Genomic DNA, 68475 nt, shown 5'->3' with positions numbered 1-68475 from the left:
CCTGTTTGGGGTTTTCTTGGTAGAGATCCTGGAGTGGTTTGCCATTTCCTCTCCAGCTCATTTTAAAGATGAGGAAACTGAGGCAAACAGGGTTAAAGGACTGGCTGAGAGTCACACAGCTAGGAAGTGTCTGAGGCTGGATTTGAACTCATGAAGACGAGTCTTCTTGATTCCAAGCCCAGTGTTCTATCCACTGCCCCTCCTGTTTGCCAAGAAAACCCCAAACAGGGTCATGAAAAGTCAAATAGGACTGAACAACAGAAAGTTACCAAAGACTTTGGAGTAGGGGCATGACATGGTCAAATTTGTGCCTTAGGAAAATTATTTTGATAGCTGTGTGAAGAACGGGCCTGGATTGGATTGACTGCCTGTTGTCTGACAAGCAGCTTAGATAAATTCAGAGAAGCTCATGACCAAATTGACTGTAGGGAGATGCATTTTTTAAAATGGAAGAGAAAGTAGCAGCTGTTTAGGAATCACCATCCTGGAATGCTTCCCCTCACTTGGTTAATGTGCCCAAAACTGCCTTCACTGTCCATACTGTCCAGTCAAGCCCACAGAGAAAACAAGCCCTATCCTATGCCCCATAACTGTACACCCAACCCTGCCAGCTGTATCCTAATATATGATGCTAGTTATGAAATGGACCATCTGATAGGATAATTTATCACACATCCCCATTAATGGGGAAAAAGAGAAGTAAATTTTTTTGATTGCTAGTGAATTCCTCACTTTCTGCCCTCTTAAATGAAACATTTTGGGGGATTTTGGCTTATACAATATATCCATGTCTGCAGATATACTGACAGAACAGCAAGGAATAACTTCCTACTGCTTACAGCATAATTTTTGTCTTCAAGTCAAGGAATCTAGAGTTTAATCTTCATTTTTCTCCTGACTGACTGTGGGATCTTAGGTGACCCATCTAACTGCTTTGTGCCTCAGTGTCCCCCTCTGTTAAAAAGTAAATAATAGTTGCAGGACTAGCATGGTATCAAGGAGAGAAAGCTGGCCTTCAAGGCAGGGAAGACCTAGGTTTAAGTTCTGGTTCTGACACACACTAGTTATATGGTATTAGATGTGGAGATTTCCCTATCAGTTCCCCAGGCCACCCTGAGATTATAAATTGCAGGACAATTTACCTGCACTGGTAAAGAAAATTTTCCCTCTGGGAGGTGCCCTCCTGATGAAATCATAGATCTAGGCCCAAAACAAACAAAATAATAATACAATTTTAAAAACAGTAACTAGGGCAATCTTCCTCATGGGTAGTTTTATATAATGTGCAAATACTTTGAAAAAAAATTTAAACTAAAATGTCAGATGTTTATTATAACCAGCAATAATTCCTTGGCCATTTTCTCCCTCATGATATTTAGTTGTCAAGGGGCACAGATTTCTTCTTTTAATCTGACATAAAGTGGGTGAGAATTTAAGTGAACTTTTTTTGTCATTACCTAAAGTAAAGTACAAAGACAGAAGGTACATCATGGCCTCAACCTATGAAAGTAACTCAAGGAGCAAGGAACCATTAGGAGTTTCAATCACTAATATTTATTGAGTAATGTCCATTTGCTACATACATCATAAACCAAGCAAGGTGACAGCCCAGCACAGTTGGCAGAAGGGGCAGGGGGACAAAAGATGGTAGGTACCCTGTGTTGGGGAGAAAGTTAAAGACACTGGATTGTTATTTTCTGTCTCCTAAATCTGGATTGTTGAGTTTTGCTTAGGAGTAGGCCTTGGTCATAGGACACAGTATAGAAGGCAGAGGGAAAAGGAGAGTGAGAGAAACAGAGACAGAGAGAAAGAAAGGGGACAAAAGACAGAGAGTAGAAAGGATGAAGAAAGATGAAAGGAGAGAGAGAGACAAAGAGAGGAAAGGAAAAGAAATGAAAGGAGAGAGAGAAAAGGGAGAGAAAGGAAAGGAGGGAGAGAAAGAAGAAAGTGAGAAAAAGGAGAGAGAAAGAGGAATGAGAAGAGAAAGAGGAAAGAAAGGGGCAGAGATAGAGGAGAGGAGGGAAAGAGAAAGGAGGGGGAGAGAAAAAGAGAAGAGGAGAGGAGAAAGAGAGAGAATTAGGAGGAGGAAACATAGAACATGCATGCCCAGGTAGAAAGACAAATGAGAGGGTTATTCAGAGATGGTCAAATGACTGAAGCCAGAATCAAGACGGTGTGAAGGAGAGGATGCTGTATTGGTAGAATGAGACAAAGTGGAAGGATGAGGTGATCTGGAATAATTTAGAGAACAAAGCCCTGTGTTACTACTATTTCTGGTTTTTGTTTTTGGGGGGGGCGGTTTAGAGGGGGGAAGGCAGGGCAATTGGGGTTAAGTGACTTGCCCAAGGTCACACAGCTAGTAAGTGTTAAGTGTCTGAGGCTGGATTTGAACTCAAGTCCTCCTCACTCCAGGGCCTGACTTCACTGTGCCACCTAGCTGCCCTGGTCCTACTATTTCTGTGCCAATGGAAAGAAATTCCACACTGGAAGTCCTCCACACTGATGATATCAACCCCCTGAACAAAATAACAAAACCCCAGGGGTAACTTTAGAAAACTCACTAAGAGGGACACAGGCAGAAAATAGGTTCAGAAAGAGACTGAACATATCAATAGATGAAATATCAGTGTCAGGATGTTCTTTTGGGAGGAGGGACATGGGGAACATTTGCCCTAGCCTTCTGAGGCTAACCATGCAGTCATATCACAATATATCCCTTGATGTCACTGGCTGAATGAACAATAAACAATTAGTACATGTATGAATGTGGCAGATTCTTCTGTCCTGTAGTGTCAGAGGGGGTTTCTCTAGTAGGGGTGGTCTTTAACGTGCTCCATGATCACTTGTAGGCCCCTCCAGGTCTCCTGGGCAGTGGAGAGGATCTGCTTAGCCGGCAGGACGAAACCATAATGTCCAGTGTCTCGCAGCTCAAAAGTGAAAGCATATTTAATTCCATTTTCATAGGCCCAGTCTATGCTGCTGCCGCTGGCTTGGTCTGTAATTTAAAAAAGGAATCATTGATAGGCATGGGTCTCATTCAAGGTCAAAATGGACCATAGGTCAGAAGCCCTACTTGTCTGTTGGCCTGGGTCTATTAAGGACCTTACACTCTGACAATCATCCTGATTGTGCTGAAAAAATGCTGTCTCCTATGGAAATATTCCAGAGAAAATTAACCGGGCATGTGAGCAATTACTTTTTTGGGGCCCCAGTTTCCTTACATGAAGAATAAGGTTAGTCTAGTCCAGAAGCTCTTAACTTGGGGGCTGTGAACTTGTTTTGTTAAAATGTCTCAGTGACTGTATTTAATTATAATGTCTTTATACAACAACAGCAACAACAAAATATATCACATATGGATTCAGTTGTTACCGTTCAGTCATTTTTCATCTATGTCTGACTCTCATTTGGGGTTTTCTTGATAAAGATATTGTAGTAGTTTGTCATTTCCTTCTCCAGCTCATTTTACAGATGAGGAAACTGAGGCAAACGGGGTTAAGGGACTTGTTCAGGGTCACACAGTTACAAAGTATCTGAGACCAGATTTGAACTCAGGAAGATGAGCCTTCCTGGTGCCAGGCCCACTGTAACACCTAACTGCCCCATTATGTATATTATATTAATTTAAATTAAATTATGCTATGTTATGTATTATATTACATATATTGTATCATACCTTATTATGTCATACATCATATATTATGTATTTCGCTGGTTTCTTTTGTAATTCTACATGTTTTATTTTATTCATTTAAAAGCATTATTCTGAGAAGAGATCCACAAGCAGGTGAAGAATATTTGGATCAGGTGATCTCTAAGGGCCTTGAGCACTAATACTTTATCATTCCAGGAGGCACAGGAGCTCAGAGACTCTGAAGGAGTAATAGGTTTTAATTCCCTTTTTTTGGTCACTAATTTACTATTTGACCACTAGCAGGTCATAGGGTCGTAGATTTAGAACTGGAAAGAACTTCTGAAGTGACCTAACCCAACTCTCCTACTTCCCCCTCCATTTCACAAATAAGGAACTGGAAGTCAGAGAGGTGAAAGGACTTGTACACAGTCACTAGGAAGAAAGCAGTAGGTCAGAATTTGAACCCAGATCTTCTGACTTCAGATCCAGCACTCTTTCCACGGGGCCATTCTGCCTCCAAATCATCTAAAGCCAACTTAATAAGGCTAGAGAGAAGCTGACTGTCCTTGTGGGACATAAGAGGACATGGTCTACTCTCCCCCCTTCTTTCTGCTCACTCCTTACCGGAGTAGGAATTAGCAGTAGAGGCATCTGGGATGATGAAACTAGGAATGCTTTTGAATGTGAAACACTCAGGAAGATTCAGTGCAGTCACTAAGAACCAGTCAAAGCAATTAACTTTTCTGGGGCTCAGTTTCCCCATCAATATAATGGGGAGAATAATGAATGGAGTACCTCTGTCACAGGTTTGTTGTGAGCATGGGTCCATTTTATGGAGATGCAATCAGAGGTCAGAAAAGTGAAATGGAAGATGGCGGAGTAGAAACAGGACTTCTGTGGGGCTCCGGCTTCCACCTCCCCCAATCCATGTAAAAGGGGACTCTGAACAAACTTTGGAGCTACAGAACCCACAAAATGACACAGAGAAGCTAACCTCCCGCTGAGGACAGCCTGGCAGGCCGGCAGGAATTGGCCAGCACAGCACTCTGGGAGCAGACCCCAGCCCCACTGGAGCCGGAGGTTTTAGCCCCAGGGCGGGCCTGACCAACCACAGGCTGGAGGGACTTCAGAACACCAGCAGCTGTGGCGGTTTCCAGAATTATCAACACAAAGATGTGAAGGACAAAGTGAGAGGTCAGTGCAGCATGGACTTTGGGACCTAGTAGTTGGGAGTGCATTGGCTTGAGGGCTTTGGCAGCTTCAGCTCCTGGCCTGCAGAGTGTAGGGGAACCAAGCGACCAGTCTGAGGGGTAATTGCTCTTGCTTTAACCTGCTTGGATCTGGATTTCGGTCTAGGGTGGAGGTCCTGGGGTGTGAGACCAGCTTGCCAGAGCATGTGGAGGCTTCAGAGAGGGCACCCAACTAATACCTCCAGCAGCTAAGAAAACACCAGTGTTTGGAACGAAGCTCCTCTGTCTGGTGGCAGAGTCCTACTGTGGCAAAAAGCCCAGGGGTCAAGTGATTGAGTGGCAACATGAGCAGGCAAAGGAAGCAAGATAAACAGAGTACCCCAACTTTACGCTCCTATTTTGGTGACAAAAAGGATCAAAGCTTGGAACAGGAGGAAGAAGTGAAGTCAGAACTCCTGCACCAAAAGCTTCAAAGAAAAATACGAGCTGGTCACAGGCCATAGAGAACCTTAAGAAGCAAATAAGATGGGGCAGCTAGGTGGTGCAGTGACTAAAGCGCCGGTCCTGGAGTCAGGAGGACCCAAGTTCAGTTCTGGCCACAAACCCAATTGCCCTCCAAAAAGCAAAAAAAAAAAGCAAATAAGAGAAGTGGAGGAAAAATTGGGAAGAGAAATGAGAATGATGCAAGAAAATTATGAAATGAGAGTCAACAGCCTGAGGAAAATCACACCTTAAAAAATAGGCTAATTCAAATGGCAAAAGAGGCTCAAAAAGCCAATGAGGAGAAGGATGCCTTAAAAAGCCATATTTGCCAGATGGAAAAAGAATCTCAAAAGCTCACTAAGGAGAATCATTCCTTCAGAATTAGATTGGAGCAAATGGAAGCTATTGACTTTATGAGAAATCAAGATGCTATTAAACAGATCCTAACAAATGAAAGAATAGAAGGCAATGTGCAATATCTCATGGGAAAAACCACTGACCTGGAAAATAGATCCAGGAGAGATCATTTTAAAATTACTGGACTACCTGAAAGCCATGATCAAAGAAAGAACCTAGAAATCATCCTCCAAGAAATTCTCAAGGAAAACTGCCCTGATGTTTTAGAACCAGAGGGCAAAATAGAGATTGAAAGAATCCACCCATCACCTCCTGAAAAAGATCCCAAAAAGAAAACTCCTAGGAATATTATAGCCAGGTTCTGAAATTCCCAGATCAAGGAGAGAATATTACAAGCAGCCAGGAAGAAACGATTTGAATATTGTGGAAACACAATCAGCATAACACAGGATCTGGCAGCCTCTACACTGAGGGATTGAAGGGCTTGGAATATGATATTCTGGAGGGCAAAGGAGCTGGGATTAAAACCAAGAATCACCTACCCAAAAAAACTGAGTGTCATGTTTCAGGGGAAAATATGGTCATTCAGTGCAATAGAAGACTTTCAAGTATTCTTAATGAAAAAATCAGAGTTGAATAGAAAATCTGACATTCAGATAAAAGAAGCAAGAGAAGCATGAGAAGGTAAACAGGGAAAAGAAATAAGGAACTTATCAAAGTTGCATTATTTACATTCCTACATGGAAAAACAATAAGTGTAACTTATGAAACTTTTCTCAGTATGAAAATAGTTGAAGGGAATAGAAATATGTATATATGTCTATATAGGAGGGTATATGGGCATATGAATACATATGTGAATGTGTATATATGTTTACAGGTAGATATAGATAGAGGGCACAGGACCACTTTAATAGGAAGGGATGATACTTAAGAGGAGAAATTAAGAGGTGAGAGAGGAATATAATGAGAAGAGATGGGGAGAGACAGAATGGGGTAAACTATCTCATATAGAAGAGGTAAGGGAAAATGGTTACAATGGAGGGGAAGAACAGGAAGGCAAAAAGGCAAAACCTTATTCTCATTGAATTTGGCTCAGGGAGGGAATGACATACACACTAAATAGGGTATCTCACCCTACAAGAGAGTAGGGGGGAAGGGGATGAGAAGGCGGATGATGGAAGGGAGGGGAGGCTGGGGGGGAAGGAAGTTGGAAGCACCCACTTTTCAAAAGGGACAGGATCAAAGTAGAGAATAGAACAAGTGGGAGGTGGGATAGGAGGGAGGGAAATATAGTCAGTCCTTTACAATATATCTACTATGGTAATGTTTTGCATAGCTACACATATACAACCTATACTCAATTGCTTATCTTCCCACTAAGAGGGGGTGACAAGGGAGGAAGGGAATGAATCTGGAATTCAAAGTTTTAAAATCAAATGTTTAAAAATATATAAATACTATTATTAATACTATTTTACATGTAATTGGGAAATAAGATATACAGGCATTGGGGCATAGAGATCCACCATGCCCTACTGGAAAAGTCAAAGGGGGTATGGGAGAAGATATGGGAGAGAGCAGATTGGAGGAGGGAATATCCTGTGGGGCCACTATTTTGGGGCGGTGGGTAGGGGAAAAACAGGGGAAAAATTTGTAACTCAAAATCTGGAGGAAATGAATGATGTAAACCAGAAGTTAATAAAGCATTTGAAAAAAAAAAGTGAAATGACTTCTCCAGGGTCACCCAAGTAGCAAGATCAAAGAAGTTAATATGGTGTCCTAAGAAACTTAGTGCATTTAAGCTTTAAAGTTAATAAGCCTTAATAAGCTTAAAACTGTTTTAAGACTTCTGGGACATCCTGTACATAAAGCAGTGTTTTTTTTTAACTTAAGAGTACTATGTAAATAACAGTTGTTGTTTTTCTGTTTCTTTGTCAGGAATGCAGCAAAAGCAATGATAACTTTTCTACAGACAGATATGTTCCCTCTTGACATAGACTGGCAAAGAACAATGATTTGCCACTTGACTATGACATGATGAAGAAGGAATGCTTTAATTAACTTCCAACTTTACACCAAGCATTTTACATGCATTACTTCATCTGTCCCTAGGAGACAAGGAATACAAGTATTTGTAACCCCATTTTACAGATAAGGAAACAGAGGCTCAGAGTGTTGGGATGACTTGACTATAGTCACACAGCTGTCGAATATCGTTTCTCACTATTGGTACTAATTGGGTTGTTTTTCCCTTATAAACTTGCTGAGGGATTGTGTCTTCTGAATTTCTGGGTGGCCATAACAATACTCTATTCTGTTTGAATGCTGAACAAACACTGTTCCTGAGGCCACTTATATAGCAGTTTCACCCATCTAGAATTAGATTCTAATAAGATTCTAAAAGCAAAAAAGGTTTCTGAGCTACCCAAATTCATATCACTAAAGCTCATAAGTGATACAAAAATAGGAGAGGTGGTAGAGTCCTCCCTTCTCTGGGCTTTTGTGCCAGGAATCTCTTTGGCAGTCTCTCAAGTATGGACCCTTTATCAGGATAATGTTTTTAGAAATCATGAAATAAAATACGGAGGATTACAAAGGAAACCGATCATATTGAACAGCTATAAAAATATTTTTTTTAATTGTAATCTAGTTCACAGACACATGAAACCTATCCACAGATCTTTCAAAGGTCAGTGGACCGTAGTGTTAGACTCTTATAGCAGCAAGCACCCCAGCGTCCCCAGGGTCGCCGCCACCACAGGTTCTTAGATCTGCTTTGTTAAAAGAAAGCAACTCAAAATGGGTTAACAAGCTTACTTTAATCAGTCAAACATATATCGTTTACCTAGTTCAGGGGAAAAAGGTCAGCACCCCGAACTTCAGAACACACAGACAGAATTATCAAGACAGAGAAACAGATCAAGTAGACAGTTTTCCAAACTGTCCAACCATTACATCCATACCAAATCAACATCTGGGTTTTTCAAAGCCGAGAGGGGCTCTCAACAACAGCCCCAGAATCCACATCAAATCACAGAACACTTCTCAAAGTGAGCCCCAAAACAAAGCTACACATCAGGGCTTATATAGCCTTCTCCTGGCTCAGAGAATGTAACAAACTTATTGACTCACTGGACAACCAAGAAGTATCTACTGAAAAACAAGCCTCCTACCCCAGGCTCCAGGTGCACTTTAGCCTAGGGGCAGGGAAGATCTTTAAATTTACATTCCCATTACAACTCTACATTAAGAAGCTTGGGTTTTCTGGTTTTCTACAGCTCATTGATTAGGGACAGTAAGTCCAAAGAGGAGAGACAAACACAGTGATAGCCTCATAAATGACATTTAGAAGACAAGAACAGAAGTGCTCATGGTAGTCCGTGGGGTCCACTACCATTGGGGCATGGGGCCATCTCCACTTGTCCTGATCTATCTCTTACCACTGGACCCAGATGGCTCTAGGGGTGAAACTGAGGCTGGTGACTTTGCACAGCCCTCTCTCACTTGCAAGTCATAACAACACTTTCATGATGTCACGGTCCTCTTCAAGAACAAAGGACAAACAACAACAACATATGGGCAAACCGTTAGTTGTTAGGCAGTTAAGTGGTATAATGGATATGGCCCTGGACCAGAGGTCAGGAAGACCTGAGTTCAAATCCAGTCTCGGATACCTACTGGTTTTGTGACCCTGGACAAGTCACTTAAATCAGCCTGTCCAAGGAGGGACAAACAGATCAGAAATGGAGCAGGTCAAAGCTCCTGTGTCAGTTATTAATAGGATTAGGCCTAAGAATAGCCTCCTGAACTTCTAGCCTGGGTGATATAGGAAGACTTAGTCAAGAAAAGGAAAAAAATAAGAAAAAAGAAAAGAAGTCAAGGGAAGGGGAGAGCAAAAGTATTTGACTATCAAAAAATGTGTGTAATTCTAAAACCCAATGTATCTATATCTCTAAGCTGGAGCATGACCTTCTGTCCACCTGGAGTCCCAAGGTGGCCCTTCCTCAGCCTCCATGTTGCTTTTCTGGAGGAGGATCCTACGACACTTAGAAGTATCTTTGGTTACTGACTCAGCAGAGGGTGGAGGGCCTCTCATAATATTTTCTTTGGAGAACTCCCACTCAGTAATTATAAGGCAATTGATGGTACTGTGTTAACAATGAAATGGCACTACAATATTTGAGTGCTAGCATCACTCTTGCTGAGTGCAGGGGAATCTTGGGAGAACAGGAATCAGACCTGCAGTTTCTGGTTTGTTTGTTTGTTTATTTCTAATTTCCCAATTACATCTTCGTTCTTGGGAAACAGCTAAGCCCCCTTGCTACGATTTCCAAAAGGAACCTGGAAAGACAAATGCATTTTAGAAAGAACAGGAACTCCCAGGTTCAATTCTCAAGCTTCCTTCTGGAAATTAATTTGTAATAAAAATTCACATTTATTTGGTATCTTCCTTACAGAAATCCTGTGAAGTACTACTTAGGCACTCAATACTCTGGGTATTATTATCCCCACTTCACAGATATTGAAATTGAGTCTTAGACCAATGAAGTGATTCACCTAAGTTCACAGCTAGTAAGTGCCAGGGCCAATATTTGAATCTAGACCTTCCATCTCTTAGTTCAGGGATCCTTCCATAATACCACATTGCCTCTAGAAATCAAATCAGTATTTTAGGAAAATCAATCTGGCCTCAGTATGCAGAATGGATTAGAGAATATAAAAAAAGCTGGCATTAATATAGAACCTAAGTTTATAAAATGCTTTGTATATCTTATAGCAGTTGGTCACTAAGAACCGATATCACAAGGGAAATCAAAAGGGAGAAAATATCTCTCTCCTGTTACCAAGCCTCTGAGCATAAACTTCCAAAGTGACATCAAGTGGGCATCGAAAGCACTGACCTTTAAGACCAAAGAGAGGCTAGTCCAAAAGGTGGATTCAGGAAAATAGGATCCTTGTTGTTGTTTTTTTGTTTTTGGTTTTTTTTAATGCTTTATTAACTTCTGATTTACATCATCTGTTTCAGCCAGATTTTGAGTTACAAATTTTCTCCCCATTTCTCCCCCAGCCACTGCCCCAAAATAGCAGTCCCACAGGATATCCCCTCCTCCAATCTTCTCTCTCATTTTCTCCCATATTTTCTCCCATACCCCTTTCCACTTTTCCAGTGGATCTCTATGCCTCAGTGCCTGCACATCCCATTTCCCAATTACATGTAAGACGATATTAATAATAGTATATATACATATATATATTTGAATATTTGATTTCAAAACTTTCAATTCCAGATTCATTCCCCTCCTTCCCCGTCACCCACCCCTACTGGGAAGATCAGCAGTTCAGTATAGGTTGCACATGTGAGGCTAATGCAAAACAATAACATAGTAGATACATTGTAAAAGACTGACTACACTTCCCTCCCTCCCATCCCACCTCCCACCCGATCTACTCTCCACTTTGATCTCATCTATTTTCAAAAGTGAGCGCTTCCAACCTCCCTCCCCCGCAGCCGACCCTCCCTTCTATCATTCCCTCTCTCATCCCCTTCCCCCCTTATTCTCCTGGAGGGTGAGATACCCTATTTAGTGTGTATTTCACTCCCTCCTCAAGCCAAATTCAATGGGAATAAGGTTGACTCATTCCCTTTTGCCTTCCTATTCTTCCCCTCCATTGTAACCATTTTCCCTTGCCTCTTCTGTATGAGATAGTTTACCCCAATCTGTCTCTAAATAGGATCCTTGTTGCTATCAGTCCCTACATCTCACCCAAATCTCTATCCCTGACCAAGACTATCTCTCTCCAGTGAATTCAGCCCAACATATGTCCCAGCTCTCTCATTTTCTTGCTTTGGCTACTAAGAAGGGTTTCTGGCTGGGAGATGGAGGACCCTTCCAGCCCCTCATTAGGCCCTTTGCCCATCAGCTTTCAGCTTCCTCTGAAAATAAAACTAACACTCCTTCCCTTCTGAGAAAGTTTTGAAGTCATTTCAAGCCTTTTGGTGCATGGTAAAAACACAACACCTACCACACAGCTGGCAACCCATAAATAGTAATTGTTTGTGGTTATGGCAGCGATAGAACCAAAGACCCACAGAACCCACAACCCATGTTATTGACACCATCAAGCTGGGGCCTGTATATAGCAACAATAAATAACCCTGTAATGTGAGTTCTGTAATCCCTAGGAAAGGCCCCCATCATCAAAGCTGGATGGTGTCATGGAAAGAGCCTGGGGCTGGGTTTCAGGAGATTTGGACTCTGACTCTTTTTAGTAGTGTTTACCTTGGGCAAGTCAAACAAACTTCTGATCAGTTTCCTCATCTATACAATGGGGATGATTGCACTACCAATCTCATAGGGTTGTTATAAGGAAAATAATGTCACTGTAGGAATAACAATAACAACGGTATAATTATGTGACATTAATAATGTAATAATGTTATTAATAATAACAACAAAATTAATCATTTGTAATCTCATTTGATAGCATTTATCATCATCATTTTTAAAATCAGGCCAACCTAGGATGCCATCCTCCTTGGCTTTGATGGAAAAATAGAGTGTCTAATTTCCAGTCCCCTGTTACATTTATGTTTCAAAGCACTTTCCAGATCACTAAATAAATAAGGCAAGAACTTACACACAGTCGAGCAGATCGGTCCCACTTGGTACTTGGTGCCAAACAAGGAGTACAGGGCTTTTGCTGCATGTTTCCCGACCTTGTCCTAGAGGGAGAGAATAAGAGCAAAGTAAGAAATAATGATCCTCCCTGAAACAACGAACATGTTTGTGCAGCTTAAGCTCGTTTTATTTCCCTCTTCCTGTGTAGTTTCCGCTCCCATCAGAGCAACAGATACTCCTGACTCTATTAACTAATGCCTAGCTGATGAGCTAGGTGGGTCTGGTGGAGTAGGGTCAAACTGAGATAGGAACAAGCTACATATATTGACTCAGAAAACCACAAATGAACATTACCTGTGTTGTATTATTTTTTTAAACATTTTCCAATTACCTTTTAATATGAGTCAGATCACATTCCAGATACACCTTCCCAGTAGATAGTGTTGGACTTGGGGTCAGGAAGACTTGAATTTTTACCCTGACTCAGAAACTTACTAGCTTCTGTGTGACCCTGCCTGGACACATCACTCAACTTTGGTTTGGTGGTTTCTTCATCTGTAAAATGGGGATAATAACAGCACCTATTCCTGGGGTTGGTGCTTTATAAATGCTAGCAATTCGTATTAGTGAAAAGAATCAGAAAGGCACAGTGCAACCCTGGAGTCAGGAGGACCTGTGTTCAAATCTGGTCTCAGACATTTAACACCTACTGGCTGTGTGACCTTGGGCAAGCCACTTGAACCCAATTGCCCTGCCCCTACCAAAAAAAAAAAAAAAGCAAAAAATAAAAATAGAGAGATTGTAATCCTAGAAAGGGAGGCCTTGCTGCTTCTTACTGTCGACTCTTCAGCTCATGGCTCTGGGCATTTCCTCTGGCTCTCCTCAGTCTGGAATTCTCTCCCTCTTCATCTCTGCAGCCTGGCTTCTTTCATGGCTTTCCCTCTGTTAATTACCCCACTTTATATTGCCCATAGCTTGTTTGTGGCAGCTGTTTGTGTGTTTTCTCCCCCATTAGTTCGTGAGCCCCTTGAGAGCTGGGACTGCTTTTACCTTTCCAGGTATATCATTTCTATGCCTAACACATTAGTTGTTAGTGATCCAGTAGACCACACTGTCCATATGATTCTCTTGGCAAAGCTACTGGAATGTTTGCCATTTCCTTCTCCAGTTGATTAAGAGAAATAGAGGCTAAGTGACTTACCCAGGATCACAAAGCTCATAAGTGTGTGAGGCTGGATTTCAACTCAGGTCTTCTTGACTCTAGACCCAGGGTTCTAACCACTGAGCCACCTAGCTGTCCCTACTGGGAACATAGTAGGCACCTAATAAATGCTTGTCTAATTGAGAGTCAGAAGGAGGCTTAATGTCTTGCTTGGCCACTTACCTGGGTAACCTTGAATGAGTTTTTTATCCTCTCTAGGCCTCAGTCCCCTCATTTCTAAAATGAGGGGGCTGGACTAACTGGTATCTAAGGTCCCTTCTAATCGTTTATGGGAACTTGATCTAGGTGAGGAGCAGGGAAGGTCAAGGTAGCTTCTTCAGGCAGAAATACCCTGGCTAGGGCTGATCACCTTGAGGTGGAAGCTGAGGGAAGTATTCAAAGCAGAGTGACTGACACAGAGGCATGTGTACACTATCACTTCCCTAGGGCAGACCCAGAGACAAGAGAATGAAAGAGAAACGTGGAAGGCGGGTAGAGATGGAAAAACTTTTGTTTGTCACGTTACAAGAGGTTTGAGGAAAGAAAAATTTGTGAACTACATGAGAAACCCTCCCATGGCAGTGGAGGAGGGAGTGGGTGAGAGCTAGAGGCTGAGAAGGGTATCTATGGGCTGTCTAAAATGCTTAAATATATATTAAGTATAAATGAAATATAATTATATATAAAATAAATAATAAACTAACATAAATATAAATTATATTATAAAATTGATTATAAATTGTATATTTGTGATAATATTATTATAGAATTATAATATAAATGTGAATTAAATTATAAATCTAAATAATTATCCATTAGATTTTAGATTCATTGAGAATAGGGACTGTCTTTTGTCCCTTCTTGTATCCTTAGTTCTTAGCACAGTGCCTGACACATAGGGAGTGCTTAATAAAAATTTACTGGTTGATTTATTATTACTAAGCAAGTTTAGTTGGTTATGTTGATGCTAAAAATTAAGTTTTTAATAAACCATTTAATTTAAAATATACCAGGTCTTGCAATGAAAGAAAAATGGAAAGATTTTAAAGGTTTAAAAGAATTCCTATGAATATGTAAGCAACCTGTTTCTCCCTCTCCCAGTTTAATTTTGGGGGCTGAACTTGTGGTTTCATTGTTATTAGGAACTCTCATTGTGGAAAGTTTCCTTCACTCAAATAGACTTGCAAGTCATCTATAACTGATGGTCTCAGAGTTTTCTGGGTCTCTAAGATGTAAGACTTGAATACAAGTCTTCTTGATCCCAAGGCTGACCTTTTATCCACCATAGATTGTTGCCTCCTGCCAATTTCATAGGTATCTACTTTCATTTTCTAGATACATCTAAAAAAGGAGTTTTAAGAATCGAAAAGACAATAAACATAGCAAATATTCAGACTACATCAATATGTGAAAATATATATATTTGAAATAAAAAAAAATAGAACATAGTACCATCTTTCCATACCAAAAATAATTATAAAAATCACATACGGACAAAGATGAGAAGCTGGAGAGATTTAACATTCACTAGGCACTTGCCTGCTATAATGCCATCTCAATGGTTTAAGGCTCTCTCTTTGGGTAAAGGCCATCCACTAAGACAGATCTCAACCTCTTTAAGCCTTAGTAGACAGTTTTTGTGAATTTCTCTGTCTGAAAAAATTTCTCACCTGGTCGTCAGTCTTTCAGCCATGAATATTTCTGACCTTAACTAGACTTGTCCTTGGACAACAAACTTATAGTCCATCACAGGACCCAATGGGTAAGAGCATAGAGCACTTTGTTTTGCACATTTCTCAGGTTCTTGTCATGTAATATAATATGAGAGACAGCATGGCATAGAAGAAAGAACCAGCTTCATAGCTGGAGAAGACCTAGGTTCAAGTCCAGACTCAGTCTTTTAACCTCTTAGTACCCCAGGTAACTACAGAGCTGGTACTGATTTTCATTGGTAGAGGGAGTATCCCCATTGGGAATTCCCCAGACAAGTGAAATCACAGATCCAGTCCAAAACACCTTCTAAAACTATAAAATTATTCATACAAATTAAGTCTGTAAGTGCCACGAGGGCAAGGATGGACAGGGTTTATTCATGGGTACCTTGGTCATTGATTATAAATGGTGGACATCTCTCTGACTTTGTTGTCCATGATGATTGAGTTAAGGGTGCTATTGTGCCCCACAGGGTGCCCTAGTACATCCCGAGGAGCCAAGTGTCTAGTGTTTGATTCAGGAAGCTCAGGCTTGGTCAGAGAAAAAGAGAGTCACAGAGAAGAGACATGAGGGCGACAAGACAGCCTTGTCACTGGCCACCAAGAGAACACGCGTAGCCTAGCCTGGTACCAGGGAATACATTTTACTGAGCTAGGAATGCCAACTTTGTAGCCTCAATTTGGGTTTGAGAGACTGTAGATAATTGTAACCCACAATCCCAACTCCATTTGCTGAGACCTGGCAAGTTGGTCTCAGAACCAGTGCCTAAGAAATTATGGTTGTTGTTATTCAGTCGTGTCCAACTTCTCATGACCCCATTGGGGGTTTTCTTGGCAAAGATACTGGACTGGTTTGCCATTTCCTTCTCCAGCTCATTTTACAAATGAGAAAGCTGAGGCAAACTTAAGTGACTTGCCCAGGGTCACACTATTAAGTGTCTGAGGCCGGATATAAACTCAGGAAGAGTAGTCTTCCTGACTCCAGGCCCTGAACTGTATCCATTGTACCACCTTACTACCCTCTAAGAGTGATAGCAGATCTTAATGCTATTTCTAAAACCTAAATTTTGCCCCTGGCCCTATGAAATTCCCTGAGAAATGGTTATTTCCCCACTGGTGCCTATAAAACAGTGTGTCTTACTTAACCTTTGTAATGTCATAGACTCCTTACGCAATCTGATGAAACCTATCAACTTCTTAAAAAAATGTTTCTAGATACATAAAGCATGTGAGATCACAACCAATTATATTAAAATAAGTTATCAAAATATATATTTTTTTAAAGTTCATGGACCCTAGGTTAAGAATCCAAAAAGGTTATACCCATTTTGTGTGTGAAGCAGGCATAAGAACAGTTTTGCTGCTCATTAACTTTTTTGGATGAGTCACTTTGCTGTTCTATCTTAATTCAATATTTTGCTATTAGATATGTGATTTATGCATGGTCTATGAATAGGACTGTGACCTGGAATAGCAGCTTCAAGATGTATTTATATAACTAAGTGACCCAAAATATACTGTTGACCCTAAGGTCATTATAGGTCCCAGCACTGAGAGGGAGCCAGTTATAAATAATTATTGAATGAATACTAGGAACCTTTCCAGTTTAGTAGGACCTCCCAGACTGGAATTCTCTGGTACCTCACAGAATAAGACTTTAATGGAAGTTCTATATAGTTAGGTTTATTTTAAAATGTAGAGGGAATCCAAGGTACTTTTTCAGAGGTCAGTAATGTTCAAACTGAGTCTTGACTTGTAGGCAGCAGAAATAACTCATTGTGAAGGGAAAGCTACAGAAATACCTCTCCTTTTTTCACTTTTTTAAACTTTATTATTATTTTTCCACTTAATGGTATTTAATTTTTTACATTTACATGTAAAGGAAGTTTTCAACATTCACTTGTATAAGATTCCCTCTCTCCCTTTCTCCTTCCTCGTTTCCCGAAAACGGCATTGCAGTCTCATATAGGCTATACATGTACAATCAAGTTAAACATATTTCCACATTAGTCATGTTGTGAAAGAAGAATCAGAACAAAAGGGAAAAACCACAAGAAAGAAAAAACAAAAAAAGAGAACATAATATACTTCAATCTGCATTCAAATTCCGTAGTTCTTTCTCTGTCTGTGGATAGCATTTTCCATCATGGATTCGGCTCCTTTTTATGCTAATTACCACTGCAGGGGAGTTTCTGAGTAGTTGTACAGTCCTAACAGGAAACTAGAGGTGTCTGGGCCGGGCCTTGAAATACCCGCACCCCAGTATTGCTCAGGTCATACCCCTATACTGACAAATTCAGCTGTGTAACCTACAAGGGGAGAGAAGCAGGTGGAAGAGAGGAAACTGCTTGCTGAGTTCCACCTTCCCCCTGCCAAACTCCTTCAGAGAAAGCAACTTTTGGTGGTAGCCGACCTTCAGGTCTACCACTCATCATTCCCCCATGATTTGGCGTGGTAAGTTTGGAACAAGGTAAATGGAAAGGCCAAACAGTAGAGAATGAGCACAGACCTCAGGGAGGTCACAGAAAGTCCTAATTATTCTGTAGGCCTGCTTGAGACTGCCGTAAGTGTGGTTCAAAGGGGAAATGAGAGGTAGGGAAGAAGAATTCTCTCCTTTTTACAGCTCTAAATCTGTTATCACAGCCCAAAGAGTAGAGGAGAAGTAGACAGAATAAACCTCAAATAAAATAGACCCAGGTCTTCAATACAGGGCATCCTCAAACTCTTAAGCTATTAAAGCCTGGGGACACACTATATAGTAATGTTCTGATAACACTCAGGCTAGATTATCAGAGGGTATTGAGAAGCAAGACTGAAAAGTGGCCCAACTAAGGGAAGTGGTCACTTACCAGTTCAGCAGAGTCCTGGGCCTTGCTGCATGTGTAGCCATAAGGATACATCAGGAGCTGTGAGTAGCTATGGATATCAATGAAGCTTTTGAAATTTCCATGGCTCTTGATGAAATCCACCACAGATTTCACTTCTACTTCTGAATGAGGCTTGGGTCCACGGTATACTTCAGAACAGGGATTGTCACTGGCTCCCTTTCCTGTGACGGGAACCAATCGAACCAAACACATTAATAAAAACACAGACTCTCCAAGATTCTGGAAGGACAATCCTATTTAATTCAATTAAATTCAAGAGGCATTTACTAATCGCCCATGATGTGCAAGGCATCGTACTAGATGCTGGGGACAAAATAACTAAAATGAAACAGATCCTTGCCTTCGGTTATAGGAATGGAGCATGTACACAGGTAAATATAAGGGAATTTTTAATAGTAATCCTCCTTTTCCTAAATTGCCATGAACCTTTCAGCATCACCCCACAACTTTCCTCTCTTTAACCAGAAATTCAGCTAGGTTATATCCATAGTAATCTGGCTAGAAATGACATGAAAAGGTATCAAGCAGTTTTTCTTGTACTTGTACATTAGAACTCGCCCCTCACCCTCTACTCTTATCCTCTTTCAATGCCCCACCATGATTCAGATGGGACTATGGATTCACAAAGGCAGATCCTATATCAAACCATGAAGGCTTCAAATACAGCCCTGAAATAGCCCACATTAGGAGAGGTTCATTACCAGCTGGTTAGCCACCAGGGTATCTGTCCAAAAAAACATATAGGAAGCACCTATTGTGTGATCCAATTAGATAATATTTATAAAACTCTTAGTATAATGCCTGGCACATAGTGGGATCTTAATAATTGTTTGTTCCTTTTTCTTCCCTTTTCTTTTTTATTTGTTGTAAGAAAGAATGACTCTCTGGGAGATGGAAGAGGAAGGATGTATTGGGAAGTCAACAAGCATTTCAACAAGACAGCAAGCATCTATTAAGCACTTACTGTTTGCCAGGTACTATACTAAGTGTTGGTGTAGGTGAAGTAAAAACAAAAGATATGATGAAATATTTTAAGGACTATATCCTACCATAAAACTCTGCATCCCAGTTCCTATTTGGGTCAACTCCCACACATTGACTTCCAGGAGTATGGGATCGAGTCTTCCTCCAGAAGCGGTCCTAGAAAACCCATCCAAGAAAGAATAGTCAGATGCAAAGGATTTATTACTATGTCCCATACACTACTCACAAGACCCTCAGTTAGAAAGAACCTGAGAGATCACATTAGCACAGAACTGCAAAATTGGAAGGGACACACTTCAAGGGGTCACCTAGTCTAATCTGTACCTAAACAGGAATCCACCCTACATTCTCACCCAAAAGTCATCACCTAGCCTAGAAGAACCAATGAAAGAATCTCATGACTTCCCAAGGCAGGCAGTGCTGCTTTTGGACAGCTTTAAATGAATTCTATCCTTCCCTTTTCTCTTTATATTGAGCTTAAATCTGCCTCTCTGCCTTGAGGTCAGACAGAACAAATCTAACTCCATTTCCACCTACTGGCTTTTCAAAATTCTTAAAGACAGCCATCATTCCCCATTGTCTTCTCTTCCCCAAGCTAAACATCTGCAATTCTCCAGTTCTGTCCTCTGATCCTCAGAGTGGTGTTTAGTCCCCTCACTGCTCTGCTGACCCTGCTCTGGATTCTTTACATGACTACATGTTCTGCCTGAAATGGGTACCTCAGACTGAAGGCAATAATCCAGTACAGGCTCTCTTTGGGTCCATCTGTGGTTCACAGACTGATGTGGAGTCTTGGCTCCAGAGAATACTTAATTGTTTGACCAATCTTCACTGATTCGCTAAGACTTCAAATCCTATGCTCCTTCTGCTGTGCTAATACCTCCCACATGCATTTATTTCCACAACCTAGGTTCCTAACTCTCAACCCATTCCATTTGTTATTACTCACTTTGGTTTGAGAATAGACATATCCATCAGGGTTGGCCACAGGCATCAGGAAGATATCAATTTTATCCAAGATGGAGGTGATGTTTTGTTCATCCCCATAGTCAGATACAATCTAAGCAGAGATAAAGCCCCATCAGTTGTGCCATCCCAGGCGGTATTGTTCCTACTGACCTTTCCCCCAAAGTGAACTACTTTAACTGTCACCACAATACTACCTTCAGGGAGACAGCTCTAGGCAAAATCTAATTATCAAGGAATCAGTTGCTTGAGTGACATTTCATAGAATTATGGAATGTTAAAGCAGGGATCCTCAAGCTTTTGTGTAATGGACACAAAGTTCAAGCATATGGACTGAATTCTAAAAAATACTTTTAAGTGCATAAAATGAAATCTATAACATTATAAAGGAAACCGATTCTATTGAAACACAGTTATCAAAATATTTTTTAAATACTTCACAGATTTCAAGGTTAAAAACCTCTGCTCTAACGTACCTAGTTCAGTCTCTTTTTGCTCACAAAGAAATTCAGAACCATAGGTGAAATGATTTGACCAAGATTATGCAATAGTATTAGCTAGTATTAATATATCACTTTAAGGATTTCTAAGCACTTTATAACATTATCTTATTTGATCTTCACAACCCTGGGAGATGCTATTCTTGTCCCCATTTTACACATGAGGAAACTGAGGCTCTTCACAGCCAAGCAATTTGCCCAGCTAGTAAGTGTTGAAAGTTGGATTTTAATTCAGGTCTTCCCAACCCTGGGCCCAGGGTGCTAGTCACTTCGAGCACACTGCCTAATAGAATTCAGGTCTCCTGAATTTGCTTCTGTGAATATAGGTGTTGTCAGCTTCTAGTTCAGATATAAGTTCCTCCCTTTGTTTGTAGGGGAGAGGGGGATATATTTTTTAGCCTACTATGGGATAAACAAGGAATTTCCTTTTCATCACACCAAACGTCATCACACAGAGCATACCTGATCCATAGGTTAAGAAGATTTAGGGCCTCCAAGAGGCAAACCCCCCCCCCCAAACTATTTCCTCCACATCAGCCTGTCATTAATATCTGAAATTCTAGTATCAGTCTGTCCTCAGTTAAAATGCAAATAACCCAAGAGGAATAACTGGAGAAACTGGAGGAGACTGGAGAGGCAAAGAGAGCAGTGAATGCCCAAAGAGGGGAGAGTTCAGCTATGAAGACGTAGTGCTCAAGGCAACCTTTGCTTGCTTTCCTGCTTTGCCCAGGGCTGATCCTGTTGCTGAACAGTCCCGGAGAGCAGAGTGAACGTCGTGGCCATCTGCTGGCTTGTGTACCATCAGTAATGCATTTTGTCATTTAAGAACATATTTTGATCCAGTAACATCCCAACATGTCAGTGGGACATGTTCAGCCCAGCAAGTCCACCCCACTCATTCCCAGGGACAGAAGCCAAATTGACACCCCTACAAAGTCCCTCCAGCCCACCAAAATGTCTAGTACACATGAGGAGACATGACCTTTCTGGCTATCCATATTCCTGTGGCCTGGGTGATCCATTCACGGGAGTGGATTCCAGCATTCAGCCAAATGGCAGGTCTGTTGCCTTTCCCAGTGCTGAACTGTGAAATGGAAACCAAATCATAAGACTAACACACATTTCCATGGAATGTTAACAAACACTTTCTTATAACAACGCTGTCAAGTTAATAGTTCAAGTTTTAGTATCCCCATTTTACAGATGAGAAAATCAAAGTAGAATGACTTGCCTATGCCCATACAGTTAGCAAGCACCCAAGTCAGGACTCAAACCCCAAGTCCATTGTTATTTTCACTATATCCCATGTGGCAAGGAGTACTCCTTTAGCCCTGTCTCTTTTTGCTAGAAAGTATTTTCACTATCTCCTTTTTATGCATTTAAAATAATTCAGAGACTAAATTATATCAATGCACTATTTATCCAACTGGTCTGGTGGAAAGTAGCCCAGAAATTAGCAATGGGGACTATCCTACAGCAAAAGGGTCTCCTACAACCCTGCAGAGCTTCACGGGCAATCTTTGAAGTAAATGGGAAGAAAATGAATTGCCTGTATTAGTTATATTGTAACCTGGGTGGTACAGTCATTTCCCACCTGATTGCAATGTGCCCAGATGCTGTCACAATATGGTTATTGGTGGTATGGTCCACAGTACTATGCCTTTCCTTTGAAAGACCCACAATGATGTTATAACCTAGACCTTGAACATTCTCCGAGCACTCACTCATTCTGGATTCATGTCAATAAATGAACTGAGTGCTCAAGTAGTTGTCAAGTTTGGTAACAGTGGTGAATTCTGGCTTCCACCACCAATGAGGTTAGTCATTTTTGGTTTACAACTAAAAATAAACAATCCAAGCTCAGATTTACTTTTCATGTTAGCTAGTTAGTATTATATTACTCCACAGTGACAGCTTATAACCTTTAGCTCTGGCCAGCTGTCTCTGAAATGTGTGTCACTGGTCAAAGGAAAACCAGCTACGAGGGAGAAAAGGAAAACGTGTGAAGCATTGTGCTAAGTGCTATATATATATAACAAATATTAGCTCATTTGACCCCATAACAACTCAGCGAGGGGGTATGTATAGTTTCGTGTAGCCTAGCCTCATTAATGAAAATGGAAGATAGGAACTAGATCTGTTATTTCACTGGCATAGGGACCTCCCAGGTCAGGGGGACGCCCTCTATCAATGCAGGAAAGTGCATGGCATTATTCATGTGAAAGTCTTCTGATTTCTGGAGTCCAAAGCCCTTCCTCTCACTTTAGATAGCCTGCCTTTCAGATGAAACTTGTAAATTAATGTGGTTACAGTAGCTCTACTACAATAAGGAAAAGGTCTTTCATACAAATCAAATTCTAAGGACATGAATTCTGCCTTCCTTAATTTCTTCAGTGACCACCATTAATTTCTTCCTTCATGAAGTCAATAGTAACATGTACTGAAAGGGATCTCCCTTCCATCACAGAAATGGTTGTGTTGAGTAAAAGGAATTTCCTAAATCCCCAAGAAATAAATTTGAACCCTGATTGCTATACACAAAACCATACCATTGGGGTTCTACAATTTCTAATTGCCAGGGTGCTGCGGATCTCTTGGCCCAGATGTCAAGTACCCAAGACTTCAGGGAGTTTGCAGCCCAGCATAGCACATTAAGAAAGAGTCCTCCATGAGACACACAGTGAAAAGCCACCCAGAAACACCAGATCCCCGCTGCCACACTACTTCACCATTAAGAAGCCTCACCTGGTTTTCTCTTTCCCTCCTTTGTGAACAGCCAATTCTACAAATCAGCAATGTAATGAACCCGTGTAAGAAACCAGTTCAAAGGTCCTGGATCTCCCTGTTCTTATCAAGCAGCTTATTGGTAACTACAGAATGGGAAAAACATGTCCAAGGACATGCCCCACAGTATAGTTGCCCTGACTTCCTTCATGTGGTCACACATACCTTCAGGACATACAGAGGTCGTTTTTCGAAAGAACGACCGATCTCCAACCGACTCACTAGTTTGGGGTACTCAGCAGCAATGTTGGCCATTTCACGATAAAGCTGAAATGTGAAAGCATTTGTAAGAGGATGTTTTTCCAGTGTGTCCCTGGACATTTTTTTCCTTCTAAACTTTGTTCCCTCAGGCTTTCAGACTCCTTGGCTCCTAGCACACCAGCCCCGACATGCACATTCTTGGGACCTTGATTTTAGAAAACAACATACCATGTTTGTTCTCATAATTAACCCCTCCTCACTTCAAAGATACAATACCACTGCAAAGGCACATGGAAAATAGAGTAGACGAGGGGAGTGATAGATTATCAGCATGGAAAGATAGACTGGAACTAGATTGGGGAGAGTTTTAAATGCCAAATAAAGGTATCCATTTAATCCTGTTATTAGAAATATACCTAAAGAATATTATCATAACAAAAACAATTCTTTTAAAAAATTACATTTGGGGGTGGCTAGGTGGTGAATAGAGTGAATAGAGCACCAGCCCTGGAGTCAGGAGGAGGACCTAAGTTTAAATCCAGCCTCAGATACTTGACACACTTACTAACCATGGGGCAAGTCACTTAACCCCAATTGTCCTCCCCAAAAAAAGCCAAAAAAAATTATGTCTATATACATATAGATGGATAGATAGAAAGCAACATTACCAAGAGCTAACCTAAATGTCTAACAATTAGTGAAAGACTAGTTAAACTTGAGGGCCATCTAGCTCAACTTCTTCATTTTACAGATAAAGAAACTGAGGCCCAAGATGTTAAATGACTTGCCCAAGGTATATCAGTGCAATGATATACTATAATGCTGTTAAAAATTATAACTCAAAGGACTATAAAAAAAATCAGGAAAGACAAATGAAAGAATACTAAGGGAAGAAACCAAAAACCAGAAGACTGTTGTAATATAACTAATGATCACAATATGAAAGTAAAACTGTATACACAAATTAAAGAGCGGAACAGACTAAGAATGGATCAAATTTAGAAAGTGTGAAATATTAGCTCCTAGGAATATATTGTATATCAAAAGTAATTTTGAAGTACAGATTTTGTAGATTTATGCTCAATTGGTTTTATTTTTAAATGCATGGTAAGTTATTTTAAAATAAAAAAAGGAAGGAGCTGAGAGCATTTTCTTTTACACATGAATGAGAATAGTAAGCCTGCTGCACTCAACCCAAGAAGCCACTGAATTTGCTCTTAAATATTTACCCCTTCCAAGCTGTGATAAGCCCCATAGTTGAAGTCACCATTATTCCGTTCTTTTCCTCTATTATATTTCATTTCTTTAAATTCTTCATCAAGGAGAGCCTAAAATAGACAATGGCAGAATGATAAGGATTGCCCATGGGACTTATTCCCACCATAGGATAGTATTAGAGGAGGGGTCGTGCTAATCAAAATTTCAGCCAATGTGAGCATTGACAGGAAAAGTGTCAACCAGGGCTTTTAAAAAAGGGTCACATTTCTTAGAATCTAAAAACTCTTCCTTCCCCACTCTTATTCCACCCCCACCCTTACTTTCCCCTTCCCACCTCCACCCACCCAGCTCACCTCTGCTATCCCTAGTCATACTTCCTTGAAACAACATTTGTATAGATGAATTATACTATAATGTCCTTGTTTAGTGGTCTGGCATTTGGCATCTAGAACCTCTGAAATAGGTCCTTTGAGAAAACATCCAGAAACTAATAAACTCTCACAGCCACCCAACCCTTGAAAGTTGCCTACAGATGGTTCATACCATTAAAGGTTAATTAATAAGGTGACAGCTAACTGTTCTATCAAATGGCCCCTGGCCAGAATACAAATTCATCTATGGCCCACCTAAGTAGATGGTTGAATTATAGTTAGGTACTACTAGAACCAAATTATGAAGTTGGTGGTTGACTTGACTAAGGTAACAAAGTGATGGCACCCAGGCCTTTGAAAAGAAGGTATTTCGACTCCATAGTATCTCTTCCATAATCAAGGCCAATTTATATGAGGTCCACATCCTGGAAGATGGATGAACCTAATGAGGGTGATGGGACCTTGACCTCTAAAAAGAAAAGACTATGTCTTTGAAAGCAACCCAGTCCCTGAATTTTTCCACACATTTCAGCAACCCAGATCACTGGTGTCTGCCAAAGGCATATGGTCCATCACAGTCCACCTACATATTTGACAGTCCTTACACAGTGGCTCTTGACCCACCCCATATCACTTAACTCCTTTCATTGTGCACCTGGCCCACCCCGGTCTATTTACCACTCCTTAATCCCATCCAGATCTTTCCACTGTTCCTTTTTTTGTAGGTGAGTATCAATCTCACCCCCATCAAATTGCTGATTCATTAGGAATCTAGCCCACTCAGTTGGTGTTACAATAAACCTAGGCACTTTGACTGAATGAATCCTTGAGTGCTTGAATTCTTTCCAGGTAGACCCTCCCCAACCTTACACTTCAGGGCTCCCAACAACCCCAAACTGCATCTAAACCTATAGCAACAGTGAAGCTCAAAGTGTGCTTTCAGTTTACCCACCTGCAGGTCTTTAATGGAGATTGAGTACTCTAAACCATGGGATTCCAGGAAGGATTTGACAAATTGCAAACTAGCTGATGGAACCACAACATCGACAGAACGCTTAGGGGTAGTAGGTGGTTTCCAAAAACTGAGCTGAAGAAAAGCAAAAGAAACCAAGAGAACAATGCAGGTAAGACAAACAACAACCACATTTGTCTAAAAACTACAACGCTCTTGAGCTGAGGCAGCCTCCAGGGGCCTATGGCCTGGAAGAACCCCAGAGAGAACCTGTGGGAATTGGATAGACATCTAACAGCAATGACTGTCCTACAGCATCTGACCCTAGTTCAGACCTTTGTTACCTTTCACCAGACCTATAGCAACAGCTTTCTAACGGGCTCACTGAGTTCTTTTCTCCTGCTTCCCAGTTCCCAAGGCAGTGGTACTAAATTGATTTTACAGTTGTGTTGTGTTGTAGGGTTTTTTCTTGGCAAAGATTCTAGAGTAGTTTGTCATTTCTTCCTCTAGATCATTTTACAGATGGGGAAACTGAGGGAAACAGGGTTAAATGACTTGCCCAGGGTCACACAGCTAGTGAGTGTCTGAGGCCAGGTCTGAACTCAGGAAGAGTATTCTTCCCCATTCCAAGCCCAGCACTCTATCCACTTCACCACCTTTTCTTGTCTTCCTTTCAATTCTAAGAGGGATGAGTGAGGGAGAAATCCCCAGTCTCTGATCTTTACCAGCTGAAGGATCTTGGTCAAGCTTTTCTGAGCTTCAGTTTCCTCATCCATCAAATGGGGATAATACATCCTAACTCACAAGGATATTGTGAGGAAAGTCAGACAAATTCCCAACCTCAAAGTGTGGTACAAACATCAGCCATTATCATTGCCACTGATTACAATCACCAAGGATAATCATAATGCTGGTGAAAGATTATCATTCCCTGGGGTCAGCGGATGTTCCAAAGGAAAAAAAAATGAGATACCTTGAAGTTCTCCATGCTGACCAGTTCTTTCAATTTGCTAATCTGGTTTCCATCCCGGAATTTAATTTGAAAAACCTGGTGCCTAAAACCAAAACAAACAGACAAACAAATCATGATGTACTTTTGACACGTAATCACCTAGAGCGGGTGTTTTCAAATAAAAGGGGCCTCAGTCAGATAGTCGGTCAATAAGCATTTATTAAACACTCAGAGGATTATTGACAACCTCATGGCTGGGTGATTTTCTCTCTTCTGACAGTCAATCAATAAGCATTTATTGAGTGCCTACCGCATGCCAGGTACTATGCTAAGCCCTGAGGATATGAAAAAAAAGCAAAGACACAATCCCTGCCCTCAAGGAGATCTCATTTTAGTAGGGGAGGCAATATATAAGCAACTAGGTAGATATAAGATAGGACAGTGGATAGGACGCTGGGCTCATCTTCCTGATTTCATATCCAGCCAAAAACACTTTCTAGGTATGTGACCAGGGGCAAGTCATTGAATCCTGCCTGCCTCAGTTTCCTCATCTGTAAAATGAAATGGAGAAGGAAACCGAAAACCACTTAAGTATCTCTGCCAATGGGATTGTGAAGAATCAGCCATGACTGAAACAACTAGACAACAAAAGACACAAGCTATACCGTATACAAAGTGGATGAAAAGCGGGAGTTTCCAGGAGGAAGGTAAGATCTGAACTGAGTCTTGCAGAAAACTCCGGAAGGTAAGAGCACCCCAGGCATGGGGGGAGAGCTAATGAAAAAGGACGGAGATAGAGATGTTTCCATCCAAGAGGAAACTATCAAGGGGATAAAACAAACTCACATTCATTCAACAAACGTTGGTGGAGTGACTGTTAAGCTGTGTTAGCTGCTAGAGGCACAAAGACAAGCAGAAAAGTTGTCCCTCCCTTGAGAAACTTCTATGTCCCTGGGGACCTTTGGGAAAAGAAGACACCTATTTGCACCAAATGATGGGGATGAGGATGATAGACACCTGACATTCATTGCATTTTGAGGTGTGCCCAGTACTTTTACTTATTAACTCATTTAAGACTCATAATGAACCTATGAGGAAAGTATAGGGTATTATTATCCCCATCAAATAAGATATTTGTAAAGCACTTAGCATAGTGACTGGCATATAGAAGGTGCCTTATAACTGCTTATTTCCTCTTGTTTCCTTCAATTTTACAAAGAAGGAAACAGAGGCACAGAGAGGTTACTATTAGTGTCAAGTGTGGGATTTGAGGCCAATTCTTCCTGACTCTAAGAAGGAAGAAACACAAGGTTGCTTCATGATTTGTCAGTCATAATTATGTGACTGTCACCTGCCAGAAGACTGAAACTATTTCTGTTTGACCTAGGTGGGTCACTGACGTAGGATGGTGGAATGGATAGACTATGGAAGACTGATATTCAAATCCCACTAGCTGTATGACCTTGGGTAAGTCAGTTCCTGACTCAAAGCCCAGCCCTCTGCCTTTCATGCCTCTGTGGCAGGAACTGCATGTATAAGAAATTCAAGTCAATAATTATTTATTAAATGCCAAATAAGTACAAGGTCCTCTGTTGGACACTGGGCATAGAGCAAAGAAAACCAGCATAGGCCCTGTCCTCAAAGAACTTGCAATCTAGTATATAAGGAATGAGGCCTGTGCTCAAATAACTGTAATACAAGTATAGAGAAGTCAGACCAATTGGCCTGAGTGAATCAAGACAGAGGGGAGCCTGTCTAGCTATGAGACTTCTTCATGGAGAAAGCAGTTCATGGAGGAGGAGGCATTTGAGCTGTGCCTTGAAGGAGTCAGCTGGGTGGTATGGAGGATAGAGCTCTGGGCCTGGAGTCAGGAAAACCTGAGTTCAAGTCTGGCTCAGAAACTATGTAGCTTCGTGACCCTGGGCAAGTCATTTAACCTCTGGTTCAATGTCCTCATCTTTTAAAAAACATGGTGATAATAGTACCTACTTCCCTGGGTTGTTATGAGGATCCAGTAAGATAATAACTGTAAAGCACTTATCACAGTGTCTGGAACATAGTAAGTGCTATATAAAAGTTAAATATACGTATATATGTGTATGTTTGTATACATACATACATATACACACATACATAAAAATCCAGCCTCAGACACTTACTCTGTGACCTTGAGCAAGTCACTTAACCTCTGCCTCAGTGTCCTCATCTGAAAAATGGGGATAATAGTACCTATTAGATAATAATGGGGATAATAGTACCTATCAGACACTTACTGACTGTGTGTCCCTGGGCAAGTCACTTAACCTTTGCCTCAGTATCCTTAACTGAAGAAAAATAACATAAATGTACATAAAATGGGAATAAAAATATAATGGCACCTACCTCTGAGTAATAGCCCACTTGTGAGGATCAAATGGACAACTCACTTAACCACAATTGCCTTCCACCCTCCAAAAAAATTGTTTTTTAAAGAAACAAAATAAAGGGTTAAAGTTGCTCCTTTTCCCTGATTCTATTATTTACATGTACATCTGCATAGGCAGAGAGGAACATCTGAAGGCAGCAGCGATGTCAAGCTGTTCTTGCATGGGGCGATGGCATTATTGACTAGCAGTAGGGCACATATTTTGTTTTTCTGGTGGCAGAGTTAGATTGATTATACTAAAAGTCAAGAGGACTTCCAACATTGTACTCCCTATGAGACTTCGTGTGCCTGGCTTTCCTGGGCCTCAGTTTCCCAGACTGTAAAATGAGATTAGATCGAATCTCTGGTATCTGGGCTTCTGTTTCCTCATCTGTAAATGAGGTTAGACCAGATCAATCTATCAACAAACATTTATTAATTTCCTTGTTTGTTCCAAGCACCAGATGACCACCCTTACAAGTTGCAAATGCACAGATTTAGTAGATTCTATGTACCACAGTCTCACATTCTGCCAAACAAATGTTCTGTGATTAGGGAGGGAGAGGTGGAATTGAATTAATCTCATGGGTTCACGTGGGGATTTAATTCACTGCCGTGGCCATGTTGGCACCCTGGCACCTATAAGGACCTGCACCACGGTAGTTCAAAAAACCCTGATATAGACACAGACACAGGCCAAAGGAGCAGCTGCTGATGTGTGCTAAGGTACTTTGTTCAGTGATTTTCACAAGATTATAGGAACACAGATTTGCAGCTGGGAGAAGTTCAAAGGCAGATCAATCTCATCAGAATCCAATCTCATCATTTTGCAGATAAAGAAACAGATGCAAAGATTAAGGGACTTGCCCAAGGCCATCCAGGTGGTAGGTATTGGTACCAAGATTTTCATCCAGGTCATCTGATCCCTAACCTAGCTCTTCCCTTTTTTAAGTTCATAGCCCAATCAAATTAGCCTTTGTGAAAATAGTATTAGCAATAAATGTTCTGCCTGTGGACACCAGTTCATCTGTATTTCAATCAATCATCAATAAACATTTATTAAGCACCTACTGTGTGCTAGGTGTGGTGTTAAGTTCTGGAAACAGGAAGAAAGTTGAGAGGTTTGGATTTTCTGTTTCTTGCATCTTTAGTCTCATTTTTCTATCTTTAATTTTTAAAAATCTAATCTGTGGGGCAGCTAGGTGGTGCAGTGGATACAGCACCAGCCCTGGAGTCAGGGAAGGAAGGAGGGAAGGAAGGAAGGAAGGAAGGAAGGAAGGAAGGAAGGAAGGAAGGAAGGAAGGAAGGAAGGAAGGAAGGAAGGAAAGAAGGAAGGAAGGAAAGAAAGAAAGAAAGAAAGAAAGAAAGAAAGAAAGAAAGAAAGAAAGAAAGAAAGAAAGAAAGAAAGAAAGAAAGAAGGGAGGGAGGGAAGGAGAAATCACACCTGTGATTTTAATGACAGAGGGAACTTTTTTTTTTGGAGGGGGAAGGTAGGGCAATTGGGGTTAAGTGACTTGCCCAGGGTCATATGGCTGGTTTTATGTGTGTATGTTAAATGTCTGATACCAGATTTGAACTCAGGTCCTCCTGACTTCAGGGCCAGTGCTCTATGCACTGTGCCACCTAGCGGCCCCTACATAGGGAACTTTCAGTGAGGAAATTCCCTCTACCAAAGCAGATCAGCAGCTGCCTACTAACTCATAGTCCTAGAATTTACCTAGAATTTACTGAGAGGTTAGGGGCAGCTAAGTGATGAGAGTGCCAGGCCCAGAATCAGGAAGACCTGAGTTCAAATCTAACCTAAGACACTTCCTAGTTATATGACCTTGGGCAAGTAACTTAACTCTGTTTGCTTCAGTTTCTTCATCTGTAAAAGGAGCTGAAGATGGGGCAGCTAGGTGGCGCAGTGAATAGAGCACCAGCCCTGGAGTCAGGAGGACCTGATTTCAAATCTGGCCTGAGACACTTAACATTTACTAGTCATGTGACCTTGGGCAAGTCACTTAACCCCAACTGCCCTACCTTCCCCCCTCCAAAAAGAAAAAAAAAGGAGCTGAAGAAGGAAATGGCAAACCACCGAAGTATCTTTGCCAAGAAAACCTCAGACAGGGTCGTGAAGAGTCAGACACAACTGAAAAAAAACTGAACAAGAGTTACTGAGAGGAAAAGCTGGCTCGCTCAGTGAGCGCAGCCAGCACGAGTCAGTGATGGACTGGAGCAAAGGACTCACTGACTCATTGTACACCACATGCTGCCTCTCTTACAAAACCACAGTGATTAAAATAACAGCAAGTGAGACTTTTTTGGCCCTTGACTACTAGCAGCAGCACTGTGAGGGAGGCATCGTGCCGCTGTTAGAGGAACGTGATAGGCCAGGATCTTTGATGCAGTGGCCGAATTGTCCCTGAGTTGTTGAGTCATTTCTATGACCCCACTTGGGGTTTTCTTGGCAGAGATAGATACTGGAACGGTTTGCCATTTCCTTCTCCAGCCCATTTTACAGAGGAAGAAACTGAGATTCTCCCAGGGCTGCACAGTTAGTAAATGCCTGAGGTTGGATTTGAACTCATGAAGATGAGTCTCCCTGATTCCAAGCCCAGTGCTCTTTCTCTACTGGGCCACCTAACGGCCTTACCGAGCTACCTAGAGAAAACGCTTCACAGCCATAGACTGTATCCCAACCTCACCAAGCCGTTGGCAGCAGGGAGCAGGATGTGAACAGAAGTCGATATTCCAATAGGTATCTGAGCAGGCTTGTGAAGCTGCCCCTCCACCCCCTTCCCGTGTTATCTCTTCATAAATTTAGACTTTAAACATAGGGCTCTTTTGAAGGTCTGAAGTACTTTCTCCATCTCATACCTCCTAAGTTCTGTGCCTTCTTCAAATGCCAATGCCTTTGCATTGGAGAGGGTATTAATTACACAAATATAGAAATATAGGCATATATGTCTATATGCATGTGTATGTGTATGTATATAGAGAGGACATGAGGCATAGTAATATCTATTAACCTACAAGTAGTAGCTAAATGCTTCTGACGTATCTGGCATGTTCTAATCTCTGAGTACTGGACTTGTAATAAGATCCTTAGGACACTATATGTGACCTTTCCTACCCTTCAAATTTCACACCAATGACCAAAAAAACAACAACAAAAAAAAACTACTAAATTTTTCCATGTCAAAGAAAAGTGAAGTAGTGACACAGATTACAGCCCCCATCCCTCAGCGCACACACACACACACACACACACACACACACACTCACACACACTCATCCCCAAACTCTACAACCCACTGGCTTTGGAGATGCTTTTATGAGTTGTGGCCAACATAATTCACTGCCTAGTAGTCCATCTTCTCTTAATGAGCCTTTCAAATCTCAGCTGATCTGGTACTTGGGTAACAGACACACAATCTGCCATTCACACATACAAGTTTAAAATCTCTTAGCATCCACCAGATTTCAAATTCTACACAGCCTTCAAGAACCACAGAGGTTGAATTTTGATAATAATTAAGATATAATATATTATAAGAATATAATTAATTAATGTAATTAATAATAAACTTGTACAGAAAGTAGAAAATGCCTGAAATTTATATTAATAGAAGAGGCAGAAACAAACAAAAAAGACAGAGAAGCACACACACACACACACACACAGAAATACCAAGAGATTTAACTTGGATTCCCATATTTCAAGTATAATAACAACAAAAAAATATGTCACAATAGGGAACTTACCCATTAAACTTTTCCCTGCAATATATAGACCCTACAAGGGCCCCGAAGAATAGAATCCACCTCATGTCCAGGAGGAGCAGTCATGTAGCGACTGAGTCAGGCAGTATTTATAAGGAGTCAGAGGTAGACTCAGGCTCCCAAAAATGCAAATAGGATTCCCACGCCCTTTCGCAGCCCTGACCATAACAGTCCCGTCCTGTTCCTTTCTGTGTCTATGCATCTTCCATTCCTTTGGGGTGATAAGAGACAAGGCACTTGACTGATTAACAAACCTAAAACTAGCTCTGCAGGCTCAGAAAGGTCCACCCAAAGTAGCCCTGGTCCTCCCTGGGCATTTGAACAAGGTGCTTGGTTCACCTCCACATGCCTGAGGAACTTTTCCTTCCCTGGGGCTCAGGGTGATCAGAAGGACAAGACTGAGAACCCGACTAATAACGACAAGAGTACCCAGCATTTCTATGGCATCTTAAGGTTTGTGAAGGGCTTTGCAAATACCATTTCATGTTATCCTTAACACCTATGAGGAAGATGCTCTTATCATTCAGTCATTTCAGTCATGAACAACTCTTGGTGACCCCACCAGGGTTTTTCTTGGCAGAGACACTGGAATGGCTGGCCATTTCCTTCCCTACTTGTATATATATCTGGTTGTTATTGTTTAGTGGTTTTTTCAGCTGTGTGTAACTCTTTGTGACCCCAAAAGGAGTTTTCTTTTCAAAGATACTGGAGTGGTTTGCCATTTTCTTCTCCAGCTCATTTACAGATGAGGAAACTGAGATAAACAGGGTTAAATGACTTGCCCAGGGTCACACAGCTAATACATGTCTGAGGCTGGATTTAAACTTAATCCAGACCTGGCCCTCTAGCCACTATACCACCTAACTGCCTGAAGATGTTTGTCATTTTCCCCTAGTTTACATATCAGAACTCCATAGAACAGGAGTCCTAAACCCGGGATCCATGAACTTGTTTTTGTCTTTTTACTATTTTGATCATTATATTTCAGGATAATTGCAGTCCTGTGTATTTTATTATATGCATTTAAAAACATCATTCTGAGAAGGAAGTGAAATTTGATCAAAGTCACACAAAAAGTTAGTGGCAAAGCTGAGACTCAAAGTTAAGGTCTCCTGACTCCCTGTCATAACCTGGTCTCCTACCCACCTCATCAGCTAGATAGATGGAGTGCTGGCCCCAGAGTCAGAAAGACCTGAATTGAAATCTGGCCTAGAACACAAAGCTGACCTTAGACACCTCAGTCCAGGTGGTGACTCTGGGTAAGTCATTTAACCTCAGTTTGCCTCAGTGTCTTCAGCTATAAAATAGATAGTAGTAACTCCTACCTCCTCCCACAGTTATTATGAGAATCAAAGGAGATATGTAAAACTCTTGGCACCACACCAGGTATATAGTAATCCTCAGTTAATGCATATTTCCTGCCTACCTGCTTGCCTTCTGCTCTGAGATCTCAGTTATAATATTTGATATCTTAAAATACAACCTAGGTTAACATTTCAGAATGGAGATGCCATATTTCTGATCTGTTTTGCCTGGACCACTCACCTTGAGGAGTCATTGGGGTTTCTTCCCATATATCTATATTGAAAATCCAAATCTATATTAAGAAGGCCTTTTGAGTGGGAGAGGTTACTTCTTTCAGTCTAATCCTTTCAGGGGATAGAGGGAGAAGATTGCTTTTAGTTGGATCAAAATCCTGATCATACCCAGGCTTGCAACTTCTAGACCACAAAACTCTTTTACTCAGTTTCTAGTTTTCTTCCTTTATTCCTTTCATCAATTAAAAGGGCATTTTTCCTTTTGTTCTGACCTGTCTCTACTCTGTTCAAGGGGCTTTCCTCAGTAGTCTGGAAAGGGCTTTGGAGAGAAAAATATTATTTCTTATTATTTCTAGAGAAATTAAAAAGGAGATTTTTAATATAATTCCACAATTCTAGTGGGGGAGACAATGTATATGCATATAATTATATGTAAAAAATAAATATATGCTAAATAAGTAAAAAATCATTCTAAGGAATTTGGTGGTAAAAAAAAAAAGTACTAGCAGGCTGGGGAATCTGGAAAGGCCAAGTCCCTTCTAAGTACTGCCCTCCCTTGAGAAATTGCCTTGTATCTACTTTATATCTATTTTGTAATTGCTTTTGTGTTACATTTACTTTTATGATTTTATTAAAGTATAGGTCTGATCACTTCACCCCTACCTACACAAGAAACTCCAGTGGCTCCCTATTACCCCTAGGATCAAGTATAAATCCATTGGTTTGTCATTGAAATCTCTTCTCATTCACTCCCTTTCTGGCCAACATAATGACTAACCACAACCTCGGCAGACTCATGATGAAATATGTCACCTGTATCCTGAGTGAGAGGTGATGGGTGTGTGTGTGTGTGTGTGTGTGTGTGTACACACACACATCGAGTATATGTATGTGTGTATACATATTGTGTGTATATGTGTGTATGTGTGTAGTGTGAGGGAATTTGCTTTGCTTAACTATACATGTTTATTACAAGGACTGTTTTTCTTTCTTTTTCAATAGGGGTAGGAGGAAGCAGGAGAGAAAGAAGGTAGATATTGGTTAATTGAAAAAAAATTATACAAACTATCTTGAGTAACCTCTCACCCCCCAATATTTTTTTTAGAACTCCCCTTTCTAGTCTTCTTATACATCACTCCCTTCAAAGTATTCTACTATCCACCTATCCTGGCTTACTTGAAGTTCCACACACACAAAACTCCTGTCCTGGCTGTCCTTCATGCCTAGGATGCATTTCACTCCTCATACTTCCTCCCTCCTCTTGAAATCCCTGGTTTCCTGAAAAATACTGTTCAAGCACCACTTTCTTTCTATATGAATCCTTTCCTGATCCCCCCCAGGTGCAAGGAATCTCTTTCCCAAAGCTACCTTGTATTTATTTTTACATTTAACTTGCATATATGATATATATATGCACTCATATATGCACATCTTCCCCCATTAGAGTGTAATCTCCTTGAGGACAGGGTCTATTTCACTTCTGTTTCTGCATACACAGTGTTCAGCAAAGCTTTTGGCACATAATAAATGTTCATTGACCAATTATTATGTTTTTTTCCCCAATCAAAAATCTAAGTACCTTAAAGGAAGGGGCTGTTTGTTGGTTTGTTTTGTTTAGTTTTATATCCTCAGTGCCTGGCACATAGAAGGCATTTAATAGATTCTTGTTGGATGAATGAATAATTAAATGAATTCTGATATCATAAGATTGAACAAGGAAGGGAATGTTCATATAGACTAGGCTTTGAGAAGGAAAATGATCACACCAAAATCTTGCTTTAAAATGAGATTTTAATCATGTGGATTTGTTTCCCTATCTTAGAGTTCCAGAAAGTTAGTATGGATGGTCTCGAACGTGCTCCATTATCTTCTTGAGGCCCTCCCATGTCTCTTCCGCAGTGGGAAGAATCTGTTTGGCTGGCAAGAGGAAACCATAGCGACCGGTGTCTCTCAATTCAAAGGCAAAAGAATATTTGATGCCATAGTCATAGGACCAGTCAATGCTTCCTCCACTGGCCTGGTCTGAAAGACAAGAGAAGAATACAGGTCTGTGATGCCCTTTCTAGGCTGCTTGCCAATCCAATCCAAAAAGCATTCATTAAGCATCTGGTATCCACACAGCTTGCCAGGTAGGTGATGTAGTGGAGATAGTACTGAGCCTGAAGTCAGAAGACATCTTCCCAAGTTCAAATTCAGTCTCAGACACGCACTAGCTGTGTGCCTTTGGGCAAGTCACTCTTAATTCTGTTGGCCTCAGTTTCCTCATCTGTAAAATCTGAGCTCAAAGAGGAAATGGAAAACCACTCCAGTGTCTTTGCCAAAAAAACCCCAAATGGGATCACAAAGAATCAGACACGACTGAAAAACTATTGAACTAAATGTGTAAGGCTTGAGCTGAGTGCTAGTGATACTGAGAGAAATCAAGGAGCTTGTCTTCTCCTGACAGCTATGTTGTATTAAATTCCAATGTTCATAAAAACCAATCAGATCCCTCCCTTCCTCTCCTCCTCATCCCCCCCCCTTTTTTTTTACAGATAACTGAGTGGTGTTAGCTATCCATATATGCTGGGTCACTGCTACACACTGAGATTGGAAAGGTATTAAAAGTAAGAAGGGTCCAAAACTGTATATACCTATAAGTGTTTTCCCATTACCTGTAGCCTCACTGGCCTGTTCTCAGGAGGCTCTAATTATTCTCACCTGGCTTTTCTCATAACCTTGAACAGCCCTGTTTCTAACTTTTACACTTCTCTGAGGTCAGGTCAAGACAATGAACAAGGTATTCTCTGTGGGTCCAAGAGATTACAGAGAGAAGAGAACATACAATGTCTAATTCAGTTTCAGAAAACTTGCAGTGGCCAGGGAGAGCGGACACAGTAAGCAAGTACTTTATATGTAAATACAAATAACATGCACATGCCACCTACATAAACAATTTCAGTCTTTCAGTTACACACATTCTTTCATTCATTCCACAAACATGTATAAATCAGCTATTATGAGCATTTAGAGAAAAAAAAGATAAAACACAGACCCTCCCCTCAAGGAATCTACAGTACAATATGGGAAAGGGGTTATTATGATGCTGCTGATAATGCAGGTGACCAGGACAACTGGAGTCAGGTAGGGTTAACGTGGGAAAGTTCCCCTGCAGTGCACAAACTGGGATCATTAAGCAATGAAACACCGGGGGGCCCATCAAAGGGAGCATAGAGAGGACCGGTGGAAGACAGCTGGGTCAGTACTGCAAGATGTTCCAGGGCCATGATTAGGTAAAGGAGTAAAGACATAGCCAGTTCTTCCAGAGTTAATGAGGGAGGTTGTGTTGGGAAGGGGCAGGGCTGCTGGTTAGTTTTGTAAATTTATTGCAAACCAGGTAATTAGTGTGTTCACTATCTCTTAAACTAAGTCACAAAAAATTACTTGTCTTTGGCTTCTCTGTTATCTTATCTCAGGACTTCATGTTATAATTATTTCTGCTAAGGAATCCACTGGGTTCTAAAAAATGAACAGGAAGTGTCACCTCATAACCCGTCAAATTGGCAAAGAGGATAAAAGACAGAAAAAATCAATGTTGGAGGTTCTGCAGGAAAACAGATGCACCATTAGAGTTGATGGGGCTGTAAATCAGATACAATCAGCCTAGAAAACAATTTGGAGTCATGCTAGAAAGTGACTGAACTGTCCATACTATTATTGAGCCAGTGATCCTACTACTAGTCATATATCCCTACTAAGACCGAAGTGAAGAAGAAAGGCTCCATATTGATTAAAATATGAAGAGCTAGACTTTTTGTAGTATCAAGAAAGTAGGTTTAGAAAAAAATGGGGTGGCTAGGTGGCGCAGTGAGTAGAGCACAGGCCCTGGAGTCAGAAGGACCTAAGTTCAAATCCGACCTCAGATACTTAACACTTACTAGCCTTGTGACCTTGGGCAAGTCACTTAACCTAAACTGCCCTCCAAAAAAGCAAAAGAAGAAAAAGAAAAAAAAGAAAGTAGGTTTGGGGATGGCTCAGCAAACTGGGGTGTGTGAATAATTACATAGTAGCAATCAAATAATATGAAGAATTCAGAAAAGCATGAGAATGTTTGTATGAACTGGTGCAGAGGAAAGAAAGTAGAACCAGGAGAATTATACACAGTAGGGGGGAGCTAGGTGGTGCAGTGAATAGAGCACCGGCCCTGGAGTCAGGAGGACCTAAGTTCAAATGTGGCCTCAGACACTTAACACTAGTGCTATGACCTTGGGCAAGTCACTTAATCCCAATTACTCCTCCAAAAAAAAAAAAGAATTATACACAATAACTACAATAATGGAAACAAAGGTATCACTGATTCAAAACTAAGAGGTCTTGAGAAGTCCAATTCCCTCATTTTCAGATGAGAAAACTGAGATAGTGACAGGACCTGTGATTTCAGTGGTATAGGGAGCTCCCTCTACCTACACAGGCAAGGCACTTCTCTATAACTTATCATTTTAAAGGGATGCCTAGAGAACTGAGAATTTGTGATCTACCTAGGGTCACATAGCCAGTAAGTGTCAAGGGGGGACTCAAACCCAGTTCTTCTTACCTTTGAGACTGGCTCTTTATCCCCTTAATACCACCACTGCCTCAATGCAGGCAATGTCTACACAGCAACAACTTAGAAGGAAGCTGAACCCAGATCAAACTCAATAACCATTTGTGGTCCCAAAGTATGTTGTGAAACACACTTCTCTCTTCTGATTGACAGGTGGGAGACTCTAGGTACATAAGGGGGAATAACAGTGTGCTTGTCAGTTTTCCTTAATTATTTCTCTTTGTTTTCAGTAAGGGTCTTATATGAAGAGGAAATGTAGTATTACTGAGGTGTGTAAAATACAAAAGACTAATAAAACTTCAAAAAAGAAGAATCAAGACCCCGTCAGAAAAGATTTAGAATACACTAAGGGGTCAGGAGTGCCTGTACTTCTCCCAAAAGCTGAATGACCACTCATCAAGGACATAGTAGACAAAGGATTTGCGCATTGGAGGGGAAGTAAGACCAGTTACTTTCTGAGGCTCCCTACTGCCTGTAGGATAAAATAAAAAGCTTCTTAGCTTAACATGGCCTGATTCCAACCCTCCAACCTACTCTTCTAGTCTTGTTGTTGAGTCATTTTAATTATGTCAGACTCTGCATGACTCCATTTGGGATTTTCTTGGCAAAGATACTGGAGTGGTTTGCCATTTCCTCCTCCGGCTCTTTTTATAGATGAGGAAACCGAGGCAAACGGGGTGAAGGGACTTCATCCAGCTAGTAAGTATCTGAGGCTGCATTTGAACTCAGGTCCTCTTGACTCCAGCACTGACACTCTCTCCACTGCACCACCTAGCTGCCCATCTTCTGGTCTTGTACATTATTCTATTTCATGTGCTCTATGGCTCCAACCAAACTAGACAACCAAGTTGTGCCCAATTTCATTCTTCACTATTTACTATCTCCATACCCGGAATACATTCCCTTCATATGTTAAAATTCTTCTCTTCCTTCAAAGTCCAGCTCAAGAGCCATCTCCCTCATAAAGACTTCCTTGACTTACCCAGTTAAAAGCAATCATTCTTAACTTTATTCCAAAATTTTGTCTCTCCCTCTCTTGTGCCCTTAGTACATTCTACCTGCTATTATACTTATCTGTGTAAATTCTATCATTAGTAGACTGTAAGTACTATTTGTTAGGGACTATGCCCTTCCCCCTCCCCTGTCCCCCACCATCTTTATATCTCTAGTGCCTAGCACAATGATTTGTAAATAGGAGATGGTAAGTGTTTGTTGATTTGAATGACTTTTAAGATGCCTTTTAATTGTGACTTAATGATTCTTTGAAAGTGCCCCAGAAATTGCTCATTGACAAAGCACCTATTAGTTGAATTCCTGGTGCCCTTACCAGTTGGGGACACAGCACCCAGGAATGTTTTACTTGCCACAGAAATATAACCACTTCTGGGGTGGAGTAGGACAGGTGTTCTACTCCTCTGCAGGAAAGCATCATGGCATCATTGGACAGGAAGCAAGGTAGATGATTTCATTGAGACAAATATGCACAATGCAGTGATTGGTCAAGTTGAAACGAAGCCAGGAAAACGGGGTCAACTCTAGCTACATAATGCAATAAGAACGTGTCAGCCTCAAACTGAGAATTTGTAGATACTTAAGCTGAATGAGCTCACAACAGTCCCTAGTGTCTGACTGGAATATTGCCACCTTATTATTAACTGGCAATTTTTTAGCCTGCTGTGGAGTAACTTTGAGAAGTCAACCAGACTCTCAATGTAAGCAATATAACTTATTTGTAAAGGACCATAGAGTCAAAATTGATGAGATCTGGTTCCTCTACTGGTAACACAAGCAGATCTGGTCATGTTGCCTTGCTTGGCATCTCTGCTACCTTATGTGCTATTCAAGTCCTATATACCCATGTGGCCATTCACAATTGGCCACTCACAGTTGCCCCTCAGTCACAATATTTAGGGCTCCAGAAGAGTAAATTGGGTCTGTTCCCTACCCCTATAGCCCCTCACTGGATAGGAAGGTGGTAAAGGTTGCTGGCAGTGATTGGTAACTATGCCTCTTTTTCCTTGGACTTTCACTGTGAATGAATATTTCACATGGTTCAAAAAAAGTTTGGAGAGAAACACACTCTTAGTGACCATGAGAAGAAGGGTCAATAGATTTCCTCTTTTTATTTATTCATCCCAGACAGTGGATGTGGTAACAGATCAACTCTGATATTCCCCTAGAATAATCTGCTCACTTGGACCAAGGGCAACAAAAAATACTTATTTCAGGAGAGTTATTGGGCTTGTGGTACTCAAACATCCCGTGAGCGTCCCCAGTAGGATACCTGATTTCCTGCTGTTTGCAAGAAAGAGAACATACCTTGGGGGTTTTAGAGCAGAACTAGAGGGAGTCATAGAGATTTCCCAGTAAACATGGAAATCCCTGTTGTCTTCCCCACCCCCAATGAGTATAGGAGACCTCTAGGAACACAAAGGACTTCAAAAAGGTTTTATTGGTTTTGCTCCAAAGTTCCTTTATCTCCCACCTTCTCCACAATCAGTAGAGCCAAATGACTGACCTAGAGTATAATCATTCGGCCACCTGGGTGACCTTTTAAAGTGTCTCCAAAGACCTCTTTTCTCATGGACATAGGACTCAGACCATCCTTAGAAGTCATCAGCTTTGTTATCAGGAAAGAAAAAATTATTGAAACAAACATTGTACATTTGCTACAGAGAGCAACAGGTCAAAATGACTGTTTTGTTCCATCTGGTGGCAAGTAGGTGTTTTTGATATCTAAAAATGGAAAAAGTCACCTCTGAAAGCACTATGTCCCCCAACATGGGGGGGGGGGCTTTTAAGGGAGGCTAGATGACAATTTGTTGAGGATATAATGAGAAGATTCACACTTCAAATTGGACTAAATTACAAAGGTGTCCAACTTGACTGCCACAAAACTACTAAGTGCTTCAGAACCAGAATAAAATTGAATTGGGAAATGTTTAACAAAATGAATAAAAATGCAATACAACATAGTGTTCATTTGTGGCTTTCTAAGTCAATCAGCAACCCCCAGGGACCCATTTCTATTTGAGTTGGGCACCATGGGACTAGATGACCTCTGTGATCCCTCCTACCCTTAAGATTCTCTGACAAGTGTGCCACAGAACATGTTCGCTCAGATTTCTGGGAATATCTTTTTCCAAGCCCACTCAGCTTACAGAGAAGTCCTCTCATGGTCGAGTTGTAAACAGCAGCATTGGATTTCGTAGGTTGAAGGGACAATCCCTTTTACATTCAATGACCAAGAGCACAGCATATATATAGTGACATGTTTGCAAACCTCCAAGCCCATAAAATACTTACAGATGACAGAACAGATCGGTCCCACTGTGTACTTGGTGCCATAAAGGGAGGTCACAGACTCAGCAGCTATCTGGGCCACTTCATTCTAAAGTGAGAGAAACAGGAAAAGGGCTCCTGAAGCTTCACAACCCTTGCTTGATAAGATATCCCGTGGTTTTCCCTTTCAGAGAATGGGGTGTTCTGGTTAATTGAATTCCTGAGTCATAGAAGGGCTATTTTGGTTTTAACTCTTGCTATTGAAAATCTTTTAAAAATATTATTAGTTTAAATTTATCTGCTGAACCTCTCCTGTGCCCTAAATACATTCTCCCTGGTATCGATAAATAAATATAAAAATAAAAAAATAAAAATATTTATTTTTGTTATATATTTAAAAATATATATTATTTGTTATATTACAAATATTTATTTTTGTAAATGCCATCATTATTAGATTATAAATTCCATGAGAGTGAGCCTTTTATTCCACCACCATCTTTGTCCCCTTAGTGCCTAGTTAAGCCGGGGGTGGGGGGGACAGTTAGGTGGTAAAGTACATAGAACTGTGGACCTGAAGTCAAGAAGATTCAGCCTCTAGAGTTCAAATCTGGCCTCAGACACTTACTAACGGTGTGACCCTGGGCAAGTCACTTAACCCTGTTTGTCTCAGTTTCCTCATCTTTAAAATGAGCTGGAGAGGGAAATGGCAAACTACTCCAGTATCTCAGCCTAGAAAACCCCAAATGGGGTCATGAAGGGTCAGACAAAACTGAAAAATTATTGAACAACAAGCCTAGTACAGTGAATATAATTAAATCTTTCTTTGATGACTAGGAATTATTTTTCCACCAATTCCCATTGTATAGAGTGATACATGAAGAAGGTATAAGAAATTAGATTGAACGGGACTCCAGAACATACCCAGACAGTTTTGTGTGTGCTTTTTTGCTTCATTTTTTTAAAAAAGCATTATTTTGGCTCAATTGCTTGTGACCCAGCTTTTCCCTAGAAATTGTTGAAAGCAAAAAATTCTAATTTAACTAAAGATTCTAAATGGTTGGTTCTAATTGCAGCTATAGTTTACCTTTAAATAGCACAGTTTTCAAATTTCTTTATATATTATCTTCCTTGGTTGTAACAACGACCTTATAAGAGAAGTAGTAAAGATATTATTGCTCTCATTTTTCAGGCAAGGAAACTGAGTCACAGAGTCAAAGCCACGCTACTAAGTAGCAGAGCTGAGACTCAGGCCCAGATTTTAATTGAGATTCTACTCAACCTGTTTTTCCCCCCAAACCTGACCAGTAAGGAGCACTACAAACTCAGAGCTACCCTACTGGCTGGATCCCAACAAATCGGATGAGCTGTAGGTCTCACATAGCATTGTCTATTCCTTTTGTGGTCCAAAGTTGCTGGCAGTGACCCCTCCGACAGTTAAAATGATTGGTGTGTCCTATTCTATGCGTGTCCGTAAGATAGAGATTTTGCAGAGTGTTGGCCAAATAGTATGAAATAAAACATTTTTGTGTTGAGTTGCTTCAGTTGTGTTTGGGGCTTTCTTGGCAAAGATATAATAGTAGTTTGCCATTTCCCTCTCTAGCTCATTTTACACATGAGGAACTGAAACAAACAAGGGTTGAGTGACTTGCCCAGGGTCACACAGCTAGTGAATGTCTAAGATCAGATTTGAACTCAGGGAGATGAAATTTTCTGACTCCAGGCCAGGAACTCTATCTGCTGTGCCAGCTAGCTTCCCCCAAATTAAAATGTTCACATAATTTTCTTTTTACATTTAAGAAAGTTTTGTCTTTAACTAAAAAGGCACCCTTCAATACCATTATCTTAAGTTGAAGTTGTCACATTTCCAAGCACCACCTGATGTGTGAAAGAAGGAAAAAAACAAATTGAGCCTTTCCAACTTGTACCTTCCATTGGAGAGTGGGTGTTGTCATCTTATCTCAAACTTGAAAAGCAAATAATAGAAGCAATGCAGCCAAGAAAACATTAGCAATTCTGGGAAGAGCAGATGACTCACCAGCTCATTGAAGTCATCTGACCTGGCGCATTTATACCCATAGGGGTACATGAGCAGCTGGGAGTAGCTGTGGAGGGTGATGAAGGCTTTGATTTTTCCATGGTTCTTAATGAAGTCCACAACGGATTTCACTTCAACTTCTGAATTGGCACTTGGTCCATGGTATGAGTCAGAGCAGGGGTTCTTACTGGCTCCAGGTCCTATTGACAATTAAAATATATTCAAAGGAAAACTCAATTCCAAGGAGATAGAGGTCATTAAAATCTTCCTCAAGGAAGCCAATAATCAGTTGTGAGAGGGCAGGGCCAAGGAACCACCTACAGAAAAGCAGCAAGAAGTAGGACTGGATGGTCTTTAACTACCTCTCAGCGAGGTGGTGCAGTGGATAGAATGTCTGTCTATGATGCCTTCCCAGGCTCCTTGCCAATCCAATCCAATCCAACAAGCATTCCTTAAGCATCTAGTACATGTAAGGATGGGCACCAAGGTGGCACAGTGAATAGAGTGCCAGGCCATGGAGTCAGGAAGACTCATCTTCCTGAGTTCAAATCTGGGCCTCAGACACTTACTGGTTGTATGACTGTGGGCAAGTCACTTAATCCTGTTGGCCTCAGTTTCCTTATCTGTAAAATGAGTTGGAGAAGGAAATGGCAAATCACTCTAATATCTTTGCCAAGAAAACCCCAAATGGAGTTATGGAGAGTCACACACAGATTAAAAATGACTATTTCATGGGAGCTGAAGAGGGCTACACCAGCCCATATGACTTAGGACAGAAAGCTTACTATAGAGATCATCCAAGCCAATGGCACTCATTTTACACAAGAGGAAACTGAGACCCAGAGTGGACAAGTAACTCTCCTAAAGTCACACAGGTATTAAGTGATAGAGACAAGATTCTAATTCAGTTTCTGTTTCCAAATCCAGACTTTCTCATGAGAGAGATGGGGCATAAAACAATCTGTCCCGTTCTTAGTCCAACAAAAATAGTTCACAGCATCTGAGTAGGAGGCTTACTCAGGACTTTTTAAATTCATTTGTTAGGGTTTTTTTTTCAGATAGGCAGTTATAAAGAAAAGGGGGGAAAAACACTTGTTCTCTGGGACTAAGTCTCCCACCTCCAAAGCCTGCATCCCAATTCCGGTTTGGATCAACACCAACACAGAGGCTTCCAGAAATTGTGGACCGTGTCTTCCTCCACATGCGATTCTAGGAAACCCAACCAAGAAAAACATAAGAAATGGTCCAGGAACACAAGAAGTCTCCCTTGGACCTTCCCCCATTTCTCCACTACCTGTGGACCAGGGATGGTCCTGAAGTGAGAACCTGTGGCTACAGTGAAACAGGTGTCTGATTACAGAGATACTTGTCCCTGTCATCTAATCTTTCTCTTCTCTGTCATTTGGCCAAGGTGACAGATTAAACCTCCTACATCTCTTTAAACAACATACAGACAATAGATCTGTAGTTTGGATGTTTGGGGGGTTTTGGTCTTAGATGAAGGGCTCTTGTGTAGTGAAAACATGTTTCTCAGTATGATCTTTTAATGTTTTCTTAAAAAAGGTAATTCTCTAATGTCTCCTAAACTTTATTTCACTATCTCAAGGCCTAACTTTGGCATGTGAAGCAGTTTTAATTTTCTATGGAAATTTACTAGTCACTTTGCTAAAAACCTCCCAAGCTCTGGCCATCCCTGACTATGTATTCTTTTTTTTTTTTTTTTGTAACTCAATCATTTAGTAAGTCCTCAATTTAATCACAAAGTACAAAGTTTATTACTCCACCCCGGATAGTACATTCATTTAGTCAATCACAAAGTCTTCTCTTTTATCAATTAGAGATTAGTTTCCAATCATAAACAAAGTACATTCAATTGCTCAGTCACAAAGTACAAAGATTAAAAGTTTTCCACCTCTGGATCACAACTGAATTACAATATCATCAGTCACCACCAAACAGCCTCTCAAGGGGAAGTAGAGAGCACAAAGGCCATCCACCCCTAGGTCACAACTAGGTTACAATATCATCACAGTTTTCAATACCCAAGGAGAGGTCTTTTCTTTGTCTTGACCTGAGGCAAGTTCACAGCAGTTTCTGTTCCTGGGAAGACAAAGCTTAACAAAGCCACTATAACTTTCATTCACATTGCCTGCATCCTCTTCAATTCACTTTCTGCCTGTGAAATCAACCTAGGCCCAACAAGGTCTGAGGCCTCTATCAACAAACGAATCTGACAAAGTAACGTCAAAACAGACAGACGAAATACCGGCACCACAGTCATGCACCTGACTATGTATTCTAATAGGCTAGCATCCTTGGCATAGGGCCAGCAGTGCTAAGGTGGTCATGGAACTGGGATATTAGGTGGCATCTGGAGGTAAGGCCTATATATAGTGACTTAAATGTTCAAGGGGAAATGCCCTATCCTCCCTTCAAGGTCAGGGAGAAACACCCCCCTCCTCATTTCAAGTCAAGGAGGAATACTTTGCTTCTACACTGTTGTCCTAAAGTGGGAATACCCCAAGAAAAAAAAACCTATATAAACCATACTGAAACCCCTAACCAGTGAGCAGTCACTGATGTTCCTTAGACCGCCTGATTGTCTCCCACTCTTGGCTGAAGCCAGAGAGCTCCCTCCTGGTCCCTCAGAGATCATTTACCCCAGGGATTCCTGGGGCTTTGTCCTCCTTCCTCTCCCTTATCCCCAGTTAGGTTTAGATGCTGCCCCTTTCCCTTCCTCTGGAGCCACCGCTGCCTACCCATGACTGTCAGCGTTGGTGACAACACGCCACTAAGAAAGCCTCCTGTAGTGGCTGTTGGATTCATCCCTTCTTGACAGAATCCAAACGAACCAGCTGGATGGGCAAGTCTAGCGGGGGCCACAGGTACCTCCCCATAGTTCATGAGCCACTGAACAGAACTGTAACTAAGTGTCCTGACCACTGCACCCCCATAGACAGGGATGGACAGGCAGCTTGGTGCTACCTCTCCTCCTCTTAGATGGAAGGAAGAATCAGGCCACTGAAGCATGTACCCATCCTATACTCCATCCTCTTAGCTCACGAACTGCTTATTCACTCAGCCAGGCAGCTGCACCAATATCCTGATGAGTGTGGTGCTGTGATTCAGGACTCAAAAGCAAAGGCTTGGCTGGCAGACCTTGGGGTTCAAAGGGAAGGCCTCTCCCAGTCCACTGGATCCATGACTTGCTGAGCAAGGCTGGGACTGGGACCCTCAGCAGTTGCATTAATATCCCAGTGAGCATTACTCTGTGATTCAAAATCCGAAAGTAAGGACTGGGGGTCTCAGCCTCATACCTCAGCAATAGGAAACTCCCTTTTGCCTTAGATCTATAAGTGTTACTAGGGACTCTGGCTGTTGTTACAGAAATCAGGGTCCAAACCATGACTCTGCTTCAGCTAATCAGTCTTTCCCTCCAGTGTCCAGGGAAGGGTTCTGCCCTTCAGTAGTGAAAGTGGCTATCCAAGTAGTATTGCCACCACCAAAACACCTTGCCATGGTAGCATGTGATTTTTGGGAGCCACTCTCAGATGTCTGTGATGGTGGCAGTATTAGAAAGGATCATGTCTTCATACATGACCAGGGCCATGATTCCACTGGTCTGAATACTCTCCCCATCCAATGCAAATTACGCCCCCTCCCCCTCTTCTCATCTTGCACAGTTTACATCCTCCTTGGTGGATCTATGCCTTTAATATCTCAGGTATTCCAACATATGTCCTTGTTTGTTTTCCTGTTGTCTCTCATTCTCCCTACATGACTGGCCCAGCTCCTTTTCTCATCTTCCATATTAGTAGCCTCATTATATCACCTATCTAAATTCAGTCGTAATTTACTTGTCAGGGAGTATAATTCTTCTTCACTTTGCTGTCATTCCTACTACCGAATCATGGAGGTGATTAGAAGTCCACTCAGCTGCCCACGTGAAAACCATACTCCAGGAGAGCAGTCAAAGGGTCCTGTGGGACTGAGATTACTCCTAAAGTCATTTTAGACTGGAAAGCCTCTATTTGGCTGATCTCAGAGTGAAGTGAGCTCAGGAGACTTAGAGAAAATTAAAAACAGAAAAATCAACTTTTGTTTTTTTAAGATCAAATGTGTTTTCCTACATCCTCTAGTTATCACTGAAAAGTCAAACAGGGTTGCTTACTTTGGTGTAAGAGAAGACATATCCATCTGGGTTTGTAACAGGCAATAGGAAGATATCCATTGTTTCCAAAAGGGCTGTGATTGATGGGTCCTTTCCATAATCAGATGCAATCTAAAGAGAGACAAAATACTAACTGTAGGATCACTTTTCCAGGAAACCCGGAGATGTAATGTTCCAGTTATGTTTACCAAAGTGTAAGCTACAGCTACTCTTGTTGTTATCGAGGGTTCTCTAGGTATTCTGTTGTCTGATCTTATGTAGAATGTTTATTATAAATATGTTTAACATGACTGCACATGTATAACCTTTCTGTCCTGGAAAGGATAGGGGAAGGAGGGAAAGAGGGAGGGAGAAAAATTTGGAACTCAAAATCTTATAAAAAATGAAACTATCTTTACATGTAATTAGAAAAAATAAAATATTAATTACAATTTAAAAGAATGTTTATTATAAAATAATATAAATAATTTCTTTTGCTTCTGGCCTAAATTACTTACAGACCTACAACTTAATTTAAAAAGAGGCATCACTTTAGTGACACAGAATGGTATAGTAGATAAGTGATAGACAGTCAGGAAGGCCTACATTTAAATCCTGTCTCTAATACTGTGTGACCATGGACAGGTCATTTAACCTCTCTTAGTTTCAATTTCCCCATGAGTAAAATAGAAATAATAATACGTACTTCACAGGGTTGTTATGAAGATCAAATGAAATCATGTACGCAAAGTTTTTTTTTTTGCAAACGTTAAAGTACTATCTATCATTTATCATTATAATTATTATTGGAAGGGCCTCAGAAGTCATCTAAAGCATGAATCCCCTCTATATCTATGACCAATGGTCAGCTAGCGTTTGCTTAAAGACTTCCAGTGACAAGGAACTTACTAGCTGCTGAAGCATGCCATTCCAAGACCAATTTCAATAGGAAATTCTATCAACCCAATGACCAACCATGCTTCCAGAGGTCCCATGATAAAAACTGTTCCATCCACCTCCTGACCGAGAGCTAATAGATTCAGCATACAGATTGAGATACATATTTTTTCAGATATGCCCAATTTGTTTTGCTTAACTGTATATTTGTTACAAGAGTTTTCTTTTTTTAGGAGACAAGAGGCTGGAGAAAAAAAATAGATTGGTAAATTTAAAAATACATTAAAATAAATTTTTAAAAGAGGCAGGAGGTTCCTTAATTGAGACCAAATTTTTCTCCATCCACTCATAAAGTTCTGTTCATTTACCCCATTTTTGCCCCCTGAGGTCAAATAGACCCTCAGCCTCCTCCAGTGTGACAACACAAGCTTTATTCATTCTGGTAAGGTTTTCTGCAATGTAAACCAGGTAGGCTCAGCAGTCTGTGGGATTTTTGGCTCCCCACTCTGATGGTCCCAAGGACCAAAAGAATTTGAGGATTCTTTTTTTTTTGTTTGTTTTAAGGGATACTCATCTCCTAGACAGGGTGGTTTTTTTGATAAGACTTCACATCCACATTAATTGGACTATACATATAGAATTACAGGCCCTCGAGTTGGAAGGGACTTGAGTCTGATTCATCAGTAAACAGGAATTCCCTCTACAACATTCCTGAGAAGTGCTCATCCAGCTTCTTCTGCCTTAAAACCACATGTTCCTTCCATGCAGAGTGCTGTCTTGGACAGATTCCAGTTAAGGGATTACATTTGCTTGTTTACGCACCATTACAGTGCAGTTGTGAGTGATATTACATTAAAAGCTTCTTCACTTATGGTCATTAGCCATCTTGAAGTATTATTATTCAATTGTTGAATAACTATTTTGTTCCACTCCAAAGAGTAACTACATTTTAATTGTATTGGGAGTGGAAGGTCTGGGAGGAAGGAGAGGCAGTCTCCCAGAATTTATATACATGATCTCACTTATGCACAGAGAACTGATGGAGAAGGATTTCTTTCACCAATGCTTTAACATTCTGATGTATGGTGTGTCATTTCTGAATTACCTAAGAAATACTATACTGGGTCAAATCCAAGCCAATGTCCTGTTTCTGACATGAAAACACTGAAGGTCTGGGAGGTCCCATGTGGTAGAATACGGTAAGTTGTCTTTTTGTTGTTGTCATTCCAACCTGTAATTTTGTTGGTTCATATAGAACTTCCAGGAAGAAAATTCCCTCTTAACAATGCTGGCCAGAGACTCTTCTGTAACTTAGAGAATTACCTGAGAACCTAAGTGACTTGCCTAGGGTCACAGTGGAGGCAGTATGGGTAAGGGGCAAGGCTTGAACCTCTAGAGGTCCTCTGGTAGAGATAACTTACCTCTAGCTGCCCGACTAGTACAAGTATTGATTCCACAGCACCGTGGAGTGTGAAGCTTGTCATTATCATGTCATTTGAAGGATGCCATAAAAGTGAGCTTACGCTTTAGAATGCCAAAACTCTTATTTTATCTAAAAGTTAACTTTTTAAAGCTTCAGTTTCAGTATTCATGCTAGTATTCCAGGTGTCAATGAATGAGACAACCCATTCTTACCCCTAATGATTTTTGCAAATGTTGATCATTTAACTTCTTAGCTTTTATTTTTCCATGCTGGAGTCATCATTTTTTTCATAGTCTGTATACTGAAACCCCTTCTTTCTCTTGGAGGGGGTGGTAAGACTACTTACCTGGAGTAAAAAAAAAAAAATCTGGGCTCTAATACAATCTCTGCCAGCAGAATGTGAGCTACTTGAGGGGAGGGATTAATTAATTTTTGTTTTCATATCTCAGTGCTCAGCACAGTGACTTTTAAACAAGTAGGTGTTTGATATAGATTTGGTGAGTTGAATTTTAGCTATGTGGCCTAGGGCAAGTTGCTTTAACTCCTTGAGACTCAGTTTCCCTCATCTGTATAGTGAAGTCCTAATCTATCTATAGATGGAGAGAGGGAGAGAGGGAGAGGAGGGAGAGAGGGAGAGAGAGAGGGAGAGAGAGAGAGAGAGAGAGAGAGAGAGAGAAAGAGAGAGAACGTTTAGGTCTCTTCCAACTCTAAGACTGAGAGTAAAGAAGTAGGTTCTACTCTAGCTCTGTATTTCTGAGGGCAGCTGGGTGGCTCAATGGATACAGCAACAGACTTGGAGACAGGAAGACTTGAGTTCAAATCTGACCTCAGAAACTTACTATCTGTGTGCAAGTCACTTAACCCTGCTGGCCTCAGTTTCTTCATTTGTCAAATGAGCTGGAGAAGGAAATGACAAACCACTCCAGTGTCTTTGTCACAAAAACTCCAAGTGGGGTCACAGAGAATCTGACACAATTGAAAACGCTGAACAGTAACAATAGCAAATCTTGAGAAAATTTTCTGCTTCACAGTTTTACCCTCTTTAAAATGAGAGGACTGGACTACACGATCTCCCAGGTCCATTCTAGATCTCAGGGTTAACACGTAAACTTCCCTTCTCCAGTCATATTTCTTAAGACAAAATGACCAGATATGCACATGGTTTTCTAGGTGTGGGTACAATGCTAACCTGACACATTATAGAAATAAAAGCAAAAAAGGGATTACTGGATGGATTACTGGTATATCAGTACTGACTTTTTTTTAATGCATGTTCTGACCCTACACACATGGAGGAGTCAGATGTGAATGCAGGAAAATAAAATCCATAATTTTAGGTGAAATGACCTGATTGGCTGTCCACATCGCTGTAGCTTGGGTAACCCACTCTCGGGCGTGGATCCCTGCATCTAACCAGATGGCAGGCTTGTTTCCTCCAGTGCTAAACTGCAAAACAAGAGGTAAAGTGTGAGACCTTAACCTATCTCCACTCGTTCTTTTCCTATCCCTTACTCCTCTCCCATGACCCCTTTCCCATTCACTTTCTTTCCCCTTGTTCATTTACTTTATAGGACACAGGATAGAATTTGACTTGAGCACTGATGTTTCTGACAGTTTTTGACCAAATGTAGGTAATTCTTTTCCCTCTTTCGTTGGTTAAAAATGTAGCATTTACACTACCACCTTACGATTTAGCCCTGGTTTTTAAGAAACCAGAACAGAATAACAAGGGAAATCATAGAATTCATCTCCCTTGAGGTTTTTAAATTATGAAAGCTATTATATTTAGGGGATGATTTATGATATCCTTCATGAAGACAGGGGAATAGGTGGGATAATTTCTGGAGGCCTAGTACAGATTAAGATTTTATAATTTAATAATTAATTTTATAATTTAATCTGAGATGATACCTTTGGGAATTGGATCAGCAGAATCTGGGAGTAGGGATTAGGAGGATGGAAAAGTGAAATATTTGGGGACTATCTGCTTCCTTTTCTGGCTAGTAATCTAGCCATAGGTGGTAAGCCCCATACCATTCCTATTGTTCCTCATGTTTGAAATTTTGGAATCATCTTCAACTTTATAGTCTTCGTGATCAAGATCTATCGTTTCTCCCTCAGGAATCTCTTTCATTTAGCCCCTCTTTTTCTAGTAAGGGACTACATTACTAGCTTGTGTATTGAAGTAACTTCTTAACAGATCTGCCTGTCTCTAGTTCCCCCCCATCCTTCCTACCCATCCTCCATAAGACCACCAGAATGATTATTCTTACGTAAAGTTCCAGTCACATCACTCATTGGCTAAAAAATCTTCAGGGCCATCCCATTGTCTATCAGGTAAAGTTCAGATATCTTTGCTTAGAATTTAAGGCCCTTCATCGTCTGAAACCACCCTTTCTTTCCAGCCTTATCTCAGTATCATTCCCCTCCACATATTCTACACTGCAACAAAATCACAGTGCTCTCTGTCCCCCTCAATAGACCCCTGCTGTAAGGACCTCAGACTCCCATCCCACTAAGCAAAGAAGCCCCTGGTGAAGCCTAAATCCCCCCAGCTGAAGTGGAGAATTCAGTAAAGGCCCCTCTTCTCATTACCTGGGAGTTTGAATATCAGCAAGCCACAGCTTTCCCAAATGTTCTCCTAGCAGCCGTCCTTAGACTTTGACCTACACACCAAGCTCAGGTTCTCCTTTCCCTTCCCCAGTGTCTGCTCTTACTTGACCCAGGTAAGAACCCTATATAAATGCACCAGGCTTTGCCAGTTTTGACATCCCCTTTGATCTAGCATCCCAGCAGGACCACTCTGTTTCCATCTTCCTTGACAGTCATTCATATTTTCCCTGTCTTGCTTTACTTTCTCAGCTGACTCCTATCTTGTGTTGTGTTCTGTCTCACAAGCCTTCTCCCCACTTCTCCTGCTGTACCTTGGAATCCTTAACCTCACTTAGACTACATTAACACACCTGTAGTCAGTAAGACTCCTCTTCCTGAGCTCAAATCTGACCTCAGACACTTCCTAGCTGTGCCACCCTGGGCAAGTCACTTCACCCTGTTTGCCTCAGTTCCTCATTTATAAAATGATCTGAAGAAGGAAATGGCAAACCACTGCCAAGAAAACCCCAAATGGGGTCACTAAGAATCAGACACGTCTGAAACAACTGAGCAAAATTCTCCTTTCTCTATGTCTATGCTCATGCTGTTGTGCCCCATGACAGGAATACCCTCCCTTGCCCGTTTCTCCTATTGAATTCCTCCCCAACTTTTAAAGCCCCATTTTAACCTACCACTATATAAAGCCTTCCCTGATCACTCCTTACTCTACCCTAATTCCAGGTCAGCACTGATCTTTCTTCTCATGCCTCACATTGAAAACAAAAACATAAAAACCTGGTTTGCAACTCTTTAATGAACTTAAATATAATACAAAATATTGCATATTGGCGTTTGTATCTTATTCAATTAATCAAGGAAATCATAATAGTCCTCTATTAAACTGATCCATGAAGGGAGGGGCTATCTTATGTATATTTTGTGTTTTGCCCTTTACCTAGTAAAGTGCTCTTATATATATAGAAGAGCATTATTTTTTGTTGAATTAATGGATTGTTAGTTCATTAATTTTACTGAATTGTTACTTTTATTGAATTATTATTAATTATTATTATTTTACTAATTTTTGTTGAATAAATGGATTAGTGAATAGTCATATCTCCCCTACCAGACACAGCTTCCTTAAATATAGGGATGCTGTTTTTCATCTATCTCTTCAGCTCCCAGTCCCTTATTTTACCCATCATAGAGTTCAATCAATTTTTGTTGACTCTTCATAGTACCTTGCTGCTGTCTGGAGAGGAATGAGCAACCTACTACAAACATCTAAATCATTTAAATGCAGGGTACCTTAAGCACGTTCATGGGCCGTTTTTCAAAAGAATATCCTATTTGCAGTTTGCTCACTAGATCTGGGTACTGTTCAGCAAGGTTGTCCATTTCTTGGAAAATCTGAAATATTAAGAGTACAGGTAAAGCAAAACTTGTTAAATCAGCTAGCATTTCACCTGAGGATAATTTTCTTTTTCCCCATCCCATTCCACCAGCGCACCAAGGGCAGTTTGGTTAGCCATGCATTGGGGGATGTCAGTGTTTTCATTTGAGATAGTTAATAATGAACCACACACTGCTACTCATGGTTCAAATCCCAGAGCCAAAAAAATAGAACCATTTTGTAGCAGAAGGAGAAATATGTTTTCTTATCTCCATGACAAGAACATATTTCTATCTTAACTATTCTGGCTGGAAAACTTTCTAAAATGGTTTCCCTATCTCCTTGAACAGAAGAAATTGAACACAATATTCAGTAGAAAGATTTTTGTAAAATTTAAGTAACATTCCATAGAATGTTAGCTCTCTGAGGACAGGGAAATGCTTTTGGCTTTGTCTTTGTATCTTTGTCTATGTATCTTTACACATGGTAAACACTAAACGCTTGTCAAATGGAAATAAATTACATTTTCTTGGTGATAAGTTCTTTCTTCCTATCTCCATACACTACCTTCCTTTTCATCCTTATTCCCAGACAAAGCTTCCATATACCTGTTGAGAGCACCAGAGACAACCAGCAGGTAAAGTTAGAGAAATGGTAGCAGTAGGATCCCCTGCCCCAGGCATTCCCCACAGCTGCCACTTTAGTGGCCTGATCCTTAGTATTTTCCTAATTTGAGGAATCATGTTTTCAGGTCTGATGGAATGCAAGTGTTCTTAACTTTTTTTGTATCATGGACCTCTTTGGCAGCCTAGTCAAGCCTATAGACTCCTCAGAATCATGTTTTTAAATGAATAAAAGACATGAGATTACAAAGGAAAATAATTATCCTGAAATAATTATTAAAATACTTAAAAAAAAAAAAGAAAAGAAAACCAAGTTCATGGATCCTAGGTTAAGAACTCTTGATCTAGAGTTTCAGGGAAGAAGTTGAAGACAGGGGCTAGCTCCTTAGAAAGCTAAATGCTGGAATGAGGAAAACTACCCACTTCTTAAATTAAACGGCCTAAAAAATTCACCTCTTCCAAGGTATGGTAGGTTTCAAAACTGAAGCTGCCACTTCTTTCTTTTCTTTGATGAAAAAGCATCTCTTCATTCTCTTTGTCCAGCAGAACCTAGGATAAATTACTTCCATTTATATTCTGTTTGTGGCCAACCATTGGCATATGAACAACAATGAAAGAAATGGGAACCAGAGAAAATGGACTGAAATCCTAAAGTAAGTGACAACCCAGCCACTAGCAACCACTTCTTTCGCTTACTATATATGCCAGATGTGGTGCTATACATTGTCCTCAAAGGATGATCAACATCAAACTACAGGTTACATTTTACCAGCAATTTTCTTGGTTAAAAAAGGCAAGAGTTGGTCAATGGAAGGAGAACTTAAGCTAGCTAAATCACTTTATGTCAAAAGCATCCCTGGCCAACTAAGAGGTTAATTTGCATAATGATAAAGAACTATGCTTCTGTTGGAAGAGCCAGGGTATTTTGTCTCCATCTCCCACAAATCAAAATGGATTCATTTTGTAGCAAGGGGGAAGCAGTTAATGTTGAAAAAACCTGAGGCCTTCATGCACACTGACCTGTGGTCCTAGCTCCTCAGTTCTAGGAATACCCAGAAAGCTATCTTCTTATCTCCCTCATTATCTACAGATTTCATTCATAAGAAAATGGAAGGGAGGTTTCCCCTTCCTATGGTATGGCTCTACCCATTGAAAAGTGGTCAGTCAGTTGATTTCAGAATCAAGTGGGAGTTTGGATAAAAGGGAATAATGAGAATGACTTTATGATAAGTTCATTTTAACCAGATAGGCTTGGAAGAGGAAAGGGCTTTGGGGTACTCACCTGCACATCTTCAATCATGATGGAATAAGGAATGCCATGGGACTCCAAGAAAATTTTGACTCCTTGCAGTCTGGAAAAGGGAATTCGGACGTGTACCTTCTCCCCTGCAGTGCTGAGGGGCTTCCAGAAATCAAGCTATAAAGGGAAAGAGCAAAACCAAGCTGGGACGATCATTCCAGGGCAATGCACCTATTTTCACTTCACCTCCTTTTGATAATCCCTTCAGTAATACTATAATATTGCTATGGGCAGTCTGAGTACTGAAACCATCAGCTTACTGACCCATTATTAAAAACTCTATGATTCTTAACAATGATTAGACATTATAATGGATTGAATAAAAAAGACAATTCAAAACTTGTGGTTGTACATCATAAAAAAGTTCATCTATTAGAATGCAATAATATATTACTAATTTGTAAGTAATACCTAGTCAATTTTCAGAAGTTTTAGCTTTTTCAAAATATCTCTTTCTACTGTTAGCCCCACAGTAACCCTTTGAAATAGCAAAGTCAGGCATGAGTAACCTCATTTTTTCAGACTGGACCTATGAAGCTCCCTCTACCAACATAAACTGACACATACTCTACAATTTATGGTTCTAGAAAGTCACCTGGAGCACTGAAAGGCTATGGGACTTGACCAGGGTCACACAGTCAGTCTATGTCAGAAGCAGTCACTATCCCCATGCTGCCTTGCATCCCTATTTTACAGAAAGGGAAATGGAGGCCCAGAAAAGTCAAGTGATTTGTCCAAAATCACATAGCTTATAAGAGGAAGAGCTAGGAATAGGACCTAAGACTCTTGAATCATGGTCGCATATACTTTCAAATAGAGCCTGAATTCTGAAGTACCTAAAGGGGAATTAATGTGGTAAAATGGAAGGGGATGTTAGATCTGTCGTAAGAGGCCCTAGGTTCAAACCTGGCTCTCCCACTTACTCCCTGTGTGATCTTGAACAAGTTGTTAGATTCCTGTGGGATTCAGGTTGTTCATCTGTTAAGTGAAGGAGTTGGACTAGATGACCCTAAGATTGTTTCTAGCTCTAAGTCCATGCTAATACTGTTACACTTGACCAGATGTATTTCCAGAAGGAGAATTCCAATCACCCTTTCTTAACTCTACATAAAATCCGCCTTGATAAGCATGGATCCCACCAGAATAGGTACCTGAAAGTAAGCTTCTGTTTCCAGTTGCCTTAGGGTTTTAACTTGCTCTTCATTCCTCGGTGTGATCTCAAGAACCTGGTCCCTGAAGAAGACAGAAGGCCAAAGGAGTCTTTAGACACATAGTGTTCCCTGTGGCTGCTTTCTCTTGTCATTCCTCAGTAGGATAAGTGTAAGGCTACAGATCAATAATTTCACTGGCAATCAACAGGGAAGAAATAATGTGCTGGGAAACCTATGGAATGGTTCGGTTCTATTTCTCTATTGGGTTGTTTTGGCCGTGAGGTTTACAAATATGTTATGAAGATTTTTTTAAATTGGAAGCCTGAAGAAACTCACAGCTACAATCTTCTACATTCAGGCATTTAACTTTCAAGACTACAAGCATTGGTGTGATCTTATTAGTAACCTCATTTTCACTTTCATGTGGGCAACCATACACATTCACAGCCATGACAAGAAGGATGGATGCAAGTCTGTGGGGCAGCCTCTCAGGTCTTGTTCACCCCACTGTTGTAAAGAGCTCCTCAGCATTCATTGCATATTTTCACTGTTTGTCTTTAAAACTCAAGTTTTATGTTACAATTATGCCCCAAACATCCTTTGGGCTCTAAGTCCAATTGTACAAAGTCAGTTATGTGGCTCAGTGAGAAAATAAAGGAGTTAAATAAACTTCCTTCAGGAAAGTCTCCAGGTGCTGTTGCTACAAGTTTAGTGTTAAGGAATCAATGATTTGTTATACAGTACAATGCCCCCACACCACCATCTGACACAGTGGGAGATAAAGTTCAGGTTAAATTTTATTTGCTGTACAGTATTTATGGTACTGTAGATTTCATGTGTTATGAAAAATGAATATTGTCTGAAATATTTTTTGGAGATGTTAGCACAAAGAGAGAGAGAAGGAGAAGGAAATGGCATGCCACTCCAATATCTTTGCCAAGAAAGCCCCAGATGGGATCACAAAGAGTCAGACACAACTGAAATGACTGAACAACAACAAAAATAGCACAAAAGGTCACAAAATTCTAGGGAATTACTAGACAAAAAAAACGTTTTGCATGTTACCAATTTTATTTTGTGGATTATTTCATGGTTACTGTGTTAGAAAAAGTACATGTTATCAAAATTAATGTTATAAAGAATTGCATGCAGAAAATTGTATTTTCAGCCTTCTCTAGTGAAATATTATAGGTTTTCGATGATCACAGGAATCTAAACCCCTATTTCCCATAGGTTCAATGTATCAACATTTATATTTTTACTTTTGCCTGTTTTCAAGGAACATTACCCCTGTAAAAGTTGAAGATTGACTGTATATGAAATCTGCTTTATCAATTCTCAGATGAAAGTCTAAAGACAATAAAAATCTCCCAAATTAAAGTCAATTTATCTTCCAGGTACACTGGTTCTCAACAATACCGTGACATCTGACAAAAAGCAAAGCTGTCCTGTGTTCCACACACCCCAAGTATGGGCCGAAAAAAAGGCTTAGGAGATTTCTGTTAATTGAATAGTCATTCAGACAGCAAGTGGTTGGTAAATCTCTTCTATGTCCTATGTAGAAAAATCCAGGACAATCTATAAGTCAGTCAACCCACATGGCAAGAAAGCTGGCAAACTAATTCTGGGAAAGGGGAGCATTCAGAGTATAAAGCACATTCTCACTTGAACTTCTCAGTGTTAATTTGTGTCTATTTTGCATATATTTCATAATTACTTATCTGTATGTGTGTTGTTTCCTCTAGTAAAATACTAACTTCTTAAGAGCAGGTATAGCTTTGTGTTTGTGTTCCTAATACCTAATGTAGTGACCTACTTACACAAGCCAGTGATACGCACTTAATAATGAATCGAATAGAATGGAACTAATCAGCCACAGTTATAGGGAGTAACATGGACAATCCAGCAAAGGGGACAGAGAAGGAGTGGTCCGACAAACAGGAGGAGAACCAGGAGACAGCACCGTCACAGAAACCCAGAGAGAAGGGAGCATCAAGGAAAAGAGGGTGAATTGACAGTGCTAAAAGCTGAATGAAGAAAGTTCAAGAATGAAGATTGAGGGAAAAAAAAGGCCATTAGATTTGGCAATTTAAAGGTCACTGGTAACTTTGGAGAGATCAGTCTCAGTTGAATGATGAGACTGGAAGCCAGACTCCAGAGAGAAGAACAAAGGAAGAGAAAATGAAGCAGAGGTTATCTCTGGGGCATCGAGGTGATGCCATAGACACAGTGCTAGGCTTAGAGTCAGGGTGCAAATCCAGCCTTAGGCTTTGCTACCTCTGTGACCCTTGGCAAGTCACTAAACCACTGTTTGCCTCAGTCCGCTCATCTGTAAAATGGGGATAATGATAGCACCCGCCTCCCAGAGTGTTTGTGAAGATCAAATGAGATAATAATTGTGAAGTGCTTGGCACATAGTATGTTTGCTATTACTATTATCTATTATAGTTTGCCAGGGGGGTGAACTGATCAAGTAAGGGTTTTTTGAGGGTGGGGGAGTCAGGTATAACCAGGTAAAATGTACATCAAGGGTAACCTTGTTAATGAAAAGAAATCACAGACCATGTGGCCTGAGTACATTTAGAAGGGGTGGGGTGGATAATGCCATGCATATTACTTTGGTATAGATGGTATTATCTTCAGGCTGGCTGCCGCCGTGAAACAGGATCAAGCCCTTTGCGCAAGGAATGGGAAGACTAAGGTAGAACCATAGCTGCAGAGATACTTGATTCAGAAGTGCTCTGAGTTCAACCTTCTAGTTCAGAGTGGTATCAGTAGAGGGCTTTTTCACTATGTGACTTGTAGGTAACTCACTCTTACTCTCTTGAGCCTAATTTTCTCATCTATTAAATGATGATAATAAAACATATATTATTTTCTTGCCATTAGGAAGAAAGCCCAATGTAAACTTTAAAGGGCTAGACAAATGTTCACCTATTAATAATTAATTATCATTGACTTTGTTAGGGCCAGGAGCAAATATTACACTAGGGCCTTGTCTGCTCTCAGTACCAGCCTACGCAGAATGCTGACTGACTAGAACGTCTTTAAAATCCAGTAAAAAAAAATGCACCTCCTCCAAGAATCCTTTATTTCTACAGATGGGGAAACTGAGTTCTGGTAAGGTGGTATAGTGATTTGCCCAAGGTCCATAGGTAGCATAGTAGCAGAGTCAGGATTTGAATACAGGTCCTCCCACTTCAATAGCTAGGCATGGAATTATATTGAGCTCTCTCCGAGACCAAGCTAATAATGATGATAACATTTATATTACTTGCTATGTTCCAGGCACTTTGCTAAACACTGCAAATATTGTCTCATTTTATTCTCATGTTGTAACCCTGGGAGGTAAGTACTATGATTATCCCCATTTTACAGATGGGGAAACCGAGGCAAACAGTGGTAAAGTGACTTGCCCAGGGTCACACAACTAGTAAATGTCTGAGGTCTGATTTGAACTCAGGGCTTCTGGTCTCCATTCCCTGTGCTCTATCCACTGCATCCATCTAGCAGTCACCTAACACCTTGGGGCAATTTATCAGTAAAACCTCATGACTGTGAAATAGAGAAAGCTAATCCAACCCCCCCAGGTGATGATCAAATCCAGGACCTGACATCATTAGTTCTATGTGCTAATCAAATGAATTCATCAGCCAAACTCCCTGCATTATTCATTCTCCCTAGCCCATGTCTGGTGCCATCTTCCCCACCTTTCATTCAGCTCTGTAAATGTTAAGTTTTTTCATGTGTGGAGCGTGTCCCCAACTCTTAGTCCTGGGAAGATGAACAAAGTAACCCTCAAGTCTTTTTCTTTAAAAAATGTATTTGTTTGTATTTTTAATGTTTTACTGATGACTATTTAGAAGGAAAAAAAAAAGTCATTTTTCAATTCAACCCTGAAACCACTGAATCCTCTCTTGTAGGAAAGAAAAGCAGTTAAGCAAAACCAGCTGACATCAGACTGCACCTGACAGTGTCTGACCATCCCTCTCCTCTCTCCTGAGACATGTGTTTCAGGCTTTTTCTATTCCATCCCCCCACCAGCCACCGTAAATCTTAGTATTCAGTGGGCTAGGATACTGCTAGTCGAATTACGTGATTAGTGTTGTGGACCTTGGAGGTAGTGAGGGCAATCGGCAACGTTTGTTGGGTCTTTTCATTCTCCAAAGCACTTGCAGTTGTCTATCATTTCATTTTACTCTTAGGACATTCTCATGAAATTTTGTTGGTCAGTCATTTTTCAGTTGTGTCTAACTCTTTGTGAACCCACTTGGGGTTGTCTTGGTAAAGACAAAGATGCTGAACTGGTTTGCTGTTTCTTTCTCCAGCTCATTTTACATCTGAGGAAACAGAGGCAAACAGGGTTAAGTGACTTTCCCAGGGTCACACAGCTAGGAAATGTCTGAGGCCAGATTTGAACTCATGAAGATGAGTCTTCCTGACTCTAAGCCCAGGGCTCTATCCATTGTACCATCCAGCTGCTCTTCTCTCATGAGAGAGGTATAGTAAATAAAAGAAGAGTGAAGAACACTGTTTCCTGGAAGTAAGAAGGGAGGGTCTGAAAATAAGTAAAAAGGCATAGGAAGGGAAGGTGAGAGCATAATCATTAAATACTCTTCCTAATTCATCATTTTATCTAGAGTGGATTCCCATTTTTATAGTCACAAGGAGATAAGAATTTTTATTTTCAATAGTTCAATTGAGCAGACACACATTTGAGAACAACTATATTCAAGGTACTGGGTAGGTACTATAAGAGGTATAGTTAGAGACACAAAGATACAGAGAGAGATCCCAATTTGTGTGAATAATGAATACTGTGAAGGCAGATAGCTAGACTGTTTGAAGTTCAAATCTAGCCTCAGAACTTATTAGCTATGTGACCCTAGACAAATCACTTAAACTCTGTCTGTCTCAGTTTCCTCAACTGTAAAATGGGGATAATAATACCACCTACTTTCCAGGGTTGTTGTGAGGATCAAATAAGATATTTGTAAAAGCATGCAGCTTTTATAAGTGCTTTTATATAGTGCTCAATAAATGTTCATCTCCTTCATCCTTCTTCCCCCCATCAAATGATCTCATGGATTCTAATTCCCACCATTCAAAGTTATAATTATGTAAAATACATAGCATGAATTCCAATAATGCAACCATTTCTCGGGATTCATTATTCAAATTAATGGGACCCAGCTGTAATAAGACAAAGTCCTTACCCTCCGGGTGTTAACCTGTAGAGAACATAAGAGCCGCACACAAATAATATAGTAACAAATATAAAATAGAAACAAGGGAACAGAAAAGAAAGTGAGTTATGAGGGAAGCATAAGAAGGGAAAACTGCATGTGGAGTAAGAAGAGCTTAAATCAGAAGCCCCAACACTGCCATTTATTTGTGGAGAGTTAGGTAAATCCTTTCCCCTTTCTGAGGATCAGTTTCCTGTAAATGAAGGGATTAGGTTAAATAATTGGTTAGATAATCTTCACGAGGAAGATTTGGACTTTAAAGGATGGGTAGGATTTTAATAGAGATTCTGGAGAGGTGGAGCATTCTAAGTACGGTATGAAGGCACAGGAAAAGGTAGGAGGGTGAGGCTTGCTGAGAAGTAATCTTAGATTTAAAAGCAAACAAACAAACAATACCTCATAAGTACTAGTATAAGGTGAGGGAGATGTGGCTAAAGTGAAGTTTTTTTCTGAAAAAGAGCTGGGGTTTTCAGTGGACCACAAGTTCAGTAGAGGTCTCCAATCTGATACGGTAGTCCAGAAAGCTGACGCAATCTTACACTACATAAAGCCTAGCATCCAGGACTAGAAAGGTGACAGTCCTGCTGTTCTCCACCTTCCTCGGACCAAGTCTGGAATATTGAGCTCAATTCAAGGTGCCACATTTTAGAAAAGGTTAGAATAGGTTAGAAAGTAAATGAAGGAGGTTAACCATAATGGACAGGGACTTCCAGAAACTAAGGATATGTAACCAGAAGACATGGGGACATAATAGCTATCTTCAAGTATTTGAAAGACAGTTACGTGGAAGAAATATCGATATTTGTTCTGCTTTGCCCCAGAGGGGACTAAAGTTTCAAAGAGGCAAATTTAGGATTGATCCGAGGAAAAACTTCCTAATTAACAATAAGAATGACCTGGAAGTGGAAGGGTTGCCTTGTGAAGTATTTTAGTCTCTGTCACTTGGACTCATCAGGCAAAAGTTGTATGAAATTTGTAGGGTATAGTATAGAAAGATACTTGCTCTGGATGGCCTCTGATTTTATGATTCAGAGTCTGATCCATTAGGAAAAGTTGTACGGGTGACAGGAGGCAGAGGAGGTTGGGGTGAAAGAGGGGAAGCTTCACTATTTTGTATATTTTGTTACTCTTTCTTAATTCTTTTGTACTTTTCCCTCCTTTTTTCTATCACCCCACTCATTACTCCAATGTCTGGAGCACCACACATATTTTGAGAGAAAGACAAATATTTGGTAGTTTCAGATACCACAACCTTTCTGTGAAAGTAGAAAGAGGGGAAGGATTTGTGATTTCATTAGTATAGGGAACCCTAAGGTGAGAGAATTCCCTCTACCAATGCTGGTCTCTGTAACTTGGAGTTTCAGAGAGTTTCCTGGAACACTAAGCAGTTAAGTAACATGCCTAGGGTCCTATGGTTAGCATGTTTCAGAGTCAAAAGTAGGACCAAGGTACTCCCAGCACCAAGGCCACATCTATCCACTAAGCTGTGATGTCTTTCCCTGATAATATACTTTCTAAAAAAACATTGATGTTTACAGCCATACTACAAAAAGGCAGGCTGAGCCCCTGTGACTTAGGTAACAAAACCCTAAAAACAATTGAAAATAGAACTTACCCAATAAACGTTTCCTGGCAGAATATATACCCAATTAGAACACCAAAGAACAGGATAGACTTCATGGTCAAAGATTTTCCCAAGGGCCAACAGCCAACACCCACCACCGGATCTTTATTTATAGGGACTGTGGCTAGAACTTTGGTCCTCTCTGGACATAAGTAAATTCCCACATGGCAGAATTCCCACCAGTTTCAAGAACTCTCAAGGGGACAGTCAGACACACCTGCCATATTTTTACCAATCAATATATTTTCCATTCAAACGATAAGATAAAAATAGCTATTAAGATTTTTTTTTAGAGATTAGGACTTTTAAAAATCTCTTTGGGAAAGAAAATATAGTTGCCAGAGTCTATGAAGGACACAAAACCCATTTATAGTTGATGTATAAAAGTGACACTTAGGCCTTGCCCAGTGATAGGTAACAGATTTATAATCCTAGAAATTGAAGTCCTTTCCAGGCACACAACAGAAAGACAAATAGCTATTCAAGGACATAATTTACTATATTCTATCAGCTTATTTGTTTCTTGATTTTTTTTTAAATAAAGTACATACAAAAGGACCATAGGATCATCTTACAGATGAGGAAACTAAGTCCCAGAAGGGCTAAGTGACATACCCAAAGTCACATAGATTGGAAATTACTTAGTTCATATCTGGTGGGGCTCCACATTGAGGTTTTCCATTCATTTCCCTTTTCTGAAGCAGTCTCAACAGAAGACTGCCATTCTTTTTAGTGAGTGCCTCTAAAGCAGTGGTATTAAACTCAAACAGAAACAGGGGCCACTAATCCATACATGAGGATCCCTGGCACTACATATTAACTTGGAAAACCATCGATTAACATTATCTTAGGTATTTTTATTTTATTCAGTATTTTCCAGTTACATTTTAATCTGGTTCAGGACACTCTGGGGAGTGATGTGACTCGAATGCAGTCAGTGGACTGTATATTTGACACCTCTGCTCTAAAATAATACTTCCACCTGGTCCCCACCTTAAAAATCCTGGCATATTAGAGCTCTGCTTTTCACTAAACAGTGGAAAGAATGCTCTTAGTGGTTTGGGAAACCATGTTTTATAGAACTTTATTTACACAAAATGGGGGGGGGGAGATACTGAATCTGTGATTTCATTGATGTAATGTAATTCAAGCTCTTCCCCATCCATTAATAGGTCTCATGTGGAGCCCGTTAAGGGAAGCTTGCTTAGGGGAGGCTTACTTGTAGACTTTCACACCTTTTGCTAATTTCTAAGTAGGCATTGAGTCATGAGGGTTGTGATGGCTCTGGCTCTGAGAAGTGCATATATATACTCTGAGTTGGTATTTTGCTTTGGGGGCTCACTTAGGAGAAGGATCTTGTGATTCCCTGGTCGAGATTCTGAGTGGTCGAAAATTCAGGGCTCCCTGACTGCTCAGATGTAAAGGATCTCCTGATCCAGGGATGTTTGTAAAGCATATAGTTGATTCAGGCAGAGTCCTGTCTTTTGGTCTTTATTTCTCTTCTTGCATTTTGTCTGTATTTTTTCTGTTTGTATTTTCTCTGAAGTTCAGGGTGCTGACTTTTCCTCTGACCTAGTGAATGTAATTAAAAAAAGATTGTTGACCCCTTAAACAGTTAGCTTTCCTAGTAAAGCAGATCTAAGAAGCTGTGCTAGCAGCCATGCTATGTCAGTGTGGTTGCCGCTACAATTGGCAAAGGGACTTCTCAGTGAGGAAACTCCCTCCACCAATGAAGGTGAGCACTTTCTCTAACTTAATGTTTGAGGGTACCTGGGGCATTGAGATGGTAACTTGCTTGGATCCTTCAGGAAGTATTTCAGAAGTGGGACTTGAGCTCAAGTCTTTCTACTAGAGGCTGACACTATCCACAAGGCAACATTGCCCCTCGTACAAATCTCCTATGTAACCAGCCCTAACAAATATGCTTTTAAATGTGATGTTATAAGGATTGAGACTTGATTTATCATTTTATTAGTATGGGAAATTCCTAAGTGAGAAAACTCTGCATCAATGTCAAATTATACCTTTTCTGCGATGCATAATCTTAAAAGAGTTGCCTAGAGTACTGAGATTAACCAATTTGCCCAGGGTCACATAGTCAGCATATGTCAGAGGTGGGTAATCTTGGCTTCTAGGCCAGCTCTCTTCCTGCTGCTCAGTGCTGCCTTTGTAACAACTAATAGCAACAAAAATATCACATCTCTTGTCTAGCTAATTCTTTGTCTGCAGACATGATTTTTTTTTTGCTAAGTTTCCCAAGTGCTTATTTGATGAAGAAAGAATGATTTAATGGTTCTTGTTTAAGAAACTTCTTATTTATGGGGTGGCTAGGTGGCACTGTGAATAGAGCACCAGCCCCAGAGTCAGGAGGACCTGGGTTCAGATCCGGCCTCAGACACATAACACAAAAAATAGCCATGTGACCTTGGGCAAGTCACTTAACTCCAATTGCCCTCCAAAAAGCAAAAAAAAAGAAATTTCTTATTTACATATATAAACCTATATCAAATTGCTTACCATCTTAGGAAGGAGGGAAGGAGAAGATTTGGAACTCAGAATTCATTTTAAAAAATGAATGTTAAACATTGTCTTTACATATAATTGGAAAAAATACTGTTAAAAGAAAAAATTGCTTATTTAACTATCTTTTCTTTTTTGGGGGGCAGTAAATGTGAGTAAATGAGCCTAGAAATGCCTAGAAAGCAGGAATGTTGGCCTTTACTGGATCAATCAGTCAATCACCAAGTTTTATTTAGAGCCTAGTAGGTAAACATCATATGAAGCGCTGTGAGGAATTTTTAAGTAAGGGAAAGTCTCTATGGGGTCCAGACCTTCGTTTCCAATTGCCAAGGGAACTTCTCCATTTGAATGTCTTACATTCTGGCTATCACTTTCTATTTGTGTGATCTCAGACAAGTCATTTTCCCCTCTCTGCACCTTAGTTATACCATCTTTAGAATTAATTGGGCTAGATAATCACTCAAGTCCTTTTCAGTTCTAAAGCCTATGTCCAAAACTGACTCACCCTGTTTTCCTCCAAACCTCTTCCTCCTCTGGCTTCCTTATTTCCGTTGCTGGTTTCATCATTCTTCCAGTTGTCCATGTTCAGTTATCTTTGGCTCCTTCCTCCCCCCTCCTCCACAACCAGTCAGATTGCCAAATATTATAATTTCTACCTCTCATCATTCAGTTACTTTCCATTACCATTGTTACTACTCTAGTCCAGGCTCTCATTCTTTCTTGCCTTTACTGAAATAGGCCCCTAACCTGTCTTCCCACCTAGAGTCTTTTGCCCAATAAACTGGATAATGTATGTAAAGAAGTGTGCAAACCTTAAAACACAATATGAGTGCTAGCTGTCATTGTTATTGTTGTTATTATTCAAATACATTCTATATACATATGCCATATTAATCTTCTCAAAATCAATATTCATCTCATTCATCTGCTC

General features: G+C 40.6%; 3 protein-coding genes across 3 annotated transcripts in view; all 3 read right to left on the bottom strand.

Annotated features, from left to right (window-relative positions):
- The window catches only part of LOC138160601 (carboxypeptidase A5-like), a 52393-nt gene extending 40007 nt beyond the window's left edge, over nt 1-12386 (bottom strand). Inside the window, exon 1 of the mRNA XM_069087223.1 lies at nt 12307-12386. The gene's annotated coding sequence lies outside the window, so the exon portion shown is untranslated. The remainder of the gene's footprint in view (nt 1-12306) is intronic.
- On the bottom strand, nt 1532-33320 carry LOC138160600 (carboxypeptidase A4-like). The gene is made up of 11 exons (XM_069087221.1): nt 33168-33320; nt 27038-27119; nt 26065-26199; nt 24753-24851; nt 23488-23589; nt 21521-21622; nt 20022-20132; nt 19138-19228; nt 18050-18249; nt 12307-12391; nt 1532-2995 (listed from the first exon to the last, which is right to left on the bottom strand). Exons 1-11 carry the CDS (start codon nt 33230-33232, stop codon nt 2808-2810), a joined length of 1260 nt encoding a protein of 419 aa, XP_068943322.1. The 5' UTR covers nt 33233-33320; the 3' UTR covers nt 1532-2807.
- A 3196-nt stretch (nt 33321-36516) lies between these two features.
- Nucleotides 36517-68111, bottom strand: CPA2 (carboxypeptidase A2). The gene is made up of 11 exons (XM_069086987.1): nt 68050-68111; nt 58155-58236; nt 56986-57120; nt 56157-56252; nt 54996-55097; nt 52443-52541; nt 48797-48907; nt 45744-45834; nt 44626-44825; nt 42612-42696; nt 36517-36745 (listed from the first exon to the last, which is right to left on the bottom strand). The coding sequence occupies exons 1-11, from the start codon at nt 68109-68111 to the stop codon at nt 36558-36560; spliced, it is 1251 nt and encodes a 416-aa protein (XP_068943088.1). The 3' UTR covers nt 36517-36557.
- Nucleotides 68112-68475: the final 364 nt, after the last annotated feature.

The sequence above is a fragment of the Petaurus breviceps genome, unplaced genomic scaffold, assembly GCF_028583685.1.
Source record: "Petaurus breviceps papuanus isolate PSGF00001 unplaced genomic scaffold, PetGlider_PUasm1.0 181, whole genome shotgun sequence".
Lineage (NCBI taxonomy): Eukaryota > Metazoa > Chordata > Mammalia > Diprotodontia > Petauridae > Petaurus > Petaurus breviceps.
The sequence above is the reverse complement of the archived record's forward strand: the minus strand, read 5'-3'. Positions and strand labels throughout refer to the sequence as shown.

What these genes read in the sequence shown, in the direction of transcription:
- LOC138160600 (XM_069087221.1), bottom strand. Translation starts at nt 33,232, where the DNA reads ATGAGGTGGATTCTATTCTTCGGGGCCCTTGTAGGGTCTATATATTGC. An exon ending in GAATATGGATAGCCAGAAAG is followed by an intron (nt 20,133 to 21,520) that starts GTCATGTCTCCT and finishes ATCTCTGCTTAG; the next exon opens with ATTGTATCTGACTATGGGGA. An exon ending in ATGTCTATTCTCAAACCAAA is followed by an intron (nt 19,229 to 20,021) that starts GTGAGTAATAAC and finishes TGGGTTTTCTAG; the next exon opens with GACCGCTTCTGGAGGAAGAC.
- CPA2 (XM_069086987.1), bottom strand. Translation starts at nt 68,111, where the DNA reads ATGATGAAACCAGCAACGGAAATAAGGAAGCCAGAGGAGGAAGAGGTT. An exon ending in CCTACCATACCTTGGAAGAG is followed by an intron (nt 55,098 to 56,156) that starts GTGAATTTTTTA and finishes TTAATATTTCAG; the next exon opens with ATTTTCCAAGAAATGGACAA. An exon ending in ATGTCTTCTCTTACACCAAA is followed by an intron (nt 45,835 to 48,796) that starts GTAAGCAACCCT and finishes TGGGTTTCCTAG; the next exon opens with AATCGCATGTGGAGGAAGAC.